At 47.1% G+C, this 71,058-nt stretch overlaps 1 protein-coding gene, 1 long non-coding RNA gene and 1 pseudogene across 2 annotated transcripts; 1 reads left to right on the top strand and 2 right to left on the bottom strand.

Annotated features, from left to right (window-relative positions):
- Positions 1-6,251: 6,251 nt before the first annotated feature.
- Positions 6,252-15,942, bottom strand: LOC129524282 (uncharacterized). Its single transcript, XR_008668047.2, has 3 exons — positions 15,785-15,942; positions 13,813-13,943; positions 6,252-6,749 (listed from the first exon to the last, which is right to left on the bottom strand). It is a non-coding gene; the product is annotated as an uncharacterized lncRNA (long non-coding RNA).
- Positions 15,943-25,871: 9,929 nt separating this feature from the next.
- On the bottom strand, positions 25,872-33,961 carry DMRTB1 (DMRT like family B with proline rich C-terminal 1). Its single transcript, XM_004025828.5, has 4 exons — positions 33,317-33,961; positions 31,698-31,870; positions 28,517-28,724; positions 25,872-26,769 (listed from the first exon to the last, which is right to left on the bottom strand). The coding sequence occupies exons 1-4, from the start codon at positions 33,903-33,905 to the stop codon at positions 26,702-26,704; spliced, it is 1,038 nt and encodes a 345-aa protein (XP_004025877.4). The 5' UTR covers positions 33,906-33,961; the 3' UTR covers positions 25,872-26,701.
- Positions 33,962-53,932: 19,971 nt separating this feature from the next.
- On the top strand, positions 53,933-56,137 carry LOC101151598 (solute carrier family 25 member 3-like; annotated as a pseudogene).
- The last annotated feature ends 14,921 nt before the right edge of the window (positions 56,138-71,058 follow it).

Consider the following 71,058-nt stretch of genomic DNA (forward strand, 5'->3'; position numbering starts at 1 on the left):
GGGAGAATGTAAATTCTCTGCGCTGTGGTAGAAAATAACTTGGCAGCTCCTAAAAAAAGTTAAATACAGTTACCATATGACCCAGCCATTCTATTCTTAGGTGGAATAAAAAACCCAAGAGGAATTAAAACATATGTTCACACCAACTCTTGTATACAAATGTTTATAGTAGCACAATTCATAATAGCCAAAAGGTGGAAACAATCCAAATGTTCATCAACAGATGAATAAACAAAATGTGGTCTATCCGCTCAATGGAATATTACGCAGTAAGGAAAAGACACGAAGCACTGACACATGCTACAACACGGATGAGCCTGGGAGACATTACGCTCACTGGAAAAAGCCAGTCGCAAAAGGCCACATACTGTACGACTCCTTTTATATGAAGAGTCTGAACAGGCAAATCTATAGCGACAGAAAGCAGATTGCTTGTGGCCCAGGAATAGTGGCTTGAGGGAAATGGTGAGTAATTGCTAATAGGTATGGGGTTTTTTGGGGGGGATGATGAAAATGATCTAAAATTGGTTGTGATGAAGTTGCATAACTCTGTAAATATATCCAAAACCATCAAATTATATATTTTAGATGGATGAATTTTATGGCATGCAAATTATATCTCAATAAAGCCATTATTATTATTATTCTATTTTTTATCTTTTTGGAGACAGAGTCTCACTCTATCACCCAGGCTGGAGTGCAGTGGCATGATCTTGGCTTACTGCAACCTCTGCCTACCAGGTTCAAGCCATTCTCATGCCTCAGCCTCCGGAGTAGTTGCGATTACAGGCGCTCACCACTGCACCCGGCTAATTTTTTGTATTTTTAGCAGAGACACGGTTTCACCATGTTGGCCCAGGCTGGTCTTGAACTCCTGACCTCAAGTGATCCGCCCACCTTGGCCTCCCAATGTGGTAGGATTACAGGCATGAGACGCCACGCCTGGCCAAAGCCATTATTATTATTTATTTTTATTTTTATTTTTAGAGATGGAGTCTCACTCTGTTGCCCACAATGGAGTGCATTGGCACAATCTCAGCTCACTGCAACCTCTGCCTCCTGGGTTCAAGCAATTCTCCTGCCTCAGCCTCCAGAGTAGCTGTGACTACAGGCACACACCATCATGCCCAACCAATTTTTGTATTTTTAGTAGAGACAGGGTTTCACCATGTTGGGTGGGCTGGTTTCAAACTCCTGACCTCAAGTAATCTGCCTGCCTCAGCCTCCCAAAGTGCTGGGATTACAGGCATGAGCCACAGTGCCCAGCCACATTAGTTTTTAAAAAGAGTCTGTATGCTGAATTGTTGCTTACAAACTTCTTCTTCTTTTTTTTTTTTTTTTTTTTTTTGGAGATGGAGTTTCACTCTCGTTGCCCAGGCTGGAGTGCAATGGCGCAATCTTGGCTCACTGCAACCTCCACCTCCTGGGTTCAAGCAATTCTCCTGCCTCAGCCTCCCACATAGCTGAGACTACAAGCATGCTAATTTTGTATTTTTAGTAGAGACAGGGTTTCACCATGTTGGTCAGGCTGGTCTCAAACTCCTGACCTCAGGTGATCCACCTGCCTCGGCCTCCCAAAGTGATGGGATTACAGGCGTGAGCCACCGTGCCCGGCCCAAATTTTTTTATTTTTATTTTTTTGAAACAGGGTCTCGCTTTGTCACCTGGGCTGGAGTGCAGTGGCACAATCTTGGCTCATTGCAACCTCCACTTCCTAGACTCAAGTGGTTCTCCAGTCTCAGCCTCCTGAGTGGCTGGGACTACAGGCATGTGCCATCTGGCTAATTTTTGTATTTTTTGTAGAGACAGGGTTTCGCCATGTTGCCCAAGCTGGTCTTGAACTCCTGGGCTCAAAGTAATATGCCCACCTTGATCTCCTGGAGTGCTAGGATTACAGGCGTAAGCCACCATGCCTGGCCTTCTTAATGATGATAGAATCCAAGCAGTCTAATTAAGTGACTGTCTTGGTGGTGGCAGAAGATGACTAATCTATCATTTTCTCTACTGGCACTGCAGTTCTCATCAGGATGCAACCCTGTCCCTTGCTTGGCCAGTTGTCACCTCAGAGATACATAACTATGAACAGGTGAGGCACTAATGAGAGGAAAGCCACCCTTCTCAAGTGAAACAGGAGTGGCCAGGAAGAGTGTGCATTCCAGGCACAGGCGGAAGCGAACCTTTTCTGCAGACCAAAACCACTGAAGGAAGAGGCCACCTTGGAAAGGTGCTCCCACAGATGCCAGGGAGGATAGAAGGTGAGTGGGGGCTTCCGCCACAGCCCGGGAGCCTGGCTCATTTTTGTTTCACAGGCACGCTCTCTCCCAACATGTTTTGCTCCTTCTCCAGGGGAACAGCCCATGCAAAAGTGTGGAAATGAGAGGGTGAGCCCTGGTGAGCAGAACACAGGGTAGTTTGGGCCAGTGGAGCAGGGTTGGGGGAGGGCAAGAGGGAGGCTGGAGAGGTCAGTGTGCCACGACTGCCCAGGGGGCTGACTCCTGCAGAGAGGTCTGGATGGGCTCGTAGGGTGCCCCTGGACAAGTCACCCCCATCTCTGAGCCCATTCCACATCTGTAACTTCCTTCCTAGTGTGATAGTAAGAATCCCATGAAATAATACATTGTAACATGCTTACCCGGGCTCTTAGAATAGAGAAGGTGCTGGATAAATATTAGCTGTTATAATAATGATGATGTTTCTTTGGCTTCCCCAGATTGCCTGATGTGAGCAAAGTGTAACTGAAATGGCAGAGACAGACTGGACATAAGTGTTTATCTCATCTCCTTCTAAACCCCATTAAGATGATGATAAAGAAATAAAAGGAGCTGTCAGAACAGGAGAGGCGCTGATGGGAGATGGGAGCCGGCAGGAAGTAGAGCCTGGGCTGGTGGCAGAAGCAGCTGGAGACTGCCGAGGGGCACTGCCAGACATGGGCAGGGTCTCCCACAGAGCCCAGAAACACCCAGGACTCAGAGGCACCAAGTCCTGAGGAAGGTGGGGGACAGGGTGGAGTAAAAAGAGGGGACTGGGTTGGTTGACACTCAGTGTAGGAGCTATTAGACTCCCTGGGGCCCCCCGAAAACCAAGCAGCTAGTCCTCCCTCCGCCACTCACTTCCCACTCCCAGAAGACCAGTAGATGATGGTTTATCCTTCACAGAAACTGGACCAGAGGAGATTCTGATGCAGAAACACCAAGTGGCTATTTGGACAGGAAGGTGGAGATGCTTCTCTGGAAAAACTGGCCTCTAGAAATGGGCATTTTGAGCCCACCCCAAGAAGCTGACTTGCCCCTAGGTCACCCCAGTGAAGCTCATAGTCAACAAGCCTCACCCGTCCAATCAGGCTCACAGAGGTTCCCATTGGCTTTTTAGTGCCTCACTCTTATACCAGTCATCTGCCAAGGATCACCAGGAACAAACAAACAAACAAAAGCTGGGGGAAACAGAGATAATGCAGGCAGCAGAAAAAAACCAAAACCAACAAACAGAAAAGATAACCAAAATTAAAGCTCTGATAGAAAGTTTGAAGGTAAGAGAGTAAGCACATAAATGAAAAATAGGGAAAAATTAATGAGAAGGTTTGAATATCAATCCAGGAAGTTGGTATCTGACCAATAAAAATTCCCGGCTGGGCACAGTGGCTCGCGCCTGTAATCCCAGCACTTTGGGAGGCCAAGGTGGGTGGATCACAAGGTCAGGAGTTCAAGACCAGCCTTGCCAAGATGGTGAAACCCCATCTCTACTAAAAATACAAAAATTAGCCAGGCTTGGTGGCAGACACCTGTAATCCTAGCTACTTGAGAGGCTGAGGTAGGAGAATCGCTTGAACCTGGGAGGTGGAGCTTGCAGTGAGCCAAGATCATGCCACTGCACTCCAGCCTGGGTGACAGAGCAAGACTCCATTTCAAAAAAAAAAAGTTCCGGAAAGGGGGAAAAGAGAACATGGAGGAAAGAACGTTATCAAAGAAGCAACAGAAGAAAAATGTTGAAGACCAAGGGATATAAGCCACCAGCTTGACAGGGCTCACTGAGTGCCCAGTGCCACGGATTAAAAGGGCCCGTGCCAAGACATAGCATTCGAAAAGTTCTGAAGAGCAGGGATGAAGGAGGGATCCTAAAAGGAGAAGGAGGAGGAGAAAAAGAAAGCCTCTTACAAAAATATGAAACAGTATCTCATCACATTTCTCAGAGCAACACTGGGAGATAGAAAACTGTAGAGCAAAAGACTTAAAATTTTTCAATGAAAGCAATTTTTAATCCAGGATTCTATGCCCAGCTGAACTATTAATCAAGGGTGAGCATAGAATAAGGAATTTTCAGATGTGCGAAAACTACAAAAAAAATTGTTTTCTATTTTTTTTTTTTTTTTTTTGAGACAGGGTCTTACTCTGTCACCCAGGCTGGAGTGCAGTGGTGTGATCTCAGCTCACTGCAGCCTCCACCTCCCAGGCTCATGAACCTCCCACCTTGGCCTCCCCAGTAGCTGGGACTACAGGCGTGCACCACCACACAATTTTTGTTTTGTTTTGTTTTTTTAGAGACAGGGTTTCACCATGCTGCCCAAGCTGGTCTCAAATTGCTGAGCTCAAGTGATCCACTCGCCTGGCCTCCCAAAGTACTGGGATTATGGGTATTCGCCACCGCGCACTGCCAAAAAGAAGTATTTTCTAATTTTTTTTTCAAAAAGTTATCAGAGGAAAGCTCTCCTAAACTGAGGGAATAAGCCAAGAACTCTTGCAAACAAGGATCCCAGTGCAGGAGAGTGGCAAGCAGAGTCCAAGTGGACAGCTGGGTTGCAGGAAGCGGAGGGCTGGTCCAGGGCTAGCAGAGCCAGATGCTTGGATGCATTGGTGGGTATGAGAGTGATGTGTGAGGTGCTGGACGTCGCTATTAGAAGGGCTGGGGAAGAATTAGCAATAGAAACGTAGACAGCTAGGCCAGTGAGAAAACAGGCAATTATTAATTCCAGAAAACGGTAAAAGCATGAGGAAAAGAAACTAATCAGATTACAGTACTTGGATTAGTAAATATTTACATAATCATGAAAACATAAATCCAGAATATCGATTTAGTGAAAACGTATGTGCTCTGACTACCAGGAGCTGGGGAAGAGGAAGTGTGGGCGCGTCGGGAGAAAGGCAGGTTCCCACTGCCCTGCCCAGGAAGCCCACGGAAATGTCTCTCGGAGGAGCCGAGAAACAGCGATTTTTGTTTGTTTGTTTGTTTTAGACGGAGTCTCACTCTGTTGCCCAGGCTGGAGTGCAGTGGCGCGATCTCGGCTCACTGCAAGCTCCGCCTCCCGGGTTCACGCCATTCTCCTGCCTCAGCCTCCCGAGTAGCTGGGACTACAGGCGCCCACCACCACACCTCACTATTTTTTGTATTTTTAGTAGAGACGGGGGAGCAGCGTCTTTAACACGCTGGACTGCGGTATGAAAGGGAAGACAGAAGCAGCTTGAGGACTTGAGCAGCTGCCTCTGGAAAGTGGAACTGGGTTGGAACTGGTTGAGATGGGGATAATTTGAGGACTGTTGGTTTTCTTTCCTGGCCAATAGTTCCATTAGATTTTTTGAAACAATGTGTTTATATTACTTTAGGAAAAATAAACATGAATGATCAGTAGGTATAATTAATCCATCCTGGCAGAGAAGACACGGAGGCTCAACAAGTCTAAGGGACTCGCACAAGACCCTGGCGTGGCCACGTCAGGATGGTGCCAGAGCCCTCCACTGCCAGGTCACTCTTGGTGCCAGTGACCAGAAGCATGAGGGCAGGAAGGATGAACACTGGAACCTTACCACGCTGACTCTCAAGAGGCAAGTCTGCTTGACCCTCCAACCCTGGAAGAACAGCTTTTAAAAAGTTCCATTCATTTACAGTATGGCTGGTGAAGTCAGCTGAGTTCAGAAGAAATGTATGACCATAATTTTTATTTATTTGATCCGAAAGCTTTACTTTCAAAGAGAGGGATAAATATGAGACCAGGGGAAATTCTTCTCAATCATCATGAATTCCCAGGCCACAAAGCAGGGAGGACAATTTCCATAATATTCCACCTTATTCTGTACATGTTTCCAGGCAGCCTTTGATGCTGCAGTTTAGAAAGCAGCCCAGAGCCTCTTGCTCTAAAACAAATCAGCAGCTCCCCACCTCCCCTTCCCCACCGCCTCCCCTTCCCCACTGCCTCCATCCCCACCCATTTCCACCAAATTTTGCCACCTCAGCTCCCACCCACCCCACTCCATTGCCTCCTTCCCAATCTGCATTCCAGTGGGGACAGCTCGACACTAGAGTGTGGTGTTCGGGGGGTGCCAGGGCTCCTGCCAGGAGTGGGTTCACAGAGTTCACCAGCCATGGGAGTCCTCAGGATGGTGGGAGACTTTCAAGTAAAAGGACAGTTGCAGAGCGCTGTGAGACACGCCCAGGCTCTCCCAGCCCCAGTTTAAGGTTCAAAGGCCTTGGTGAGGGCTCCGCCCCTCTGTACCTGAACCCTGGCCCTCCTCCTGTCACTCAGCCTTCTCCCTGGCCCTGCTCTTTTCAGCCTTGCCTCTTGCTTCCAGGCTTTTGTCCGTGCTGTTCCCTGTCTGGAGCACTCTTCCTTCAAGCTTCCCAGGTGCAATGATCACATTGCACTCATTGCTTGCTGTAGGTGAGTGTCTCCCCTCTAGCCTGCGAGTCTCTTGGAGGCTGGACTGGTTGTAAATTCTCTCTGAGCACCCTGGGCACAGCAAGGGCCCCCCATGGGTTGATGCCTGTTAAACAAAGGAAGAAAGGGATAAATGTGACTTTGGGGCTCGGCAGCAGCAGTCCAGCCTCGTGCCCTAGACAAGCTACCTTCATCTATAGAGTGGCTTCTCATAGGGTTGTCTCACACCCAACCCCGCCTTCAGATCCACTTGGGGCAACTACTCCAAATGCAGATTCCTGGCCTCCCCACAGAGCATCTAACATTGGAAGCCCCTGCACCAGGGCTGCATCTGGACTCAGTGCTCTTTCTGTGAGGAGACCACCTTCTACTGGGCTGGTTTGTGTATCTGCAGCTCCTAACCCTGGTCCCGTGTGGTTTCTGACTGGGTACTCGCAGCAAATAGAGAAGAAACAGCCCACCCTAGCCCCAGAGCCCAGAGTGCAGCCTTCCCTGCAGCGGGGATTTTCAGGCAGGTGAGCGTGAAAGCATGCAGTGGCCTGTGCCTCAGTTTCCTCACCAACATAGTCCTGGTGACTTCCCACATGCTTGTGGAGGTCGGGCTGGTGAATAAATATCCTCGGAGCTAGGAGGCGTCCTTACAGGCAAGAGCACTCACGGGGCCCCACGGGGCATGGGTGGGGCCGGGCAGGGAGGCACAGGCCCCAGTGGGCCCTCTCTCAGCCCGTGCCTCCCATCCACCCCTCCACTTCCACACCACCTGGGTGAGGAGGGCACCACCACGGACCAACGGAAACGGGGGCCTAGAGGGCACTGGCAGGACTGGCCGCAAGTCTCTGATGGAGGACAGGTGAGACCCTACTTCATGGAAACTCAAAATTGTCATCGCAGCTCACATCCCCTTGGAAACACATTGAGTAAAGACGAGAGCGTCCCAGTCTCTGCTTGGAGGGCTTGGGCTGGGTCCTGGCGCCCCCTCGCGGCCACTCCTTTGCCTTCCCCACAAGCCCCTGGCCATAAATAAACCAAGTCGTCAGGGAAGATTGGAACCCAAGGAACCTTGGAGGCTGCTGATCCCCTCTGGCACCCACAGACCCCTTCCCTCGTCTCTTCCTCCCTATTTCTGTCCTCCTGGTCATAGCCTAATTTGTAAAGGATGTGTTGACACTCACTTGTCTCTTCCCACCTCATGATCACTCCAACACCCTTCTTGTTCTCTTTAGTGCCACTCTCAGCCCACTACTTGGAACCCAGGCCCCTCCCGCCTGTCCCGGCTTTCTTTCCATCCCCCGGCTGCCTCCTTTTCAGGCTTCCGTCCCTGTCCGCAGGCACCCTGCCCCTTAGGACTGCACACCACATCTGCGCGGACAGCATCCGCTCTCCATCCCCAGTGCGGGGTGCCCTCCTGAGCTCAGCCCCAGGAAGCTGCCCCCCACCCCTTCTGCAGCTTCTCACAGACATTCCTGCTCAGCACCCCAAAACCCTTCTCCTACTTTCCCATCTCAGCACATCACCCACTTAGGCCAGAGATCCGGGTGCTGTCCTGATTCTTGGCTGAGACTCCCCTAAGAAGGGGTCTCACAGGCTCCAAATGGCACCTGGGTCTCCAGAGCCAGCTCAGCAGACAGCACATCTTATCCCTGTGAGCTGGCTGCATACACTGGGTGTGCTGAGTCTCCCGGAGGCAGAGGCGAGTGGGACAAAGTGAAACTGCGTCCTCCTGACCAACAGACAGGGATGGGAGCTGGCCCGGCCCAGGCCCGGCATGGCCTCACCATACACTGTGCCTGCGCTCCCTGGACTCCAGGCCTCCGAAGATGCTGTTCCTTCTGCCTGGGACACCCTTCTGTACAATACTAATGCCTTCTTGTTCCTTGACACCAAGCCCGTGTGTCATTTTTTGGGAAGCATTCACTGATGCCCAGGCTGGCAGCCTCTAAGGCATGATCCCGTGCGACCTGGCCCCTGCCTCTCAGCCCTGGGGAGTTTCTATTAGCTCCTCAAATATGAAAACCTTGTTCCCGTCTCAGAGCCTTTACACATGCCACTTTTTCTGCTGGGACCCACCTCTGTCTACCCTGTCCCTTGTTTCCACCAAGGAAAGCTTCCCTGCCTCTTCCAGCAGATCAGGGTCCTCCCATGTCACCCAGACCCAGTCTCCCTGAATCCCAGCGCTGCTCCTCGGGGGTCAGTCTGCACACATCTGTCTCCTATAGAAATAACAATAACCCTTCCCAGCACCTGCTCTCCCACTGAGGCCTAAGCACTTTGCATACATTCATCCTTTATCACATGTCATAACCCCATCGTTACCCTTGTTTACAGATGGGGAAGTGAGGTCCTATGTCCTCCATCCAAAGCCTGAGTCGAGCACACGATCTGTGCCAGGGAGGGCTTTCCGACCCAGAGCTCTGACAGAACAGACGCCTCCAAATCTTGTTTAAATGGAAAGCAGCCTCGGGGCCGCTCCCACCACTGCCAGCCCTGGATGAAGGCCGGGCAGCCCCTTTCATGCTGTTTATTCTTTTGAACAAATTGTGAGTTTTACAGGATATCCAAGGCCTGTGGTGGCAAACACATGTTCCCATGGTGAGAACCATTGGACCTGCTGGGCACAGGGCTGTGAGTGCAGCTGAATGGCCACCCAGGCCCCTCCTGCCCCTGCTCTGCTGCACCTGGGCCCCCTTGAGCAGGGCCACATCCTAGCTGCCCCATGGGCCACTTCAGAGAGAGGACACAGCTCCCCTACCCCACCCTGGTGTCCCCTTCGCACCCCTGGCTCCCACACTCACAGGCCTGACCCCCTCCCACCTCTGCAGAGGCTGCAGCCTCACAGCAGCCCAGGAAAGGGCACTGCTATCATTCCACTCGCAGAGAAGCCAGCTTAGAGAGGGGAGGTAACTTGCCCGAGGTCACACAGCTGGGTCGGGGAGAAGCTGCGAATTAGAACTCAGGTCTCCTGGCTGCAAAGCTGATGCTCCCCACGACAACATCATCTATGCCACCAAGGCCAAGAAAGCAGAAAGGTCTGTGTCCCTTGTGCCCTTCGCATTGCCCTGCATTTACACTGAAAAAGCTGGAAGCGCTTGGAGGCAGAGATGCTGCATTCCAGGCCTGGCTCTGCTCCTCGGGAAGTCACTCACCTCCCCAGGCCTTGGTTTCCCCTTCTGAAAACAAGGAGGATGAACCTGCGCTGTGTAGCCCCCATGCTTCAAAGAACGCAGCCTGGCTGAGTGGCCTCAGGCACTCTCACCTTTCCCGGGTCACACCGCTCTGGATGGTGCGTTAGTAAGAAGGTTCTTCACATCCTCCTTCCACCACTTTTGCAGGTAGCCCTCAGAAGCATCCATAAGAGCTGAGGATGTTTTAATCTAACGTGCATTCTCCAGCCACAACTTTGATTTTCAAAATAAAGTAACAAGTGCCCTCTAAAAACTGTGAAACTATATAGACTCAAAATGAGCAACCCCCTCTTTTCTGAGGGCCATATTTGGGGAGAACCTCTTGCCTCATATTGAAGCACATGTAGTAGCTGCCCTTCCTCAAGGGCCTGGGGGAGTCCTCTGGCTGCCGGAGGCCTCCTCTGGGGCTTGGATCCTAACACACTTTGAAGCCTGGGGCGTGTTTGGACCTCCTTGGCATGACATTCAAGGCCTTCCCGCATCTGTTCTCCAACCGCTTCCAGCGCATCTCTTGCCCCACCCTCTCACCCTGTGCTCCAGCCACATCTGCTGGAGTCCCTCCCTGAGCCCCCCAGGAAGACTTTGCCCTCAAGGGGACAGATGTTTGGAGGGGAGGGCTACAGAGCCCAGTGGGTTGGGGCAGGCATCTGAGAAGATGCCATCAAGCTGAACCAGAATGAGGACGAGCCAGGCAAGGAGAGCATTCCTGGGAGAGGAAATGGTAGGAGCAAAGGCCCAAGGTGGGGATGAGCTCAAAGGAATAGAGAAAGGCCAGTGTGGCTGGCATGCGGGGGGTGAGAGAAAGGAAGGGGAGTAGCAGGTGTGGGGAGAGGTGGACCAACAAGGACCTGGGCAGTGACATCCACAGCAGCCCTGCTCCCCGCAGCGTAACCTGCATGCCCACATGCCAGAGGAAGAGCACGAGAACCCCAGGATGCCCCCGGAGTACCCTGCAGCAGAGAAGGCAGCAGCACACAACACCACACTATGGGTGAATGTGAGCAACGTCATATTCAGTGAGGAAGCCTCGCCCCAAAGACTACATCCTAAAACAGCTGTTCAAAAGACCGTCTAGGCATACACATGGATGCAATGAAATCCAACAAGCAAAGCAAGTGCAGGAGGCAAAGGGATTCCGGGTTCTGGCTGCCGAGGCCGGTGAGGTGAGAGTCAATGGGGGCCCGCTGGCTGGAGGTCAGATACTGTCCGGGCCTGGATTTTTGTCTGGAGCGATGGATTCGTGGGTGCTTATCACATTATTAAAAACAAACAAACAAACAAACAAGTGAAGGTGTCCTGGACCAATGATGAGTGTGTCTCATGTACCAACCTGGTGGGGGCCAGATGGCTCCAAATCTCAAGGCCCAGGCCAAGGGTCAGGGGGTTATTTGAAGAGCAGTAGAGGCCATTGGTGGGTTGGGGGCAGGGGACTGACCTGATGCATGTCGTGTGGGGGTGGTTACTCTCCCTCTGCAGGTCACAAGCAGATGCAGCCTCCACCCTGCTCCGTGTGCAGGGGGTTGACCCCCACAGACAGCATCTCCTGGGCTCCTGCACTCTCTGGCTCCCAGTAGGAGACCAGCAGGCAGGAGGTAACAGAATTTGGAATTCTCCTCTGAAAGGTACATGGCTATACCTTGTACCATCTGCCAGTAGATAAGAGGCATGGTGCTGGCAGGACCTCTGGATTTCAGAGGATGCATACACCACACCTGGGAGTGCGGCTCTGACCTACTTCCTGGGAAACTGGTGAGGCTGCCAGTTTTGGAGGGGCTCCAAGTAAGAAAGGGCTCTGCATTAGGTCTGGCTACAGTGCGAGCTGCCCTGACACACAGACCTTGTGACGCAGCAGATCCAAGGGAGCGTGGAATGTCTTAGGCAGGTTGGGTGGCAGGTGGGAGTGACGTGCCCCCAGTGTCACAGCACAGAGCCCTCTGGCTTGGAGCCCTGATGCTCTACTCATCAGCTGCTCTTCCGCATTGGAAAGGCAGCTGAGTCTGGCTACTGGCCCTGGTAGAGACCGACCTCCATGGCCATGGGACGCCCAACAGCTGTGTCCCGAGCTGCTGGCTAGATGTCTTCCTGTTGCGCACCCACCCCTGCCCCCAACTTCTCTCCCTTCTCCTCCCTTGCTCTGTGCCCCAGGAGGCTGACCTGTGGGGAGTGCATCAAGGGGCTTTGGGGCTCTCTGGCTTCTGGTTAGGCTCAGCATTGAGGAGCCATAGCAGGAGACTGGAGGGTGGGGGAGAGAGAGTCTTTCTGCTCCCAGCGCCCTTCCTGTAGGCTGTCCCTTGATAGGAGTCACAGCTGACTTCTCTACGGGACTCTCTCTTCCCAGGTTCCACCAACTGTCCAATCCCTGCACCCCTCCAGGCTTAATGGTAAGGGCGCTCTCTAGGTACCACGCTACCCCTCGTTTCCCATTTCCTGTCAAATCTTTTTATTAGTTCCTTTATTAAGTCCCCTTAAATTGTCTTAATTTGAATGTACTATCCGTTTCCTGCTGTATGATGATACAAGTGCACGTCATAAACCAGGTGTGCAGTCAGAATTCTAACATGGCCCCAAGAGCCCGCCCCCTGGCGTACATGGCCATAGACTTCCCTCCCCTTGTGTCTAAATATGATGGGACAGTCAGTTCTACAATTACATTATATAAAACTATCATAGCAGACTGGAGATTGTCCTGGCTTTGAAGAAGAAGCTGCCTGTGTTGAGAAGGCCACGTGGCTAGGACAAGAGCGGGAATTATGAGTGAGTTCCAACTGGCAGCCAGCAAGAAAACAGGACTTCATTCCTACGATTGTAAGGAACTGAATTCTGCCAACAACCTGTATGAACCTGGAAGAGGACCTTGAGCCTCAGATGAGATTGCTGTTTTGGCTGACACATTGATTTCAGCCTGGTGAGACCCTGGGCAGAGAACTCAGTTATGCTGCTACCCGGTTTCTGACCTACAGAAACTGTGAGCTAGTAAATAGGTGTTTTAAGCCACTGCATTTGTACCAATTTATGGCAATAGAAAATTGATACACTAGGTTTCATCTGCTCCTCCAAATCATAGAGTTGGGTGTGAGCAGGCTTGGTGAAAGGAGACCCTCTATGAGCAGCAGCACTCAGCATGCAGCATTCTTAGCATTTAATGGAAACACATGCACAAAATTGGGCTGGAACAGGTCCAGAAGTTACAAGTAAATTACATGAACACCTGGCCTAGGTTCCTTCAAAACCTGCTCTTGCTTCTTTGCCATGTCTTTTGTGAAATCCCCTTTGACCAGTTAACAGAAGAGAAACCTCTGGAAGCTTGGCTTAGAAATGGGTGTGCATGGTATGCCAGCACTAGCCAGAAGCATGGAGGCTGCATGACAGCTCCACTCAGGGACTATCCCAAAAGACAGTGGCAAAAGGAGATCCTCCTATGGGCAGAGAACTTCAACTGGTTCCTTCAATTGCTCACTTCATGGAAGGAAAGACAGGCTGAGGTATGGATTTGCATCAATGCATGGGCAGGGATTTATGGGTGCTCAAGGAATGGGAAAAAATGAGATTGGAAAATTGGTTATAAGGAGGTAGGTATGTAGCTAGACCTCTCAAAATAGGCATACCAGCACTTTGGGAGGCGGAGGTAGGAGGATCACCTGAGGCCAGGAGTTCAAGACCAGCCTGGGCAACACAGCAAATGTTGTAGAGACTCTGTCTCTACAAAAATAAAGAATATACAAAAATTTTAAAATTGAAAAAAATTGTAAGGCACAGTATGGGAAGATATTCATGTCCCACATAAATGCCCACCAGGAGACAACCACTGCAGAGGAGGCTTTCAATAATTAGGTAAACAAGAGGACCCATCCTGTGGGTATCAGTTAATCCCTTTGCCCAGCTAGTCCTGTCCTTGCTCAAAGGGCTCATGAACTAAGTGACCATCAAAGCCAGTGTCTTAGTCTGCCTGAGCTTCCATAACAAAATACTACAGGCTGCATGGCTTACACAACAGAAATGTTTTCCTCACAGTTCTGAGGGCTGGGAAGTCCAAGATCAAGGTGTGAGCAAGATGGGTTTCATCCTGGGGCTCTTCTCTTGGCTTGTAGGTGGCCACCATCTTGCTGTCCTTACATGACCTTTTTGTGCACATGGGGGTGGGATGGGGAAGGGAGGGAGGGAGGGAGAGAGAGAGAGGGAGACAGAGAGAGAGAGAGAGAGAGAGTGAGAAAGAGAATGCACTCCGGTGTCTTTTTTATTTTGAGACAGTGTCTTTCTTTGAGACAGAGTCTTGCTCTGTTGCCTAGGCTGGAGTGCAATGGTGTGATCATGGCTCACTGCAGCCTTGACCTCTCAGGCTCAAGAGATCCTCCCACCTCAGTCTACTGAGTAGCTGGGACTATAGCCATGCTACCATGCCTGGCTAATTTTCTTATTTTTTATTTTTTGTAGAGATGGGGTCTTGCCATGTTGCCCAGGATGGTCTTTAGCGCGGGCTCAAGTGATCTGCCCTCCTCAGCTTCCCAAAGTGCTGGGATTACAGGCATGAGCCACCCTACCCAGCTGCCTTTTCTTTTAAGGACCCTAATCCTATTGGATCAGGGCCCCGCTCCTATAACCTCATTTAATCTTAATTAGTTTGTTAGAGTAATCTTGGCCCCATCTCCAAATACAGGCACTGTAAGTTAGGCCTTCAACACATGAATTTGGTGAGGGAGACATAAGTATTCAATGCATAACCATAGGGAGAGGGGCCTTTCACAGGCGCCACAACATGGACTTTTTTCACCAAAGCCGATCTGCCTACTGCTGCTGAGAGCCCAGGCTGCCAATCACTTAGACCAATGTTGCCCACTTGGCCATTCCTCAGGAAACCACAGTGATGGCAAGTTGATTACATGGAACAGTCTCCATCAGGAGGGGTGCTGAAATTCATCCCCAGGGAATCTGGACACAGATTTGCCTTCTCTACTGGATGCTTCTGCCAGTAATGCCATCTGTGGCCATATGGAATGCCTTACCCATTGCCACACTGCAGTGCCTCCAACCCAGCAATTCAATGGATAGTGAGAGAAGGATGGCCACAGGCTTGCACCTAGTAGCTAGTCTGAGGGATGGTGGAATGGCCTGCTGAAGCTTCTGCTGCAGAGCCAGCGGGGAGGCAGCACCCTGTGAGGCAGGGCCCTGTCCTGGAGGCCGGTGGCGTCCTTAGCCAGGGACCAGTACACGGTGCTGTCTCCCACCAGGAGTGTCCCCAGTCCTTCTTTACTTAATAACAACTTTATTGAGATATAATTCACACGTCATATAAATTTCCTTTTTTAAGTAGCCAATGTGATGGGTTTTAGTACATTCACGGAGTTATGCAACCATCACTACAGCCCCCTCATTCTTGTACCTTAATAACCCACTTATGGAATTCTTGTTTCCCATCTCTGCAACATAACAGATAATGTTGGAGCTCTGCCCAGATTTCCCTCGGATTCTTTTTTCCCATTTTTGGGCCTCCTGGTTTTGGTGTATTTTTGTTTCTAACAGCCACATGTGAGGCTGTTTTTCAGAGAACATCCCTTGGACTCCCAGAGCCTGCCTGGCGCACTGGCTCAGGCAGCTGGAGGTGGCTGGGAATTTACTTCACCGCTGGGGCAGCCCTTAACCATGGAGGGAGTCAGAGGCTGACAGCCAGCCGCCCCACCTCATGTCCACCTAACTCCCAGGGGGCACATACATGCCAGCGCTCCCATGTGCTCAGGCTCGGGCTGAGGCTTGCCTGAACTTGGGCCCTTCCTGGGGTTCTTCCCCTTCCCTGTCCTTCTTCCCCTTCTCCCTGACTGGTCTCCCCTGGGAGTGCTTTCTTAATAAGTCACAGGTGCATGAAACCTCATTTTGGACTCTGGTTTTGAGGAAGCTGAACTAAGCAGGTTTGGAGGTCCTACTTCTCAAAGTCTTCCGCCAGGAAACACAGTTGTGATGCCGTTACCTTAGAAAGTGGGGCTGCTGTTGGCTACTCAGACTCCTCGTGCTATTGAGCTGACAGGCAAACAGTTACCACGGTGCCTTGGGTGGGTAAGCTCGATCACCATGCAGCAGCTGGGCTCTGCTGCCCGATGAGAAAAAGGGAGCTTCGCCTGGAACCTGGGCATCCATGGAGGTCAGGGAGAGGTGCTCCCATGTCCTCTAACTGCCAGGGGAAACTGCAGCAGGCAACCAAAGCAGGCTGACTGGGGATTCGGGCCTGGCAGGACTAAGAACTGGGTCACCTACCAGGTAGAGAACTATCACCAGCCGAGGGGCTCCAAGGGTGAGGGGAGCATGGGGTGGGTGCTGGAAGAAAGAAGCCATGATGACTGTCCTCTGCTTCTTGGTCAGCTACAGACGTGGTGACTACAGCCACTGCCTGCAGGCTGTGTTTATTGGTTGATTTCTTTCCCCATCTCCTACCATCGAGTTAGGGTTCTGGTTTAGGCTTCTGGTGGGAGCATGACTGAACTGCCATTGCTTCATGCTGACTCGGTGGCTGACGGGCTCTGTGTCTCTGCCCCCATTTTGGAAACTAGAGTTTCTTGCTCTGAAAGAAGGGCAAGAATAGACATTGAGTAGCAAAGGGGCAGATTGTGTTAGTCCTGTCTATCCACCCCGCCCCAGCCTATTCTTCGCCCTTCTCTGCCCTGTTCTTTGCCACATGAGGCTGAGCCAGGGTGTGTGAATGGCCTCGCCCAGGCCCCTTGACCCTCTGCTGTCGGCTTGGATCTGGACAGTGGATGGCACTAGCAAGAGAGCAGAGGGCAGGAGGAGAGCACGGCAGGGCTGCTTCTCCCGGGTCCCTCTGTGTGCAGGGCTGCTTTTCCTGGCTGCAGTCACATGTCTTCATGAACACAACCGCACAGGGCAGACCTTCCTCCACAGGCTCCCATTCGCTCTGGGATCTGGGGACACCAGTTTGTCCCTTTGGCCCTGGGATGGTAACGAGTTCCTGCTGCAGCGTCTCTGAGGGCACCAGTGTCTCTTTGTTTCCCGTAACCCTGCCCACAACTCTAAGAGTTGGTGGACTGTGATTAATCAAGAAATTAAATCTCTTGAACCTTCCAAGTTGGCCTCTGTTTCCTACCAGAACCCCCACTGCCAGGACACCTTTTAGACATACAGTCAGAGAGGCTGAGACGACAAAGGAGACACAAGTCTGGAGCCCAGGCGAGCCCTCGCTGCACACAAGATGGAGCAAAAGCATGGACCTGGATGGGCACCCCAGAAGAAGAGCATCCACAAGAATAAAGGAGGGGCTGAAGCCCCAATAGCCAGAGGGCAGGCAGAGAAGGAGGAGGAGCATGAGTGAAGGAGGGGCAGCCCAGGAGGCAGGAATCAGATGAGAGGAGAGTGCTGCCCTGAAGTCTGGAGAAGTGTGAGCAAATGCAGCGGGAGGTCAAGGAAGCAGAAGACAGAGAACTGTCCACTGGATTTGGCCACGAAGTTGTGGCTGGTGATTTCAATCAGTGAGTGAGATGTAGTCCTTACCCTCGAGGTAAGAAGAAAGAAGAATTGCACAGAAGAAACAAGTGCAATAATGTCTTGGAGACATATGCAAGCCATGCCTGGCAGCAACAGACAGAGAACAAAGGAGAGCAAGGCTGGACTTCTGGGGAAGCTCAGAACAGGCTCCATGGAGTGGGGAGGAGGCCCCGTGGGAGGGGCGACCCAGGCAGAGGGTGCTGCGTGAGCAAGGGCTGAAGGCATTTTGGGAAATTCTAATGCAATGGGGACAATGTGGCATAGAAACCTCCGAAATGGTCAGCTGAACTGGAGGTTGTGAGAGGACTTTGATTACTGACCTTTGCCTCTCAATCCCCCAAACAGTGGAGAACCAGGGAAGAGTTTTATGTGGGGAAATGCTCATATCTGGGTATTCGGACGCTCATGCTGCAACGCATAAGGACAATATCTAGCTCATCCTAAGGGCCCAGCACAAAGCCTAACATGTCCTAGGCACCCAATAAATGCTATTGCCTTAGTGGATAGAACATGGGCTGTTTCTGATGTTGCAGATGGTGGCTGACATCACTCCATGACTGATGTGAATATGCCACGGTAGTAAAAAAAAAATCAGTCCAAATTGAAAAATTAAAAATCCAAGAGCCAGATGTAGAAAAACACTGATTTAATTAAAGTCTGACAATGGAAATGGCCAGGGTCTCAAAACCAGGTATGTTTTGCACATCAGAACAAAGTTTCATGATATCTTGCTTTCCCATGCAAAGGGGGGACAATTGTTCCAGCAAGTGGTTGACAGCGTTGGGAGGCAACTCAGTGTTTGGTGGGAAACTGGATTATAGCTGGAAATTAATTGTCCATGAATGCGGAGAAACAGCCAAGTCCACGTGGAGTGTTCCATGGATTGCATCTACTACCAAGAAGAAAGAAAGAAAGAAAAGAAAAGAGATTTTCTGATTTCAATTAAAAAAAAAAAAAAGAAAGAAGATGAAGAAAAGACACCACCCAGCAGCTAATTACTCACAGGCCAATGCCTGTGCTAGCTCAAATGCAAGAGCTGACATGATAAAATGTTAGCATCTTGCGATCTGCTGTTAATAAAATGTAGCACAAAGGCACAGAGGAGTTTTACATCTGCTCACAGGATGCCGCACAGCTTGGGGAACCCTCCCCAGCCCGCCTACCCAACTGCTCGCTCACCAGGACTGGCATGAAACCCCTGATCCTAGGCTTGGGAGAAGCAAAGGATGCTGTTGTATAGAGGCTGGACAGTTCCAGAAGGGGTAAGAGGTGAGGCTGGAGCCTGCTTACCCAGACATCCTCCGCAGACTGGCTAAGGGTCTATCCTGAATGCAGTGGGACTGGCGTAGTGGCCCTGCTTGAGAAGAAAACCTTAGCAGGAGAAACCTTCAGGAAATTAAGTTAGCAGTCATAGCAAAAGATTGGAAACAACCTAAACGTCTCTTAGGAGGATTAAATAAGGGTGCATCAATTCAACGAAATACTACACAGCTGCTAACAAGAAAGAAGATGTGAGGATCTTCAAGCTCTAATGCTGAAGTTCATAACTGGGGTCCTAGAGAGAATTAAGGGCTCTGTGAACTAGGATGAGGGAATCACAGCTTGATTTTTCACTAACCTCTAACTATAATTCAGTGTCTCCTTTAATTATGAATGTAGGCCCCAAAACCCCAGTAGAATTAGCTGTGACTTGGTCACTGACAGAAATCACAGATATTCTCGTCTCACTTTACGGTTGTGGCACGTATCTCAAAAGATCAATTACATCACTACTTTGAAACTATTACTAGTGATTAGATCCACGGCTAGACCTTGGTATTTAATGTGTTAGCCAGGAATAACATGTATTACTAAGTGGCAAATGTATTTCTCTATTTTGACAAGTGTATTAAACCTAATTGGTTTCCTCTGTAACCTTATGTGTTTTGTTTTATCCACTTAAATCACTACTCTAAGAAGGGGTCACTGGCTTCACCAGACTGACGATGGGGTTCATGGCATGAAAAAAAGGCTCAGAAACCCTGATCTGATGTTAACAAACATAGTGACATGCAAAAGTGTGGATCATATGCCACTGTATGTGTGTTTGTTCAAAACACAGATCAATTGAACAGAATAGAGAACCCAGAAATAGGCCCACATACATCTGCTCAATTGATTTTTAACAAAGGCACCAAGAAATTCAGTGGAGGAGTCTATGGTGCTGGAGCGACTGGACATCCACAGGCAAAAAAAGGAATCTTAATCTACACCTCAACACCTGATACAAAAATTAATTTGAATGTGAACTGTAAAACTGAGTCAGAATAAATGGGATGGATCTTATCGATGTCAATATTCTGGTTGTGATGTTGTACTGTAGTTTTGCACAATGTCACCATTGTGGGGAGCTGGGTAAATGGTACACAGGATTTCTCTGTATTATTTCTTACAACTGAGTATGAATCTATAACAACCTCAGAATTAAAATTTAATCTAAAAAAGCTTTTATATGTATAAATTATCTCTGGAAAGAGACACAAAAAAGAGGGATATCTCTGAAGGATATAAGTGAGCATGAGAAATAGAGGTGGGAAAACATATCTGTTCCTTGCTCATACTTTAAAATTGTTTACCATGTTTGTGCATTATTTATATTTATAATTAATTAATTATGTTTAAACAAAAACAAACAAAAAGCCTGGAGAAAGATGAAGAAATAACCATGAAAAGAAACTATCCTAGGAAAAATCAAAACTATTTCCCAGGTAACATTTGAATTAAAAGCACTAATACTGAAAAATTTCCCATCTACTTTGTGAAAGGGATGAGGCTTAATTTTTTTTTTTTTTTTTTTTGACATGGAGTCTCACTCTGTCACCCAGGCTGGAGTGCAGTGGCGTGATCTCGGCTCACTGCAACCCCACATCCCGAGTTCAAGCGATTCTCCTGCCTCAGCCTCCCAAGTAGCTAGGATTACAGGCACAGGTCATCACACCTGGCTAATTTTTTATATTTTTAGTAGAGACGCGGTTTCACCATATTGGCCAGGCCGGTCTCAAACTCCTGACCTTGTGATCTGCCGGCCTCGGCCTCCCAAAGTGCTAGGATGACAGGTGTGAGCCACCTCACCCAGCCCTACAAGGCTTAAATTTTAATATACTATTAATACTCATGTTTTTTTTAAAAAATCAACTTCATGTTTGTTTGTTCATCATTTTCAAAATGAAATTAAAGGATTTGGAAATTTCTGAGAAATGATTTCATTCCTCGTGTAGGACCTAAGCTAGTTGTTCTTTGCTTTTGACTGGTCCACACTCACTGAACCCCAGCTGGGCAGCAAGTCCTGGGGGGACCACTTCCCCAAGACTCCCTCTCAGAGAAGCAGGAGAGCACAGTGCAGCTAGGAACTTAGCTCTGCACTCAGGTGGAACTTGAATTTGCCACTTATGGACAGGGCAACTGAGGGGGAAAATCTAATCTCTGTAGGCCTCAGTTTTGCCATCTGTAAGATGAGGTACTTGGTGCCTGCCTGAAGGGTCACTCTGAGGACTCAGAGACAGAATGCGTAGGAAGCATTCAGCACAGTGCCTGGAATGTGGGGAGCACCAGGAAGTAAAGAGCCTTGGTCATTTCTAGCCTCTGACGTGGTCTCAAAAAGGTCACTGCCTTCAAGCATCCAATGACACAGGTGCCATCAAAGAAGGTGTTTCACACAAGCACTCCTGCATCCTCAGAGCACCACTGAACCAATGTTACCAGAGGACAAAGTAAGGCTTGGAAAAATTACATGATGAGCCCAACAATACACAGCTAGGAAGAGAAAAGGAAGAAGAGCGAGGTCCAAAGACCCCAGCCTTAGCCAAGGAGAGGAGGCCTTGGCTCACGCAGCACCTCAGGAAGAGGAGCCTAGGCCCAGGCCCACCAAGACCATAGCACCCAGCAGTGGAAGGAGCTGTGAGAATCTCCAGGACTGCTAGGAGAGGACCTCATCCCCCCTCCCCCCATGGCTTGAGGGCACATTTTGTCTCCAAGAGGGAGCAGAGTACCTCTACCCCACTCTCCTCAGAAAAGGGGGCTGGGTGTGGTGGCTCAGGCCTGTAATCCTAACACTTTGGAAGGCCAAGGCGGTAGGACTGCTTGAGCCCAGGAGTTCGAGACCAGCTTGGGCAACATAGTGAGACTCCATCTCTACAAAAAATTTAAAAATTAGCCAGGCATGGTGGCATGCCTGTAGTCCCAGCTACTCCGGAGGCTGAAGCAGGAGGGACGCTTAAGCCTGGGAGGTTGAGGCTGCAGTGAGCCATGGTCACACCACTGTACTCCAGCCCGGGTAACAGAGTGAGAACCTGTCTCTGAAAATACCCCTCCTCACCTTGCTCCATCCTGGCCACAATAGCAAGCATTCTGCCAATCTCATCTCACGTAGTGGGGCTCATGGTGAAGCCTAGGCCACAGCAGGAGCTCAAGCCGCAGAGATGCTGAAAATCTCTGGTGGACTGGGGCATTATACCTGAGACCCTGAGGGCTCTTCCTGCTGACTCACCACGATGCCAGCTTTAGGATTCCCTCGGGGCCTTGCATGCTATGGTGAATGGAGTGGGCAGTGGTTGAAGAGGTAAATGCCCTTAGGCCGCACTCCCCATGCTGCGCCTGAATTTGCCCAGAAACTAGGGTGCGTCATGGGTTCTGTGTTCAATAAATCCCAGGATGGCAACTCAAAGCAAAATGGACATTAAAAACTCCGTAACTGGTGCCCAGGGACCCATGTTGCCCTCTGCACACCCTTGTCCACACTTCTATTATACCTGGGGCTCTGCCACTTACAAACGGTGTGACTTCGGGCAAATCTCCATCCCTGTGTGTGCCCCACTTTCTAGAACGGGGATGATAATGCAACCCTTCCATGGGTTGTGGTGAGAATTAAACCAGGGAAGGAATGCAGGGCTTGGCACACAGTATAGTTTCAAGGAAAGCTGACTTTCTGACCCCTCTGTAATGTCCCAGCAAACAGAGCAAAAATGTAAGGCAAAAGATACCGCAGTAGGTGGCCAAAGGCTGGGCCAACTGAACGCTCCACCCGGAAAACCACACATGCCCTGGATTCACGCATCCATTGGCAACATGCACTGGGCTAACCAGGGCCAAGCCCCACATTGGAAGTTGGGGACAGAGGCTTAAGAGCCCTTGCCACTGCCTGCAGGACGTTCCCGGGCCTGTGGGAGGGGCATCTACTCAGTGGGGTCAGCGGCCTTGACGGAAGGCAGCAGCGGGCAGGGCAGGCCCCACGAGCTCCTAACCCACGCTGAGGCTGAGGCCCGGTGTCCTGAAGAAGCCGGCGCCGGAACTAAGTCTGAAAGGACAATAGATGACTAGGTGAAGCTGGAAGGAGTCTAGGCAGAGGACTGTCCACGCGCAAAAGTGCGGAAAGGAAAGAAAGCGGGCGAATGTGCTATGGAACACGAGGATGGGGGTGGTGTCTAAAGAAAAGTTAGGAGGGCATGGATGTCACAGGCAGGGCTGCGCAAAGACAACTCGCTGAAGTTGGCGATTGCATAGCCTAAACTAGAGGGAAATTCCTAGTCTCCGGGGTGCGCTCCAAGCCCGCCGTGGCAGAAACCTATTCCTCCAGCCCGGCGAGCAGAGGCGCAGCGACCGGCCCACATGCTCCTAGTGGGAGGCCGGTCCCTAGGCAACAGGCCCCGGCCCCGCCCGCAACTGCTGCCGTCGCGCCCTCTCCCGGCGGCGCCCTGCCAAGGCACCGGGGTCAGGGAATGCCGCCTGGTTGCCTTCCAGAACATTATCCCGGCCATCTGGGATGAAGAGTGCTGCCCCTGGCGGCCAGTCTCTCGGCTTTCCATCCTTTTTTCTGCCTGGACCTGGACGACCCCAAGCCCTCCAGGAACTGGGCTGGGCCAGCCAGTGAGGGAGAGGCTGGAGAGGCCAGCAGGCAGGTCCTTATTATTATTATTATTATTATTATTATTATTATTATTATTATTATTATTGAGATGAGGTCTTGCTCTGTCACCCAGGCTGGAGTGCAGTGGTGTGATCACAGCTCACCGCAATCTCCACCTCCCAGGTTCAAGCGATTCTCCTGCCTCAGCCTCCCGAGTAGCTGGGATTACAGGTGTGAGCCACCATGTCCAGCTAATTTTTGTATTTTTAGTAGAGATGGGGTCTTGTCATGTTGGCTAGGCTGGTCTCGATCTCCTGACCTCAAGTGATCCACCCACCTCGGCCTCCCAAAGTGCTGGGATTACAGGCGTGAGCCACCGTGTCCGGCCAGAGGGAGCAGGAGGGAGCCACGGAGGGCTTGTATGCAGAGCAGCAACATGAGCAGAACTGGTTTTTCAGTGCTCATGCTGTTGCTGCTGGAGGCCTGCCTGGAGGAGCTGGGCATTCAGGGATCATGGCTTGGGCTGCCTGGCAAAGCTGCGGGGAGCAGGGGTCTACCACCTACCAGGGGAAGTAACCACAGTGAGCCCACGGGAGCAGGAAAGGGCAGGCTGGGTGCTCACAACTTGGGGTTCATACCGGGGAAAGGTAGGAAGGCAGGCCTTCCTGAAAACCAGTAAGCCAGGGGGCAGCACTGGGACAAGCCCCTGACCCCCAGTTCGTCTTTTCACCCCAGCAGGTGCCTCCAAGGCTCCAGGAAAGATGCCGACCAATTTCTGGAGATTCATCAGCTCACAGGCCTACAGGAGAAATGAGAAATCCTCCCATCCTGGAGTCGTGTGAGCATCAACCCCTCCAACAGGACATTACTCTTCTCCAAAGACCAAAGCCTCCTATCTCCCCACAGGCTAACTAAACAACCCATTTCCTTGCATTGGTCTGGAATAGTTGTGGTGTCCATGTGGCCACAGAGACTGTTTCATACTTCTGTGTGTGTGCTGACCAGAAACAGGAAAGCAGCTTTATTTGAGTAGTGCAACTTGGTTGGAAAGTCTTTCAAAATGTGGAGTCTAAGATAAAACTTCAAGTGTTATGAAAAAGTAAGGTTACCAGCCAGGCGCGGTGGCTCACGCCTGTAATCCCAGCACTTTCGGAGGCCGAGGCGGGCAGATCACAAGGTCAGGAGATCGAGACCATCCTGGCTAACATGGTGAAACCCTGTCTCTACTAAAAATACAAAAAAATAAATAAATAAAATAAAACTTAGCCGGACGTGGTGGTGGGCACCTATAGTCCCAGCTACTCAGGAGGCTGAAGCAGGAGAATGGCGTGAATCCGGGAGGCGGAGCTTGCAGTGAGCCGAGATCGCACCACTGCACTCCAGCCTGGGCGACAGGGCTAGACTCCGTCTCAAAAAAAAAAAAGAAAAAAAGAAAAAGAAAAAGTAAGGTTACCAATCCAGCCCCACCCTGCTGTACTGGCAGGTCAGGGGTTCAGTTAGGGCATGGTGATTGATGTCAAGTGCAACCAAAAGGCATGTCCTCTCCCACCCTCTCAGGGTCCTGCAGCACTGTGGTCCCCAAGGGGAAGACCAGCACTGGGGTAAGTGATAGCTTCAGCCCCCAAGCCAGGGTAGTCCCAAATCACCGCATCATCCTGTCCAGGCTGACACCAGTGCTGACCTGCAGACCTCAGGCCTCAGCATGCGTGGTCTGCCCTGCTGAAAACACTCTTATGTCTGTATAGCAGTAACTGAAAAGTTCTCGTGACAGTGCCTGCCTCCAGTGCCTTCCAACAGAGCCCAGACCCTGGGCCCCAGCCACCACACTGACGTAAGAGAATAGTTAGGGTATCACTTCTCAATGATCCCCCCACTACCTATCCCAGGACTTAGGAGGATGCCTGGACACCTCTGCCCACAGGCAAAAAAGGAAGTAAAGTTGACCTGTTCTCTTGGGTGCCAGCCCTTCCCTGGACAGAGAACAGGACACTGCCCTGACCATGGAATCCTTCACACTAGGTCCCCATCCTCCTCTGCACCCTTACTGGGAGTACTCATCTCTTTCTTCTCTGCCTAACTCATTATTGCCCCTTATGATGTGGTTGAGGCCCTGACTCCTGCAGAAGGCTTTCTCTGACCACTCCCACAGCCTCCCTACCTCTCTGTTCTAGTATGAATCCCCTAAGACTCTCTGTCTCTCCCACTAGATGTCATGTTCCTCGTGGGCAGAGCTGGGAACTGTCAAGTTCTGAATCTAGTAGAAACACAGGATGTTTTCTAAATGAAGGTATAAATGCAACCAATGGAAGAAGCCGAGGACCCTAAAACAGAATTGGTTCAAGTTCTGTTTTTTTAAATGCATGTTCCTATGCAGGGACTATGGAAGGAGCTGGAGGAAGGAAACTAAGACATCTTTACATTTTGTGTGTCTACATCAGATTTCCTTAAAAGATCTCCATTGCTTAAAATAACAACAGTAATAATAAAGAAGTCTACTAGCCTGGCCCAATCCCCTCACTTGATAAAGAAAGGGGAGGTAGAATAGGGAGGGCAGGAACTAAGCAAGTGCAGACAAGGCCAGCCACAGGCCACAAACCAAGGCCCCCAATCTCCCCAACTCAGGCTCCTGCCAACCCTACCTTCCACCAGGATCAAAGGGAGAATAAGCCTTCCACAAGGATTTCCATTGCTCATTTTATTTCAATAGCCAACTGTCCTCACAGAAGAAACTGTTCATGTCACAGGTGATCAGAAGCACCATTCTATTCCCTAGGGACTGCATCAGTGCTTATGAACAGCCTACTTTTTAAAGTTGGCAATCACTATAAAAACATCAAATAGTCAAACTAATAAATTTTTTAAAACCAGTGCCCATAATGGCTGAAACTTTATGGAGGGGGAATGAAGTAGCCCCAGCAGCCAGGATGCTTGCTAGTAAAACCCCTTAGAGGAGGGGCAAGGGGCTGTGGCCAGGAAGATGTGGGGGACAGAGCAGCAAGGCAGGATGCTGCAGAACCTGCTGTCAATGACCCTGGTCCTGGCTGCTGGCTCCAGCCACCTGGATGAACTGGAATCTTGATGTCTGTGGTGCCCCCAGCAATCTGGAGGACCAGGCAAAGGCAGCAGAAGGCTGAAATAGATGGTGCCTCCTGTCCTGGAGTGGGGCCTGAGGAAATCAAATACTGCCTCTGGGGCTTGTTCCAATAAATGGTAGTGTAACCCAAGGACAGTTAAATTCATTCCTAAATGGGAGCTTCTCCCAGCGCCCACTCCTCAGAGCCCTGGCCCTCCCCTGGTAATAGCTTCCTCCACACTCTTCTTCAACTGTACAGCGCAGGACTGAAACTTACAAATTGCTCTCCTTCCTCCTATCTTAAACTGGGAATCAGTTGCCATCTATGCTATCTATCAACCTCCTTCCTCCCTACATATCACTGAATGAAGACAAGAAAACTGTTGCTATTGCCCCCCAGTGCCCCACTCTGCTGGCCAGGAGGGCGGGCCTGGGGCCTAGTCGGACTGCTCCTGAGACGATGGCTGGCTGGGCTCACCCGACAGTACCTCTGCATCCTGGTCATCTGTGAAGGACAAAGAAGGCAGCTGGATTTAGAAAGAGGGAAAATTACAACTACCTATTTGCAGATGAAGATTTTCTTTTTTCTTATTTTATTTTAATTTTTTTGAGACAGAGTCTCGCTCTGTCACCCAGGCTGGAGTGCAGTGGTGTAATCTCAGCTCACCGCAACCTCCACCTCCCAGGTTCAAGCAATTCTCCTGCCTCGGCCTCCTGAGTAGCTGGGATTACAGGCATCCGCCAACATGCCCAGTTAATTTTTGTATTTTTAGTAGAGACAGGGTTGCCCCATGTTGGCCAGGCTGGTCTTGAACTCCTGACCTCAGGTGATCCACCCACCTCACCCTCCCCAAAGTGCTGGGATCACAGGTGTGAGTCACTGTGCCCAGCCCAGATACAGATTTTCCATAAGCCTTTCTCATCATTCCCAGCCCTAGGGGAGAATGTATTTTCTTTAACTTGTTAGGCGCCAGGAGCCTGGAATCCTAGCCTTGGCCATGTGATTCAGATTCAAGTTCCAGCTCTTGCTCTGCTCCTCACAAGCTGGGAGGAATTAGCAAGATACTCCACAGCTCTGAACCTCAGCTTCCCCTTCTGTAAAATGAGACGTATCCACCTTGCAATGGCAGCATGGGCACTAAGTGAAACAGAGAGTGATAGGCCACCTTCACCAATGCCTTCATCACTTCAGGTTCTGTTTAATCCTCAGAATCCTCATGAGGTAGGGACCATTATTAGTCTCCTTTTACACATGATGAAACTGGAGCACCAAAGAGTGAATGAGCTTGCTCAAGTTACACAGCTGGGCAAGTGCTGGAGCCAGGACTCACACCCAGGCCACCCAGCACTGGGGCCAGTGGTTTTCAGCCACATGAAACCACCTCTCCAGCTACTGGATCTAGGCACTGCACACACAGGAAGTGTGCAACAGGCCTCAGTTTCCTCTTCAGTAAAATGGTGATACCACCAGACTCCTCTAGCTCATAAGATGGTCTGACAGTCATTTTAAAGGCCTAGTTGAGTTTGTTAGTTCTTTCCAAATCATAGGAGCCCCAGGGGAAGACTGAAAGGAAAAATGTCCTAGAAGCTTTAAAGCTGCAAGGGCCCTCAAAAGAAAACCCAAAACATTTTCACATCCAAAAGTTTCTTCGACCCTCACAGTAACCTAGTAAGGGGGCCCCTTTTATAGTTGAAAAGCCTCAGTGCCCAGGATCATCCAGTGCCCCAGTGGCAGAGCTTGTGAAGGACAGATTCTCTAGCTCCTGGTCTGGTTCCCTCAGAGTGGCCTGGGGCAGAGACACAGCCCCACCACACGGGTTCCTGCTGCTGCTCCAGTCTCTCCATCTGCTCCCCTACCCCAGCTAGAGAGGCCTGGCACCTCTGGTCTTCCAAACGCACCATATGCCTGCTGTCTTCCACAGCACTGCCCACGAGCCAATAAGGTGAGTGAACAGGCACTAGACTGGGAGCTAGACTGAAAAACTCTGTTCAAATCCCAGCTCTGCCATTTACACCCAAGAGAACTGCTGGAGGCCCTGGTTTCCTCACCTGGAATCCCATTCCCACCTCCCTTAGATGTGTGCTTATGGGGACTGGAGGAGGGGTGTAAGAAGGAGCTCATTCTAGGGCTCAACACCCTTTAAATTCCATGTCCCTTCTCTCCACACCTAACCTTTCTTCAGATTAGGTACCTCTTCCTCCAGAAAGTCTCCCTGGCTCTCGCTGAAGCTGGAAGACTGGAGCTCACTCACCAGTGTTCTCCTTGTCAGTATCAAACAGGACGGTCAGTGAGAAAGATGATGGAGGTGGTGGTGGCGGTGGTGGGGGGAGGAAGTGGAGCGCAGAGAGGTAGCCTGGCGGGAGGAACTGGGGCTGCGGTGGAAGCGGTGGAAGGGGCGGCAGTGGTGGCGGCGGCGGCAGGTAGTAGCTTGGCTGGAAGTCTCCTCCTGGTTCTGACGCCTGCACGGCACACACAGCAGAGAGGCGGAGAGGAGAGAGAGTTAGCCAGATGGGCTGACCAAACATAGCTCTCACCCCTGAAATGGGGGGCTCCTGATGGGGTAGATGCACGGCCCCAAACACACAGGCACAGGGCACTTGGAAGGGGGCATTCAGCAAACACCTGCCAAATAAGCAGGCAACCTCAGATAAGCATGGGAACAGCTGAACGGTCACAGTGACAGAGCCCTTCTGTATATGCCAGGGCGATTGTGCTTGGGTGCTCACTATCCTAGGCGGTGGGTTCTATTACTATTCTTGCTGTAATTATGAAAAACAGGTTCAGTGAGATGAAGCTACAGGCCCAGGGCCCCAGAGCTGCTTTGTGGTTAAGGGGCAGAACTGGATCCCAAGTTGGCTGACTCCATAGCCCACTCAGCTGACCTCTGTCCAGCGCTGCTCTGCACTGGGGAAGGGTCTGAACGCATCCCAACCCCACAGGACCCCCTGTCTGGCACATGTGGTGACTTAAACTCAAGTGCCAGGGGGGCCTTTGGGAGAAGAGGTTGGCAATGTGGGTGTAGTGCAGCTGTTTCTGAGGCAAGATACACTGGGTAACTTCAGACAAGTGGCCTCACTGATGAACATTTTGCTGCTTCTGTCCCTTCTTCAAGGGATGGAATCCAACCCCTTACCACAGCACAGGGCCCCATCAGAGGATCTGGAGAGGGGATGACTGCACAGCTCAGAGCTTAACCAAGAAACACACAAATGTCGTAAGAAATAATACTGAGTTTTGGATGTAGTTCCTGTCATTCACTTCTCTATCCAGATGCTTCAGAGCAACACTTCCTGAGCTGAGTTTCATGGAGTCCTGGTGTCCTACAAAGTATTTTTCAGTACTCTTAAAAGTGTTCTTTGTTAAGTGAGTTTGAGAAACCCCATATACTGCTCCCCACATTAGTGGGTCACACATGAGCATATTAAAGGCTTGGAAGAGTCTGCAAAAATCTCCTTAGATTAACTCAGCACTTCCTAACTTCGTTCAACCACCAGGAAGGGAAGAAATTTCACTTTTAAGTACCTACTATGTGCCAGACCCTGTGCTAGGTATTTTACATGCATCGCCTTATCTATTCTCAGGAGCCCTAATAGATAGGTCCTCTCACTCCCATTTTACAGACCAAGACCCGAGTGAGGTCCTCAGAGGTCAGATAACTGCCACGGGTCACATGGCTGGGACACGACGGGGGAGGCAGAATTGGACCCTAGGTCTGCCCACCTCCAGGGCCAGTGCTGTCCTGTGAACAGGAGAGCAGAGGAAGCTAAGCAGCAGCAGGTGGGCAGGGACAGGAACAGGAAGGAGGAAACTGTTCTGGAGAGCACCTCCAAGCCTTGGCAGGGGGCAGCAGGACAAGGATGAAAGTGATTCAGGGGCTCTTGGGTTTGAAACAGCTCACAAATCAATGCCTGATTCTCTCTCCAGACTTGAGAGGGTGGAAGAGAGATTATTAGTGCTTTAATTCCAAGCTGCTCAGCCAAGCATCTCCCTGGATCACAGCTCCTGCCTGGGGCCTGTGGTGGCAGCTCGAGCCCAGATAAACCAACTGAGATCACACTCTTAACAAAGGCCGTCTGGCAGGCCTGTCAATCAGAGCGCTGCCCTGGACGCCAGGCTCCAGACTTCTGTGTGAGCAGACGGAGCGTGCTTTACTTGGCCAGAGCCCCTCTCTTTGTGTGGAGGCTGGAGATGCCTGGCTCTCCCTGGGCAGTGCCCACAGATGTCAGGCAGGCAGCAGTGCTGGTGTGAGACAAGGGCCATGTGTGTTCTACCTCTGTGGGAGGGAGGGAAGGGCAGTGGAAAGCACCTGGGCTCCAGAGTCAGGGCGACCGAGGTGCACGACCCGGCTCTGTCACCAACCAGCTGTGTAACTGGAATCCCAGTCTCTCTCTCACCAGTTTTGTGACCCTGGCCAAAAACTTAACTTCTCTGAGCCTTTTTTTCTCGATGCTACAATGGGGTATAATACCTGCCTTGAAGGTTCAATAGACACCCTGGAATTATCAAGGCCAGTGGCTTTCAAACTTTCTTCCCTTGAATCAGTGGAAAATGATTTTTAAGCACAATCTTACAACATCTAAGATAAGTGGAAGAGCAGCTGCTGCCGCCAGGCTGAAGCAGGAGTGAGGACCCAGTGACCTGTGTGCCCAACCTGCCCGGGTGAAGCTCGAGCCCCATTGGACTGGCTCCACACTGTGCGGCTAATGACTTTCATTAAGGAGAGAGGGGGCTTTTAGCCATCCTAGTCTGGAAGGAGCTGGTAATCAAGGCCATAAAACTCAATCACACCTGCCTCGTAGTACACACCACAGGGATGACCTGACTTTACACACTCGCTCTCAAAATTCCCAGCTTACAGAGAATACCAGCTAACGACTGACCTTTATTAATCTTATAAAAGGATTAAATTTCATTCTTTCAACAGGTATTTCCTAAGGTGTCAAGTGTTTGGGGGAAGGTTTCCGTATTTTTCATGACTCCCCTGAAATGCCACCTCCTCCTGAAAGCCCTCTGCAGTCTCAAGTGTGCTATACCTGTGGGCAGGGAGCCTACCTCTGGTCCTGGCTCTGCCCTAAATTTTGTGGTCCCAGGAAGGTGATATTCCCTTTCTGGAGTCCAGCAAAATGAAGGGCCCTTCTAGCATCAGCATCAGTCAAGGAAGGGGTCATCCTGAACGCTCAGAGCCTTTCAGCCCACTGCCCTGAAAAGCACAGGCCATAGCCCAAGCCGAGTGGTGCAGACCGGTCCACACGTGTGCTCCCAGAGACACACACACTGTGCCTGGGCAGTGCCTAGTCCTCCACCAGCACTCGGGGGCTGGCATGGAGTGGGCACAGTTTATGACAGCTGGCTTCCTGGGACTGAGGATCCATCAAGGCAGCAGGGGCAGACTGGGAGGAGGAAGCTGGCAAGAAGTGAGGGGTGGGACTCACCAAGCCTCCGCCTTGGTACTGGCTGCGGGACACATGCCGGAAGCCCTGCTGCAGGGGGACACCAGGAGGGGCGTCCAGGTAGCCCAGCGGGAACAGGCAGTAGGGGTGCATGCTGGAGCCGCCAGGGTACTCAGGGCCCAGTGCACGGTCCGGGTTGATGTTCAGAGGGCGCACTAAAGAACGCAAGCAAGGAGGGAAGTGTTAGACACCGCTGGGAAAAGCATCCGCAGGGCGGCCCAGGGCGGCGGGGTCATCAGCGCTGCCGTCCAAGCACAGAAAGCCCACCCCGCCCTTCCTTCCGCTGGGCCCTCACTGCATCTCCATCCTCCAGCCAGCCCCACTGCTCTTGGAAAGTCCTCAGCACGGCCATCAAGCCCGCTGTGGGCCGGGGCCGCCTCCAGACCTCCCCGCTGCCCCACACACCGTCAGCCCGCACTCTGCCTCTGTGAGGCCTCAGTGCCGAGCTCCTCCTCCTCCTCCGGGTCACAGTGAACCCGGCCATGGCTCAAGCCCTGGACACCGATTTGTGTGACTCTTTGATCAACCCTGTCCCTCCCACAAGGACAAGGTCCTTGAGGGCGAGAAATGTGACCCGCGTCCTCCATCACGAATGCCTGGCTCATGGTTCGGCTCAGCCCTGCTTGTCTGTTGAGATGGAAAAAAGAAAGGCGGCTTCTCCTAGATCTGCAGTTTCAGGCCTGTGACCCTGTCAGATGGGACGTTCCCTGGGGACCTAGATTTTCCTGGAAAGTCAGGGGGGCGGGACGAGCCTGCGGGAGCCTCCGGACCAGTGCCCTGGCACACAGAGGGCAGGAGCTTGTCCAGCGTCACCCGGGCCCCCGCCTCGGCCTGAGCCCGTCCCACCACACCACCACGGGGGAGACACCAGGAAAACGCGTCCGCACCAAACCCCGGGGCTTCTAAAGCTTCAAATGTACATGTGACTTGAAACTACTTCAATACCAAAAGCTCCAAGGCACAGGGAACAATGTAATTTATGTACAAGGTGAGGGGAGAAAAGAAAGGCAACATCTTTACTGACCAACTGTTCTCGTGTGTGGAGTAAAGAAGCAGGCTACGCTCGCTCACCTGCACGTGGGGAAACGGAGGGAAGAGGTGCGCAGGCGCACTGGGCCAGGGCGGAGCTGAGGGGAGGAGCCTCCCGACCGCGAACCGGGAGGGAAGAGTGCGCAGGCGTCCTTGCGCTAACGTGACGGCGGGAAAATTCTGTTATTCTGGAGGAGGAGCCTCCAGCCCACGGAAATGGCGGGAAGAGGTGCGCAAGCGCAGTAGGACTCAGCTCCTCGAAGCCTCCCCCGGAGGAGGAAGCACTGCTAAGTCGACTGGACGCCATTTTGTTCTTGCATGCCGGAATGGCACAAACTACAGCTAAATGTTAAAAGCCCTCTGAACCGCCCATTCCTTTCTGTTTCTCGTTTCCTTTTTGCGAAAAGTTACCCAATCCAAATCCCTGTTCGAAGAAGGGTTTCTCAAAGCGGAAGGTCCGTTACCCGTGGAAAAACTTCTCTCCACCCCGAACCCCTATGCCAGCTCCCCATCCGGGCTGGCCTGGGCTGCCAGCTCCGGGAGTCGACCGCAGGACCAAGGCCACGACTTACCAAAGTCGGTGAACAGTGGGCCGGGCACGGTCCGCATCGGCCTGCGCAGGTCTAGGGGGCCAGGGTAGCCACTGCCTGCGGCCTCCGCCCCAAAAGGGGGTCCCGCAAGGCTGGGCATCGCCACGGCGGCTCGCTCGCTCGGCTCCACGTGGCTGCGGCCGCCCAGAACCGGCTGGAGGGCTCTCGGGCCGGGGTTCCGGCCCCGCGGGGGCCGCTCGAAGAAGCAAGCGGCCGCGCGGCCCTCGGGTCCCGGGTCGGCGTCTCCGGAGGGAGTCCCCGGGGGCAGCGGGCGGAGGCTCGCAGCCGGGACGGGGACGGGGGCGGGGGCGGGGGCGGGGGCGGCGGCTGCAGCCCCGGAGGCCTGCTTGGGCCCCTGCGCACACAGGGCCGCCTCCTGCTCCTCCTCGGCGGCCTGCGTCTTGAGCACCTTCTGCGCGGCCATGATCTTCTGGCGCTCGGAGATCAGGTAGCACTTCTCGCAGAGGCACTGCTTCCAGCGGCATTTGCCCGCGTGTCCCTTGACGGGCACCAGGAAGCCATGGTTCCTGCATCTCGAGCACTTGGGGGTGCGCACCATTTTGTCGGCCATTGGCAGGGTCAGCCTTCGTAACACAACCACCACCTCTGGGAGCTGCAGAGCAAGTGGCGCTGGGATGAGCCGCGCCCCACAAGTCCCTCGTTCTGGGGACATTGGATACACTTGTAACAAAGCGGCTCGCAGTGTGTCCCGGGAACTGCAGCAGGAACCTTGCATTTTCCCTCCTTTTGGGGGGTGCACAGTTTGGAGAGTTTCTGTGCTTTGGGTAATTAGATGCAATGGATTGGGTTGAATAAATTCTTCATGGGATGCTATTGCATGTATGTCATTTAGCTTATCTGAAGTCTTAGGCATGTAATTTTCCAAACTCTGTTCCCGCCACCGACGGAAGGTATTTGTAACTTTATGAAAGGCGGAGTGATATTCAACGGTCCACAAATTTAAAACTCGGGAGGAATGTAGCTCTCGGTGTAGAAAAATACTGTAAGAGGCAAACTGTATTTCTTCTCCCCAAAGCTGCTCCTTCTGTGGCAGTTCACTTCTCTGCCCTGCAGAGATGCTTCCAGGATATTCCAGAATATTCTCAAGAGTTCAGTGCAGTGTGATGGTTGCTCAAGGGTATGCCCTTACAGTAATTCCCGTTTCTTGAGAGTCTTGATGTAGGAATGCATTTCTGGATGTTGATGCCTTCCAAAGTGAGCATACTTAGAATATTTTAAAGTAAAATAGACAGAATATTGTAGCACTAAGCCTGGCATAGTGTCCTGTGCCTGTAGCCCTAGCTACTCGTGAGGATCACTTGAGCCCAGTAGTTGGAGACCAACCTGAGCAACATAGCGAGACTCCTGTTTCTAAAAAATTAAATAAAAAAATTCTGCAAGACCCCTCTTTCTAAAAAATTAAATTAAAAAAAATTTCTAGCACTAGCTTCAGTGATTGCTTAACCTCATCATGAACTTCGTTATCCTTGTAAAACAACCCAAATCTTGGGACATCTGAAAAGTTAGCACAAACGTCATAGTTTACCCAAGGGCATTAATTGTTGTTGTTGTTTTTTTTTTTTTTTTTGAGACAGAGTCTCGCTTTGTCACCCAGGCTGTAGTGCAGTGGCAGGATCTTGGCTCACTGCAACCTCCGCCTCCCAGGTTCAAGCGATTCTCCTGCCTCAGCATCCTGAGTAGCTTGGATTACAGGCGCCCGCCACCATGCCCAGCTAATTTTTGTATTTTTAGTAGAGACGGGGTTTTCGCCATGTTGGCCAGGCTGGTCTTGAACTCCCGATCTCAGGTGATCCACCGGCCTCGGCCTCCCAATGTGCTGGGATTACGAGCGTGAGCCACCGCGCCCGGCCATTAATTCATTTTTTAAAAACAAATTTGTGACACCCTGAGGCATCTCTCTCTCTCTCTCTCTCTCTCTCTCGCCCCTCCCCCCCACCACCCCACTGCCTCCATTTCCCTCCCCTCCCCTCTTCTCCCTTCTTTGTCCTAAAAAAGGAAAAAATGGGCCACTAACAAGCTGAAAAGCTTCTAATTAGATCAGTCGCATTTAAGGAGGTAGTTACAGTTAATATGTGGCTAAAACTTGTGCATTTTTCATTGCTCTTTCTTTGAATTTCTCTCTTTCTGTTGGTAGAATGGGAGAAGCCCACGCCTGGTGTCCACCTTGATTTTCCTGAGTCCGTGATTGTAGTTGTACCTTGCGTTTCTCACTAGCTGCCTGGGAATAGGAAATGGTTACCATTTGGGGGCGTATTAGATCTGGAAAGCGAAAAAAGGTTTTAAAGTCTTTTTCTGCTTTAAAAAAAATCATCTTAATAAGAAAGTAAAAGTAGTAAAAAGTTTCCTGTATTACTTGGCTTGTTAGGACTTCACTGGTTGCTCTGCATCCATTTAAGGAGGTCTAGGTTCGTTTCTGCTTTGCTCTAACAACCTCTCAGTTAAGTTTTTATTTTAAAAATATGATTAGTGGGCCGGGTGCAGTGGCTGACGCCTGTAATCCTAATACTTTAGGAGGCTGAGGCAGGTGGATCACCGGAAGTCACAAGTTCAAGACCAGCCTGGTTAACATGGTGAAACCTCGTGTCTACTTAAAAAAAATACAAAAATTAGCTGGCCATGGTGGCGGGCGCCTGTAGTCCCAGCTACTCGGGAGGCTGAGGCAGGAGAATCAGTTGAACCCGGGAGGCAGAGGTTGCAGTGAGCCGAGATCGTGCCATTGCACTCCAACCTGGGCCACAGAGCGAGACTCTGTCTCAAGAAGAATCATATATATATATGATTAGTGGCCGGTTGCAGTGGCTCATGCCTATAATCCCAACACTTCAGGATGCCGCGGCAGGAGGATAGCTTGAGCCGAGGAGTTCCAGACCAGCCTGGGAAGCATGGTGAAACATGTCTCTACAAAAATTAGCCAGGCATGGTGACTTGCGTGCCTGTAGTCAAGAGGATCGCTTGAGCCCAGAACGTCGAGGCTGCAGTGAGCCGTGTTTGTGCCACTGCACTCCAGCCTGGGTGACAAAGCAAGTCCCTGTCGAAAAAAAAAAATAAAAAAATAGTTAAAGGACAGGCAAGCTCTTTTTCTGACTCTACCCAATAAAAAATGTATAGCGTTTTTCACTGACCTTGTCTTTTGAAAATGTCACTTAAAAATCATAGTTTCAGTACTGCTGTCGAAAAATCTGGGGCACAAGCTGCATTGTTTCATGACACTGCAAATTGTAATGTTATTTTCTGCATTATCAAATTTAAATTTGAACATCAGGTGACATCGGATAATAAGGTCTAAAAACGAAAACTACTCATTCATATTTCATGCTTGACCACCCAAGCTCTCACTTTCTCATTAATATTAATAATTTAAAGGAAGATTTTCTTCAAAGCAAGCTATTTGAGTTAACATACGTTAGCCTTGTTAACTACAAAATGCTTCCATATTCACTTCATAGCTTCAGAGGCAAAATATACCCAAGGTGATGTGAATTTGCATAGTGCTTTGAGAACATTAATAAACAACCATATATCTTTTTAATCAGTAGTCATGTTTTAAGATGCAGGGTTTACACAGTAAACAAATCTACAAAGAAAAATACTAGTTTATTACTTTCCCCCAAAAGTCTCAATTTGCATAGGTAAATTTCAACAGAGTTTTATTTATCTCATTCTTGGAAATTCAGGCAAATTGATAGTTTTGTTCTGTTTAGGTTGATGGCTGATTACTTCTTAGACTGCTGCTTTAAAAAAAGATATATATACAAACACATTTCTTTAAACTGGGTTTTGTTTGTTTGTTTGTTTGTTTTTTGAGACAGGGTCTGGCTTCATAACCCAGGCTGGAGTGCAGTGGCATGGTCTCTGCTCACTGCTACCTCTGCCTTCCGGGCTCAGGTTACCTGCCCACTTAAGCCTCCCGAGTAGCTGGGACAACAGGCACACACCACCACACCTGGCTAACTCTTGTATTTTTTTTTTTTAGGCGGGGTTTCACTATGTTGCCCAGGGGCTCAAGTGATCCACTGGCCTCGGCCTCCGTAAGAGCTGAGATTACAGGCATGAGCTACTGCGCCTGGCAGTATTTTAAAAGACAGTGACATGATATAAAAGCAGAAAACAGGAAGTCAAAAAAGGATGGGAGCAGTAAATACACAGTGAATGACTTCCTTCCCCACACCTAAACCTTGGGATATTTACATTTAAGAAAGTCTGCCAACTTACAATTGCTGAAGAATTGCAGTTTGACTAATTAACCGCAGTGAGGATGCTTGGTGGTCATATATGACTCCCAGCTTTTTTTCCCAGAGTCCCTAGTTTCCTAACGCCTCTTCTATTTGGTTAATATGATTGTTGCTGGTACTGTTTAATTCATATTCCTTTTAAAGAGCCTTGCATTATGCAGTGCGCAGGGGTATCATTTATAATCATTAAATATTGCATGCACTAGAATGTTTCCTTACTGGCAGCGCTCAAGAGTAAGGAAGGGTTTTTTTTTTTTTTTTTTTTGCCTATAGCATCTTTCCCCCAGCAGCTATAACCCAGATATCTGCTATCTTCCCTTCTTCGAGCTCTCTCCAGTGAGCAATGAAAACTTTATTGAAGATTTCATAGAAGAGGTGGAGGGGAGGATTTACATGATACATCCTATGGCAGATGCTTTAAAATCCTGTCTTAGCATTTCTGTTCTCAGGATCCTCCTCTGCTGTGCCAAACCCACTGGTCTGTCTTCCCACAGACAAGTGCTCTGTCCTCCCACCGGCTAGTACCCAGCCTCTCTAGTTCCACTCTCCTTTCTCTATTTCTGTTAGCCTCCATGATGGCTGTGGCTATCTTATTTCTCTTTATGTCTAGCACAAAATTGATATTCAGTGAATACTTGTTGAATGTGTGAATGAATTCTCCCTCTCCTGCCAATGTCAAAGTTATCTCCTCCCCAATTGGCTTCAGCAACTTCCCTCAAATATTATACAAGTGCTCAGGAAAACAGAAAGCCCACAGTGATCAAGGCCACTGTTCTGACCAGCAGAATTGGGGGACTGACTTTGGTCTTGAGTTCACCCCCTCCCCTAATGGCTTAATAATAGTAATAATAATATTTAGCACTTTCTAACTGTTTATATGTGCCAGGAACTCTCAAGTCCTTTACATGTATTAAGTCATATAATCCTACTAACAAGCCTCCAAGGTAGGTTACTGTTATTATCACCCGCATTTTATACATGAAAAACTGAGACCAAAGAAGTTTAGAACTTCCCAAGATTTCACAGCCATTAAGTGAAAGAGCCATCATTCAAAACCAGGAAATCTAACGTCAAAGTCTATGTTATTAACCATATATTTGCTAACCCAAATATTTCTTCTAAACCAAACAGTGATCTCCCCAAGAAAGCTTCGGTGATGAATAGAAATGTTTGTATCATTATATATTATAGTTGGGGCAAAGGGGGGTAAAGGGGGTACCAACCTGGAGAAACTTCCTAGGATGCCCTGCTTAGCTGCTTTTCTCTATCCATGGTCAATATTTATTGAGTGCCAACCATGTGCTAAGCATAAGGCATGCAGAAGTTAAGTAAAAAGACAGGATCCTTGCCTTTAGGCCTACATTCTAGCTGGCAATCCAATTACTTGGTGAACAAGTAATTCCAGAGTAATAAAAGTCAGGTTTTCGGAACCCATATGGAATCCTAAACTGGCTTGAGAAATCAAGGAAGACTTCCCTGAGGGGCTGATTTCTAAGCTGATGCCTAAAGGGTTAGTAGCCAGCAACAAAAGCAGAAGTGTGTCCCACATGCTCAGTGGCCTACAGTGTGGCTGTAGTGCAGCAAGGTTGAGACACTGGCGAGAAATGAGGTGGAAAAGTAAGTTGCAGCCAGGCTGTGGAAGGAGTCCTTGAGGGAAATTGACCAAGGAGAAGAGGAAATCACACAGCAGAGCCAGGCAAAACAATAAGTAATAAGCACTCGTGCAGGTATTGCAAGATTCAATTAGAGTTGAGTGGGGTTTTCCTTGAGGTGGTTGTTCCAGGTGGGGCACACATTTGAGGCTAACCATGGCCCAAACTAGCACTGGGCCAGACAGGGTTGCTCCTTCTAACCCTGGGACACCATTAACAGATTCATCTGACCTCTCCTAGGAATCTTAGAGAAGTGAGGCACAAAATAGTAATGGATGGAAGGCAAAGGAGTGAGAGAAAAGAAGAGCATGAGGCAGTCAAACAGACCAAAGCTGTTGGAGAGGCTGTGAAGATTAAGACTGGAACAAGCAATTCTGTGGAGCAAAGGAAAAGTACACCATCCTGGCGGAGAGGGCATGCTCCAAGTGCTACTGTTTAACCCAATAGTACTGACCTTTGTTCTGTCTTGTTTTTACTTGCTAATTGGATGAACAAACATTTTTTGACACCCACAGAAACTTTCTTCCCTCCCTTCCTTCTTTTTTTTTTTTTTTTTTTTTTTTTTTTTTTTTTTTTTTTTTTGCAGCAGGGTCTCACTCTATTACCTAGGCTGGAGTGCAGTGGCGCGAGCATAGCTCACTACACCCTCAAACTCCCAGCTCAAGTAATCCTCCCGCCTTGGCCTCCCAAAGTGCTGGGATTATAGGCATGAGCCACTGTGCTCAGCCCACAGAAACTTTCATAATATGTATATGTAGCTGACTACATGTATTTTTGATAGTACTATCAAATTTCTATAAATTTCAATTTTTTTTTTCTGAAAATACGAGAGGCACACGTCCCTATAAACTACATTGCTAATAGGGAATAATATAACCTTTAATATCTCTGTCCTGTGGTAAAATGCAAACTCAATTTAACACAAGAGGCATGAATTGAATGCCTACTATATACAAGGTATTGTTCTCTGGTAAAAGCAGTCAAAAAGAGCAAAGGAAAAAGAAAATTAAATTGAATCTTCTTTTTTTCTGTGTATGTTCCTTGTCTAGTTTCTTAGAAAACAGTAACTATTTATCGAAAAAAAAACCAGCATCTTTTTCCTGAGTTATGCTTCTATGAGAAAGGCAAACAGATATCAATAATTTATCTTTCGAGAGACCTTTCTAAACATTTTATGTCAGAGAGTCAGTACAAGTTCAGTCCATTTTGTAACTGAAAACAGATGGCAAGTAATACTACTCTAAAGACAGGCAAGCTGGGTGAGAACATGATCATTGGTTATTAGCTGTGTTAACCTTAGCTAAATTATTTAACTTCTTTGAGCCTCAGTTGCAATAGTAATATTTGTAAAACGTGTTGCAAATCCCAAAGTGTGGCACATTTATCCCATTTAGTGATATTGTTATTTAATGAATGCTTACAACTTTGCAGACATGGCGTCACTTAAGCCACAGAACAACATGTATAAGGTAGGTAATTTTATTGTGTCCATTTGACAAATAACATTGAAGCTTAAAGTTCAGAAATATTCTTACCCAAGCTACATAGGAAGTGACAGAAACACATGTGAATAGCCTCCAAGTCTGAACTCCTAAGTACTATGCCATATTGCCATCATTTAGTTATTTCCTTTACTTTAACTATAAGGTGAGATGCCTGACTCTTGTAGGATTGATGAGATAATACATTTGAATAGCCCAGCACAGATCTGGTATCTGGCACATGGTTAGCATGCATTACATAGTATCAAGGAGGAAGAAGGGACAAAGGGAAAGGGGGTGAGAGATAAGGAGTATTTCTGACGGACTCCAAGCCACCTCCAATCACAGGATTTGATTTAGCTACACAGTGGCATCAGGCTCTCCAAGCATAGATTAAACACCAGCTGTCCAATACTATACCTATTATTTATTGTGGCTATTGAGCACTTAAAATGTGCCCAGTTAAATTTAAGATGTTCTGAAAGTATAAAATACACACCAGATTTTAATGACATAGTATGAAGAATGCAAAATATCTCAATAATTTTATATATATTATATATTGAAATAATATCTTGGATATATTGAAGTAATATTTTGGATATATTGAATTAAATAATATTTTAATGTGGCTTTTTACTCTTTTAATGTTGCTATCAGAAAATCTTAAATTATATGTATGATCTTTCATTATATTTCTATTGGGCAGCAGTGCACAAGAGATTTGTGTGCTCAGTCCTTCTACTTCTGAAGACCAAGTTTTCCACAGTAGCTTATGTTCAAGGTGTTACATCATCTTCAGGTAGAGTGTACCACGTTCATACACCCCTCCATCATGGTGGTTAGATAACCTTCACTCGCATGAATCTCTGCTCTTTACCATTTAGGGCCTTTTTAATGGGATCAAAACACTGTCTCATGCTTCAGAACTGGAAATATTACTATTAGAAAATGCCAGCTAGAAGAGTCTAATAAAACTCCAGTTTGCATTTTGAATCTTCAAACATATGATGTTATTTTTATGGGAATATTTTCCTATTTCTCTTGTTAGGTATAAATTACTAGTAAAATACTGTGTAAACTAGAAAAGAAAGAAGGGTGTCATTATTTACTAAGGTTACAGCATGCCTGCAATATAGAATCCATCAGTTTTGCCTAAAAGCTCAACCAGAGGGCACGGGTCGATTATGTACATGTCGCTTGATAAATGTAGTCCCGTGGACATTTTATATTGTAAGAATTCTGGAAAATTAGTTTTTAAAGTATTTGATTAATACCCTTCTTCTCTCCTAGAACCTACCCCAGGTAAACAATTACTACCACTAGGAGTAGTAATTTTGCTTTGCACAAATAATTCCTTAAACAAAAAAAGGCATGAAGATTTGTTATGAACGTTTTTTCCCTAAGCATATAGAGATTATTACCTCCTACACATTTTCTTTAAACATAGTTAAACTTACTTGGCCTAATCAGTTTGGGGATTGTTGCTTTTTCCTCTTTAACTTGACAGATAAATCAGAAATTTATTTTAAGAGACAGTTTAAGGAACTCTATCATTCCCAATCTGTCAGAGTTTTACAAATAAATCTCAGTTGAACGTCTATCATTGTTTCCAATCTGGTCAAGAAAAAAGAAAAATAGTATACAATTAATTCATCAGAATAATTAGTTATCTGGGGTTGAATAATTCTAAGAATAAACATTTGGCCCCCTCACACTTCATAAACGCCCTGGAGTGAGAAGGATTATACATTAATGTACAAGATGTAAAAGGGTCCGGATACACCCTTAACATTATTGCAAGCATGTGGGACACATTTAGGTAAGTTAAAACCAAGTGTGGGTTTTGAGTTTGGCCATCTTTCATCAGTGGCTTACTAAAGCTTTATTCCTTTGGTGTGAGGATAGTGGGGTGCAGAGAAGTGGTTAGGAAGAATGGAACAGCGGCAACAGTGCCCCCTGCTGCCCGATGGCCACCTCCCTTCATGGAAACTTGAGGTTTCAGGGATTTTTAGAGACATGGTACCCCAGGGAATAATGAAACTCCTCTTAAGGAAGTCAGGAAGGAAAGAACTAACATATATAAAGGTTTTACAGCATTGCAAGCATTGTTGTATCATTTAATAATATGAAGCTTATTACAAATTTAGGAAAGAATATGATGTATTTCATAGATGAAGAAACTGAGGTTCAAGAATATAAGACAAACTTTACAAATTTCATAGCTAGAAGTGGAGTAGTCCAGACTGTGGATCAGGTACACCTGGCGCCAAAGCCTGTGCTTCTTATAGTGCAGCACACTGCCCATAGGTGGAAGCCAAGGACATAGCTCAGACTCCTCAGGTATGGTGACCAAGTGTCCTGATTTGCCTGACACTGAAAGAGCTTTAGGGACACGGGATTTTTAGTGGTAAAACCTCCCTGTTTTGTCCAGGAAAAGCTGGGACAAGTTGGCCACTATAGCTGGAATTCAACGGAATAAAGCACCAGGCTGGAAGGGTTTATTTGGAAAAGGAGGAAGGCTGCCTGGTTCTCTGTCCTGTCCTGCTCTGAGACAGCCACAGGTGAACAATCTCTGTCCTGCTTTCATGCGCATCCGTGTGAAGAGACCAACAAACAGGCTTTGTGTGAGCAATAAAAGCTTTTAATCACCTGGGTGCAGGCGGGCTGAGTCCAAAAAGAGAGTCAGCGAAGGGAGATAAGGGTGGGGCCGTTTTATAGGATTTGGGTAGATTAAGGAAAATTACAGTCAAAGGGGGGTTGTTCTCTGGCGGGCAGAGTGGGGGTCACAAGGTGCTCAGTAGAGGAGCTTTTGAGCCAGGATGAGCCAGGAGAAGGAATTTCACAAGACAGTGTCATCAGTTAAGGCAGGAACAGGCCATTTTCACTTCTTTTGTGGTGGAATGTCATCAGTTAAGGCAGGAACCAGCCATCTGGATGTGTACGTGCAGGTCACAGGGGATATGATGGCTTAGCTTGGGCTCAGAGGCCTGACACCTGCTTATTTTATGCCTTGACACATCTTGGGGCATTGTCAAAGAAGATCACACCTCTGCCAGTTATGATTTCTTCAATTCCTGTCCCAAATCATCAGAGTCAGTAGGAATTTAGTTAACCGAATCATCCACTTGAGTGGAGGAGAAAGAGCAGAGACTGGCATCACAGAAACATGAGTTCTGAGAGGACTGAATGGGGCCAGAAAATGGGGGTGAGTAACAGAACTGACATTTGTGGAATGCTTATTAACGTACAGGGTACTGAGCCACATACTTTATGCACAACTTCTCACACATTCGTGCACATTGTCTCTCCTATTACAACCCTAAAAGATAAACGGTAGTTATAATGAACTCAAATTACAGATTTACAAAAGAAAAACAAGCTCAGAAAGAGGATACATAACTTGTCTAAGTTCACACAGCTAGAAAAAAAATGGAACTCAAAATCTGTTTCAGCCCAAAGTTGTGACACTTTCTCTACTATATCATAGTGTCTGACTGTGATATTATGATATAATAAGAAATACATATCTGGTCTTTGTCCTGGTTCCTGGCTCAGAGTCCCTAAAACCCTTGTAATTTCCTGAGTGATAGGGGTGATAGGAGCATCATTTGTTATGATATTTGCCCTTTATCCTCAGTTCCTGACAGGAGCTTCTAAGACCCTTGGAATCTCTGGAATGATAACAGTGTCTTTTTATATGCTAATGATGTGATTGGTGGCTGGGGTCCCCTAGATACCTTCAGGATGTGGGCTGCTCACCAGGAAGACCAAGGCATGATTAGACAATTAGAACTTTCAGCTCCCACCCCCACCTCTGGGGAGGGGAGAGGGACTGGAGATGGAGTTAATCACCAATAGCCAGTGATTTAACCATGCCCAAGTAATGAAACCTCCATGAAACATTTAAAGTACAGGGCTCTGAGAGCTTCCAGATTAGTGAACACATTGACATGCTGGGAGGCTAGCAGGCTCTGGGAGGGTATGGAAGCTCCGCGCCCCTTTTCCCCTTAGTCTGTCCTATGCCTCTCTTCCATTTGGCTGTTCCTGAATTGTAGCTTTTATAATAAACCAGTTCATGTAAGTAAAGTGTTTTCCGGAGTTCTGTGAGCTATTCTAGCAAATTATTGAACATGAGGAGATTGTGGGAATCTCCAATGTATTGCCAGTAGGTCAGAAATAGGGGAGGCTCTGGACTTGCAATTGGTGTCTGAAGTGGGGACAGTCTTGTGGGACTAAGCCCTTAACCTGTGGGGTTTGACATTAATTCCAAGTAGTTAGTGTCCAAATTGGATTGAATTGTTGGATACCCAGTTGGTGTCCAGAGAGTTGGAGAACTGACTGGTGGTGTGGAAAAAATCCACACTTGGTGTCAGAAGTGAGTAGAAACATTCACTGTACTGACAAGTCATAGTGTTTAATAAATATTCAATTCCCCTTCCCATGAAGTTCCTAAGGACTTAAATTTATTAATTTCACTGTCCTCCATATACTTTAAAAATTATAAAAAGATTAAGGATGAGCTTGCTGTTAAGAAAAAAATGTATATAAAAAGAAAAACGTTAGACAAATTAAATTTAACAGAGTTGAATTGGGTAAAGAACAATTTGCAAATCAGGCAGCCCCAGAACCAGAATAGGTTGAGAGACTCCACCACTGGTGCATGGTCGAAGAAGATTTATGGACAGAAAAAGGAAAGTGATGTACAGAAAAGAGTGAGGTACAGAAACAGCCAGATTGGTTACAGTTCAGTGTTGCGTTATTTGAACATAGTTTGAACAGTTGGCTGACTTTGATTGGCTGAAACTCAGTGATTGGCACAAGGGTAGGTTGCAGTCTGTTTGCACATCCAGTTAGGTTACAGTTCACTATGTACGGAGAAACTTTTAGGCCAAACTTAAAATATGTAAGGAGGCAGTTTTAGGCTAAATCTAACAAAATAAAATAACATATCAAAAACACTATTCTCCAAACTTGTATGGTGAATATAGAGATTCACTATGGGGGAATGAAGTCATCTGATTAAGTTCAGTCTGAGAAAATAATTCAGGCAACTACTCTGGTTCATTTTTACAGGTAAGAGAGTTGGCCACTATCCCCTGATTACTGGATAGAACACCGTTCCATGAAATGATACATAAACAAAGTAAGCAGTGTTCTTACAATCCTGTCAGAAGTATTTCCTATACAGTTAAAAAAAAAATGGCAATTTACCAGTCCAGATTACATACAAATGAAAGTCTGGCAAACACAAGGGAGGTGAATTAAGCAAAGAAAGTTTTCTGGCAGACATACTTTGTAACTGATTCTGTAAGATGACATGGATTGGTAGAGGAAAGTGGAGGGGCACACACAAAAACATGGACAACAGGAATAAGGACATCTTGCATGAATATATTATATATTTGTGTAACTGTAGTAGAGAAAGTATCAATGGGCCATGGGCCTAAGTAAGTATTTATGGCTGAAAATCAAATACCCTACATGCAAATTAAAATTTCATGAGAAGGAAGTGAGTCAAAATGATGTAGAGATCAAAGAATATCTCCCAGATACCTGAACAAATAGGGGTTCTGTTGCTTAAGAGTAGACAACAGTGTCTGCCACTCTGTATTCATGAAATGGGAAGAACATCTATCTTGTATGCTTGTTGTAGGATTACAGATGTTTATAGCAACTGGCAAAGAGTAGATACCAAATAAGTGTTTGCTATTGTTTTATCTAAGTGCTCTATGATTATGTTTTAGAGCTTTTGGAAATTCTGTTTGGGGACAATGTGGGATATTAGCTCTGCTTTGCTATACATTTAAAATGTGCCTGGCACATAATAGGCACTCAATAAAAATCTGTTGAATGGATGAATAAAGGAATACATTTTCACTCTTTTCTCTCTAACAAATAAAAGAAACACAAGTCTTTATTCGGCCTTCTGGAAAGGAAAGGTCTACTTAACTCATCAATTGAAGTCTGCAGAAAGAACACAGTAAAAGTATAATGATGATTTCAAGATAGAAATGTTGCCCAACATCATGTAACAACCAAGGAAATAATAATGGTAGTTGTGTGCTCTGTAATGGTGAAATATTCTTGTAGGCTACTTTCAGTTGTTACTGACTTTATGGCTGTGTTTTAGTAAAGTTATTTGCTATGGCTTGGATATCTGACCTCTCCAAACCTCATGTTGAAATTTGATACCAAATGTTGGAGGTGGGGCCTAATGAGAGGCATTTGAGTTATGGGGTGAGTGGCTCCTGAATGAGGGGGTGCAGTCCTCACAGTAGCAAGTGAGTTCCATGAGTTCCTGAGAAAGCCTGTTGTTTAAAAGAGCCCAGCACCTCCCTCCCCTCTCTTTTGCCTTCCTCCCCATCTTCTCCCCATCTCCTCTTGCCTTCCACCATGAATGGAAGCAGCTTGAGGCCCTCACTAGAAGCAGATGTTGGTGCCTGCAGAACCATAAGCCAAATAAACCTCTTTTTTAAATAAATTACCTAGGTATTCCTTTATAACAACACTAATGAACTAAGACATTATCGAACTAAGAATTGTCTAAGAAAAGTTTTGTCCTGACAATTTCTTGATTATTTTCTTTAACTTGTACAAATTCATTGTTATAAACAATAGTTTAAGGCCAAGTGTAGTGGCTCATTCCTATAATCCCAGCACTTTGGGAGGCCAAGGAGGGCAGGTCACTTGAGTACAGGAGTTTGAGACCAGCCTGGGCAACACAGTGGAGACCCTTGTCTCTATAAACAATTTTTTAAAATTAGCTGGGCATGGTGGGACATGCATGTAGTCCCAGCTTCTTGGGAGGCTGTGGTGGGAGGATTGCTCAAGCCTCGGGAGGTTGAGGCTGCATTGAGCCATGATTACGTCACTGCATGCCAGCCTGGGTGACACAGTAGACCCTGTCTCAAAAATATATATATATATTTTAGTGGTACAGTGTAGGGTCCAGCCCTACAGGGCCTGTGGGTTTTTCTCTTTGTGTGCAGAGATGAGAGATTGTAGAAATAAAGACACAAGACAAAGAGATAGAAGAAAAGACAGCTGGGCCCAGGGGACCACTACCACCAAGGCACGGAGACTGGTAGTGGCCCCGAATGCCTGGCCATGCTGTTATTTATTGTATACAAGGCAAGAGGGCAGGGTAAGGAGTGTGAGTCGTCTCCAATGATAGGTAAGGTCATGCAAGTCACGTGTCCACCGGACAGGGGGCCCTTCCCTATTTGGTAGCCGAGGCGGAGAGAGAGAGAGGATAGCTTAACGTCATTATTTCTTCTATGTATTTCTTGGAGAGATCAAAGACTTTAATAGTTTCACTATTTCTGCTACTGCTACCTAGAAGGTGGAGCCAAGTGTACAGGGTGGAACATGAAGGTGGACCAGGAGCGTGTCCGCTGAAGCACAGTGTCACAGGGAGATGTTTAGGCCTCCAGATGCCTGCGGGCGGGCCTGACTGATGTCAGGCCTTCCACAAAAGGTGGTGGAGCAGAGTCTTCTCTAACTCCCCCGGGGAAAGGGAGACTCCCTTCCCCGGTCTGCTAAGTAACGGGTGCCTTCCCAGGCATTGGCGCTACCACTAGACCAAGGTCTGCTAAGTAATGGGCGCCTTCCCAGGCACTGGTGTTACCGCTAGACCAAGGAGCCCTCTAGTGGCCCTGTCCGGGTGTAACAGAGGGCTCACACTCTTGTCTTCTGGTCACTTCTCACCGTGTCCCTTCAGCTCCTATCTCTGTATGGCCTGTTTTTTTCTAGGTTATAATTGTAGAACAAAGATTATTATACTATTGGAATAAATAGTAATGCTACAAACTAATGATTAATAATATTCATATATAACCACATCTATAATCTATTTCTAGTATAACTATTCTTATTATATATATTTTCTTTATTACACTGGAACAGCTTGTGCCTTCGGTCTCTTGCCTCGGCACCTGGGTGGCTAGCCGCCCACAGTACAGAACAGGTATCCCATAGAAATGAGATCAATTTGCTATAACCTCTGGTTTCATAAAGTGAACAGTGGTATATGTTAGGAAAACATCCAAGTTGTATGTACCTTTAGGAAATGGAGGCCTAAGGGTTCAGTAAATGTAGCTGCTGTTATTATTACTCTAGCCTTCTTTACTCCTTATTTTCTCTAAACTCCATTTCTGAAGAGTCCAGCATTTCCCGAAATATGCTCCATGAAAGACTACGTCTATGAATAGTTATGTCTATGAATAGCAATGTGAATAGGTATGATATAAAAAAGGGGTTCCGGGCCGGGCGCACTGGCTTGCACTGGCTCATGACTATAATCCCAGCACTTTGGGAGGCCGAGGCACCAGGATTGCCTGAGCTCAGGAGTTCCCAACCAGCCTGGGCAACACGGTGAAACCCCATCTATACTAAAATACAGAAAATTACCCAGGCATGGTGGCGTGCGCCTGTAGTCCCAGCTACTCGGAAGGCTGAGGCAGGAGAATTGCTTGAACCCGGGAGGCAGAGGTTGCAGTGAGCCGAGATTGCACCACTGCACTCTGGCCTGAGTGACAGAGTGAGACTCCGTCTCAAAAAAAAAAAAAAAAGGTGGGGGTGGGGGTAGTGCTTCTGGCCGGGCGCGGTGGCTCACGCCTGTAATTCCAGCACTTTGGGAGGCCAAGGTGGGTGGATCACCTGGGGTCAGGAGTTCGAGACCAGCCTGGCCAACATGGTGAAACGCTGTCTCTACTAAAAATACAAAAATTAGCCAGGCACGGTGGCACACACCTGTAGTCCCAGCTACTCAGGAGGCTGAGGCAGGAGAATTGCTTGAACCTGGGAGGCGGAGGTCACAGTGAGCTGAGATGAAACCACTGCACTCCAGCCTGGGCGACAGAGTGATACTCCATCTCAAAAAATAAAAAATAAATAAATAAAATAAAAATGAAAAAGGGGTTCTGAAATCCAGGAAAATTAGGAAACTCTAAATTAACAAAGCCAGAGTTTTTTTTAACTAAACAACTTCTCACTCTTCAATGTGTTTATGTGTCCTGTGAATCTCCAAGAGCAAGCTCTGACACAGCGTTTCTCAACCTTTTGTTCATTATAGGCCATCCCTCCCCCAGGGATTTAGACATTTTTACTAATCATCCTTTCCCTCCTTCCCACTCTCCCCCAAAATTAAATACTAAGGAATAAGATTTTACTGGGTGGGCCACAAACCATTGTACTAAGATTCTTTGCCCCCTAAGAACCATTTCACCCCCTTGGGGATGATATCACCTCAGTTGAGAAGCATGCCTTAGTGTGAAATGCTTCTTGTATTAGTCTGCTCTCACATTGCTATAAAGAAATACCTGAGGCTGGGCACAGTGGTTCACACCTGTAATCCCAGTGCTTTGGGAGGCCAAGGCAGGTGGATCACTTGAGGTCAGGAGTTTGAGACCAGCCTGGCCAACATGGTGAAACCCTGTTTCTACTAAAAATACAAACATTAGCTGAGTGTCGTGGCGGGCGCCTGTAATCCAAGCTACTCAGGAGGCTGAGGCAGGAGAATCGCTTGAACCCGGGAGGCGGAGATTGCAGCAAGCCAAGATCACTCCGTTGCACTCCAGCCTGGGCAACATGAGTGAGACTCTGTCAAAAAAAAAAACAAAAAAAAAACAAAAAAAAAAGAAAAGAAAAGAAATACCTGAGGCTAGGTAATTTATAAAGAAAAGAAGTGTAATTGGCTCACAGTTCCACAGGCTGTACAGGAAGCATAGCAGCATCTGCTTCTGCAGAGGCCTCAGGAAACTTACAATTATTGTGAAAGGCAAAGGGGACGCAGGAATATCTTGTGTGGCCAGAGCAGGAGGAAGAAGAGAGAGTGGGGAAGTGCTACACACTTAAACAATTAGATCTCACGATAACTCACTCACTATCATGAGACCAGCACCGAGGGGATGGTGCTAACTCATTCGTGAGAACTCCGCCCCCATGATTCAGTCACCTCCCACCAGGCCTCCAACACTGGGATTACAACACAACATGAGATTTGGTGGGGACACAGATCCAAAGCATATTACTTCTCAAACTCATTTGACTGCAGACCTTTTTCAAGTGGACCAGTATTCCCAGGAACATACTGTGGGAAGCCCTAATTTAGTTAGTATGGGATATTTTAACACTTCATTGTTCCCTCTGACTCAAGGACGGAGACTTCTCTTTAATACTTAAATTCCTGGTAGAAGACTATTACAAGGAGAGGAGTTTTAAAAAAGGATTGTTGATTGAGAAAACCTGTATCTGCCTCTGTTCTCCCCTCTAGCCATCATTCCTAGTTTGGGGTGAGAATTTTACACCAGTCAACTTTTAAAAAAAATTATGGTACAATATACATAAAGTGTATAATGTACTCTAATCTTAAGTGTACAGCTTGATAAATTTTCACAGGTGAATACTGAAGGAAACCAGAATCTGTCACATCAAAATATGCCTCTTTGACTTAATTTTTTTTTTTTTTTAGTTAAAGGCAATTAAGAAGCAGATATAGGGAGTTCTCTGCCTTCTTTCTGTCTGACTAAAAGCAGGACAGAGAATTACAAGACAAAAGGTCTTTCTATCCACCCACCCTGCTTTCCCGCCTGAAGACAGGATATAAATTCTTCTTTACAACCTTTATCAGCTTAGAGACAGTGCCAGAGGAATCTGAGCAGACTTTACTCCATTAGTTTCCCCATAAATTTACCTTCCTACATTTTCCCACCTCAAGGAGCCTGGGACTGCTTTTCTTTTGTCTTGTTACGTTTCTAAAATGTATTGTATCATGCTATGTTAGACATGCTATATAAGCCAGACTCTTAAGCTACTGCTTAGAGTTACTTTTCTCCCACATTATGTGCACTGCATGTGTTAATAAACTTGCTTGTTTTTCTCTTGTTAATCTGTCTTTTGTTGCAGGAGTCTGTCCCAACTGTGAACGAGGGTTGAGGGAATATTATTTTTTATTCTCTTTAATACACCCAGTTCAGGATATAAGCACTAAATTATTGATCAGAAAATCTGATCAATATGGATCATTACAGCTTGGCCCCGGTACCTGCTGCCATGTGCCTGGGAGGGATGCTGAGCTGTGGGCTAACACACATGTCCATCATGCCCCTGGACCTGGTCAAGTGCCACATGCAGGTGGATCAGAAAACCTTAAAAAAAATTCTTGACTTCCCATACTGTGGTGTGTAGTTTTCAAACTTTAGTGAAGTTTAGTGAAGAATCCACCTAGGAGTGTATTAAAATCACTTATTTCTACTCACAGAGATTCTCATTCAGACGGTCTAGAGTGTGAGGTGAGATTTTTAATAAAGCACTCCAGGTGATTCTGATGCAGGTGGTCTGTGGATCACACTTGTGAGAATGATACGCCTGCCCTACAGGATAAAAGTCAAAGTCCTGAACAAGACATTAAGGCCTTCCCTAATTTGACCCAGTTGTATTTTTCCAGACTCAACCCTTGCTGATTTCCATCATACTGAATTAATCCCCTCTCCTCAGTAAGAAATGCACTTAGGTTTGTTTCCTTTCACCTGAAATTGCCTTTCTAGTCTTTTTTACGTGGCAAACTCCTACTTATCCTTCAAGACCCAGCTACACTTGTCACTTCCTCAGGGAAATCTTCTGAACCTCATCAGGCAAAATTAGTTGCTCCTTCATTGTTCATCTAGAACTTTATTCAAATTCTGTTATAGGCTGGGCACGGTGGCTCATGCCTGTAATCCCAACACTCTGGGAGGCCGAGGCAGGCAGATCGCTTGAGGTCAGGAGTTCGAGACCAGCCTGACCAACATGGTGAAACCCCCATCTCTACTAAAAGTACAGGAGGTAGAGGTTGCAGTGAGCCGAGATCGCACCACTGCACTCCAGCCTGGGTGACAGAGTGAGATTCTGTCTCAAAAAACAAATTCTGTTATAATACTTATCAAAATACTGATTTTTTCTTTTAAAAAAAATCTTATTTAGAAGTTAGCAGGAGTATGTCTAGTTTTTTGCTGAACCCCTAGCCCTGCACAGGGCCTAGCACAAAGTGGGTAAATGAATGGATGATGTATGCTACTGATTTATACCTGGAATCACTTAGTTCTTATTTTTCAGGCCAATGAAACTGTAAGCTTCCCAAAAGAAGAGGGCTTTTGACTCACTTTCGTATTCTCCAAAATCAGTAGTCAATGAAAAGAAAATACCTGATAAGTGGAAATAATCAGCACCCCCCCCCTAAATTCAGTGAGTGTCCCCATACTTCCTAGGCTCCCACTACAACCGTTTGTTGGGAGACAGGAGTGGTGTGTGAGCTGGGGGAAACTCACCTACCTACCAGGTGAGAAGGTTATGTAAGGCCGGAAGCCACTGGCTCTCTCTGCCCATTCGCACCATGGAACGTCACTGCCATGGAGATGACCATTCCCCTAAACCGGCATAGTTGGGTGAGGACTCCAGAAAGGCCTCTCAGGAAGGCAACAGTGCATGGCGACTCTTTACCCCTTCGCCCGCCTCCTGATCTACGTACTCGCCTATTCCTGCGTTTACTCGTGTTTGTACTTGTTGGTTTACTTTCTTCGCATTTTTGTAGAGGACTAGGCAGCCAAGCTGGACCAAAGTCACCAGGGTGGTGAAGGCCCGGCCCACCGCCGAAGGTGAGCTCTGGGACCACCGACCACTGACTGGCCTAGGCTCAGCGGGGCGGGGTTCCTGCAGCTACCAGGAGCCCATTGACCTGAAGGGGCGAAGAGGCGAGAAGAGGCGAGAAGGGGCGAGAAGGGGCGAGAAGGGGCGAGAAGGGGCGAGAAGGCGAGAAGGCGAGAAGGGGCGCAGCGGCGAAGGGGCGAAGGGGCGCAGCGGCGAAGGGGCGGGGCGTGCTGGAGGGGAAGGGGCAGGGTGACACCGCCTACTTAAACCGTCCTTCACACCGCGGACTGCGCAGGCACAGGCTGAAGCGCTGTGGTCCCGCAGGGATCCCCTCACCTGGACCGTTGTGTGGGCGGACTCGCGAGGGAGGTTCACGACGCTCTGCCCCGCCCCGCGGCCCCTGAGTGAGTGCGCCTGGAGGGGAGAAGGACAGGGTGGGCCTGCACCCAGCGTGGCCATGGATGATCCCTTCGCGGCCGCCGAGCGCTGCAGGCGAGAAGCGTGGGCGAAGGCGGCGGCAGGCTCTGGGCGGCGGCTGTGGAGGCGGCCAGCGTGGAGTACGGCTCGGCCCGGTACCTGCTGCTGTGCGGCCTGGGCGGGATGCTGAGCTGCGGCTGACACACACGGCCATCGTGTCCCTGGACCTGGTCAAGTGCCGCATGCAGGTGGATCCCGGCTGGTACAAGGGCGTCCTTAGCGGCTTCGGCGTGACGGTGCGCAGCGACTGGCTGTGCGGCCTGGCTCGCGGCTGCGCCCAGACCTTCTTCGGCCACTCCCTGCAGGGCTTCTTCAAGTTCGGCCTTTACGAGGTCTTCAAGATCCGCTACGCGGAGCTCCTGGGCCCAGAGAAGGCCTACGGGTGGAGAGCCGGCCTGTACCTTTTCGCCTGGGCCAGCGCCGAGTTCTTCCCCGATGTCTCGCTGGCGCCTATGGAGGAGGTCAAGGTCCACGTGCAGACGCGACCGGGCTACGCCAGCACCCTGCGAGCCGCGGCGCCCAGGATGTAGGGCGAGGAGGGCCTGTGGGCCTTCTACAAGGGCGTGACGCCGCTGTGGCTGAGGCAGATCCCCTACACCATGATGAAGTTCGCCTGCTTCAAGCGCATGGTAGAGGAGCTCTACAGGTATGCCGTGCCCAAGCCCCAGAGCCAGTGCACCAAGGCCAAGCAGCTGGGCATCACCTTCGTGGCGTCTTCTGCGCTGTCGTGTCCCATCCCGCCGACTCCGTGGTGTCTGTGCTGAACAAGGAGAAGGGCATCGCGGCCCTGGGCGTCCTCCGAAGACTGGGGTTCACGGGCGTGTGGAAGGGCGTCGTTGCGCGCATCGGCCTCTTTGCGCACATCCCCATGATCGGCACCCTCACGGCCCTGCAGTGGTTCATCTATGACCTGGTCAAGGTCTATTTCAAGCTGCCTCGCCCTCCCGTGGCTCAAGCACCCGAACCCCTGAAGAAGAAAAAGTAGGCGTGGAGTTCTGAACCGCTCTAGCCACAGTGGGTCCACATTTCCATCAAGTGGGGAATCGCGTGCAAACAATGCTAGTGTGTAAGATGTTAACATTTTGGGCAGAGGTTACTTAATATGCAGTCTGAGTTCTCTTTAAATGACTGCTTCTTTCTGGCAACTCAAGAGGATTGCAAACATTTCGTTTGGGGGTTTGAACCATTATCTTTGGGGAGTTGACGTGGTTGCTTTAACTCAATAGCTTTTCAGCAATTAAAAGGAAAAAATATTTAACAGGAAGTAATGTTAGGTAGTTTAGGGTCTCTAGGTGTTATCTCCTTTGATTCGCCCTTTCTGTAGAGATTATCCAAGCATAACTACTGAATAGCCTGCAAATGAGGTTTTAAGGTCAGCACAACTATATGGATGGGGAAGAAAGTGAGATTCTGGTACATGGTGTTCATCTCAATAGAAATCGGGCACCTATTGAATAGATGAAGGACTCATCGCATATTTCCTGTTCATGTCCATTACAGGTAAAAAATTATTAAAAGTTAAATTGTGACTTATACCGCCTGGTAGCTTAGAATGTATTCACTGTTTTCAAAGAGACATGAGAAGATCTGCATTTTCTCCTTTTGCTTTGTCCCTTCTCTTCCTGATGTTGCTGATTAGAACATAGCTCTCTCCAGGAAGTACTACAATTGGATCAATGTGGAAAGCCAGAAAGAGATGAAGGGCAGGCTCTGGGAATAAATATGTAAAGAAAAGCCTCTGTTCTCCAGAGATTTCTTTTGTATAACTCAGCTTTCAACAGCCATACATCCAAAGAAGACCATACCACCCTGACATAAAAAAAGGAAGAAAAAACCCAAAATCCTGCAAATTCCAACTACTGTCTGTTGAATATTAAAGAATGGTTTTGGTGACTTTGGAGGGAAAATCTCACTTTAAGTGTAATAAATACTCTTAATTTGGTAGATGTTTCAGTGATCTTTACAATGGTTGAGATTCATAAAATTTATTGAAATTATAAAGCATGTTTTTTGTTCTCTGTAGCCTTCACATCTCTGATTGGGGAAATTTTACAATCAGTGAAATTCTGTGAATTAGGGGTGTTTGTAAAATATGAATAAGAAACAAACTTCAATAAGGCATTTGATATAACTTACCAAAGTGTAAAATGATTGTCTTAAAAACTTGTATTAAATTAGACTACAAACTTAGAATATGTTAATGTTTAAACTTTGTAATAGTAAACTGTTCAGTGGTTAACAGAAGTTTAAAAGTGTCTAGGTTTAAGTATGTCAGAACTGTCTTGAATAATAAAGAGATAAGAAAAAAGTCGACTTTTGAATGAGATGGAATGAAATTTATTAATATTTAATGCTTCTATTTAGCATATTATTGGGAAGGATCATTAGCTATTGTTAAGACATTTCAGTTAAATACATTTCTGTCTATTGTCTTGTAAAATGTAAGAAGTTTATTTGGTAAACAATTTTTAAGTAAAGTACTTTTAGTAATATAATTTTGGAAATTGCTGCAAAAATCTGTGGATTTCAAGATAGTAAGAGACCACTTGTTCTGGTTTGTGGTATTTCATAATTGCTCTGTTGATAACACCAGATAATTTTTGTAATATACATGGTGTGTGTTTAGAGAAGTATAATCTAAGGAGAACCAGATGGCATGATTCTGGCAGTTATGAATATGGTCAAGAAGATGGGTTTATTGGCCAGGGAGGTGGCTCACACCTGTAATCCCAACAGCTTAGGAGGCCAAGGAGGGAGAATTGCTTGAGGCCAGGAGTTCAAGACCAACCTGGGCAACACTGTGAGAATCCCTAGCTACTTGGGAGATTGAGATGGAAAGATCACTTGACATCAGGAGTTTGAGATTACAGGAGTTTGAGGGGAGGATCGTGCCACTGCACTCCAGCCTGGGTGAAGAGCAAAATAATTTACTTAGTTCGGGTCAGCAGTTTTCATATTCAGTTCCTGTACATTCTATTCCCCACTCCCCCTCTTTTTTTTGGTGGCTTACAAATAAATAGGGGAGGGATAGCTGATAATAGAGAATAAAGATAATTTAAGTAAAGATAACAAGAATTCATAATCATTAAGGTTTTTCCTAGCTATTATTTATTTGGAACAATTTAAAAATTTTATTCAGTGTTTTACCTTGTCCGTGTAGGAGACCAGAATATGCTGCCCCAAAATATGAAGGATTGTTGAACAGAACAGAAGAAGCAAATGCAGGAAAGCTCTCTACCCTCTCCCTATTTGCCAAAGAGCAGGACATAGATTTACAAAGACAAAAGTACCTTGCCCACCTTCCTGCGAGACAGAACAAACATTAACCACTGAAAACAACTTTAGACCCTTATAAGTGTGGAGATGATACTAGAGCAATCTGTATTAACAAGCTTTACTAACTAGTCTTTATGTGCCATTTATTGCCTTCCCCCAAGGTGCTGTCCCTAAAGGCTCAAAAGTCCTTTTCCTAGAATTTCTCTGAATATTTGCTGTTCTTTTTTTTTTTTTTTTGAGACGGTCTCTGTCACCCAGGTGGGAGTGCAGTGGTGCAATCACAGCTTACTGCAATCTTGACCTCCCTGGTCTCAGGTGATTGAGCCTGAGCCCGCCTCAGCCTCCTGAGTAGCTGGGACTATAGGCACATACCACCATGCCCAGCTAGTGTGTGTGTTGCGGGGAGGGGTTGGAGATGGGCTTTTTCCGTGTGTGTGTGTGTTGGTGGAGATGGGGTTTTTGCATGTTCCCATGTTCCCCAGGCTGGTCTCGAACTCCTGGGCTCAAGTGATCTGCTCATCTTGACTTTCCAAAGTGCTGGGATTACAGACGTGAGCCACCATGCCCGTCCTGCTGTTCTTTGTTGAAGATGCTATATAAACTGAAATTCAAAGCCACCTCTTTGAGAACTACTCATTCTCTATTCTCATGTGTATGTGAAATATACATGTTAAGAAGCTTTTCTTTTTCTCGTTAATTTGTCTTTTGTAACAGGTTAACTCCAACTAAGAACCTATGGGGGTTATTCTTCCCTCACACCTACAATTGGCATTCTCTGTGAAATCACCCATATCTTATTAGAATAATAAAAGCCATAGTATACATATGGTATTGTTAGGCATTTCATATTCCTTTTCTCATATAATCACTGTCATGCGCGTCCGTGTGAAGAGACCACCAACAGGCTTTGTGTGAGAAATAAAGCTTTTTAATCACCTGGGTGCAGGTTGGCTGAGTCCGAAAAAGGAGTCAGCAAAGGGAGATAGGAGTGGGGCAGTTTTATAGGATTTGGGTAGGTGGTGGAAAATTACAGTTAAAGGGGGTTGTTCTCTTGCGGGCAGGGGCGGGGGTCACAAGTAGGGAGCTCCGGAGACTTACTGTCCCGGAGAAGGAATGTCACAAGGTAATGTCATCAGTTAAGGCAGGAACTAGCCATTTTCACTTCTTTGTGGTTCTTCAGTTGCCTCAGGCCATCTGGATGTATACATGCATGCTTGGGCTCAGAGGCCGGCCTGACATTCCTGTCCTCCACTGTAAGAGTTACCCAAGGCATCTGTGATGGTCCAGGAGGCTTCCCAGGCAATCGGGCAGCGTCAGTCTTCAGCCGCTAAGCTGAGAAGATCTGGAAAGGAGTCAGAGAGCCTTAGGCCACAGTTCCAGGGGCTCTGGGAGTGGCTGCCGGGAGAGCTGTACAGTCCAATTTCCAGTGGGGTCCCACACAGATGGGACACATCTTAGGAGGAATCCTGGGCTGCGGGCATTCCTTGGCCCAGTGGCCAGATTTCTGGCACTTGAAGCAAGATCCTGGGGGAGGAGGTCCTGCAGGAATGCCTGGCTGCTATGGTTTAGGTTTTTGAAGTTCTTGTGTGCTGGAAATGTGGCTGGGGGTTCTCTCACAGTGGAGGCAAGGAATTGCAACTCAGAAATACGTGGCCACTTGGCTGCCTCTATTATTGTACACCTTGAAGGCGAGGTTAATTAAGTCCTGTTGTGGGGTTTGAGGGCCAGAATCTTAATATTTGGAGCTTTTTCTAATGTCAGGAGTGGATTGGGTAATAAAATGCATATTGAGAATAAGACGGCCTTCTGGCCCCTCTGTGTCTAGGGCAGTAAAGCATCTAAGGGTTGTTGCCAAATGGGCCATGAACTGGGCTGGGTTTTTATACTTGATGAAAAAGAGCCTAAACGCTAACTGATTTGGGAGAGGTTGGCTAAAGAAAAAGGAGCATTAACCTTGACTATGCCTTCAGCTCCAGCCACCTAAGAGGAAATTGCTGGGCAGGTGGGGGAGGGCAAGTTGTGGAACAAAATTGTAAGCCAGACTGGGTATGAGGAGGGGAGGTGATAGAAGGATTACAGGGTGGGGGAGTGGAGGCTGAGGAAGAATTGGGACCTGGCTCGGCCTGGTGAGGAGCAGCCTGGGGTGGAGGGGACAGGTTAGGTGGGTCTGTAGAAAAGGAGGATTCAAAGGACTCAGAGCTTGGGGTGGAGACTGAAGGAACAGACGGGAGAGAAACAAGAAAGATTTGGGACAGTCACATTGGGAGCAGAGACTAGGGAGGGACCGATGTATAAAAGAATGCCTGGATATCAGGCACCTCAGACCATTTGCCCATTTTTTGAAAAAAATTATCTAGATCTTGTAGGATGGAGAAAATCGAAAGTGCCATTTTCTGACTATGTGGAGCCGTTACCAAGTTTGTATTGGGGCCAAGCAGTGTTGCAGAAGAAAATAAGACGCTTAGGTTTTAGATCAGGTGGGAGTTGAAGAGGTTTTAAGTTTTTTAGAACAAAGGCCAAGGGAGAAGAAGGAGGAATGGAGGGCAGAAGACTGCCCATAGTAAAAGGGTAAGTTTAGAGAAAAGAGAGGGTAGAGACACGGGGGGGGGGGGGGGGGGGTGGTACTTGCCACCAAGGTGAAGGATCAAGGCAGGCATCCCCACGGTGATCAGACACCTCTGAAATGTGGGTGAATAATCAGGCAGGTGTCCCCGCAGTGATTAAACACCAAGGGAAGACTGTCTTCCCGAGTCTGTGACCAGTGCTGTAGTTTTGAGTTCACAGATAAAATGCGTCTCCTCTGTCTCTACCAGAAAGGGAAAGGAACCAAAATTAAGGAAGGGAGAGATGGAAGGGTGGAGGGATAGTGAGAGAGGCTGGAGAAGGGAGTGAAACGACCGCTTACCCGACCTGAAATTGGTGAGATGTTCCTTGGGCTGGTTGGTCTGAGGACCCGAGGTCATAGGTGGATCTCCTCACCGAGTGAGGGCAAGGACGGTGGACTGGTCTCCCGAAGGAGTCCTCCTGTCCTGGGTCTTCAGCACAAAATGTCAAGCGCATCCGTGTGAAGAGAGTCCACCAACAGGATTTGTGTGAGCAATAAAGCTTTTTAATCACCTGGTGCAGGTGGGCTGAGTCTGAAAAAGGAGTCAGCCCGCCTGCACCGTGGTGATTAAAAAGCTTTATTGTTCACACAAAGCCTGTCGTGGACTCTCTTCACATGGACGCGCTTGACAATCACAATTCTTGTTTCTTTATAAAACTAAGACTCAGATGCTAGATAACTTGCTCAAAGTCATGTAGCTAATGAGTGATATAGTCTGAATCAAAGTCCACATGTTCTTCATTACTCCAGCTCAGCACTTTGATAGAACCAATGACTATCATTTTCTTAAATTGTTTTTTATAGTACCTTGAAATTATTTCTTAAAAAAATTTCAGGCTGGGTGCAGTGGTGCAGGCTTGTAATCCCTGCACTTTGCGAGCCTGAGGCAGATAGATCACTGGAGCCCAGGAGTTTGAGACCATCTTGGGCAACATGGCAAAACCCTGTCTCTACCAAAAAAAAAAAAAAAAAACAAATTAGCCAGGCATTGTGGTGCACGGCTGTAGTCCCAGTTACTCAGAAGGCTGAGGTGGCTGATGTGGAAGGATCCCCCATCTCAAAAAAAAAAAAATTCTATTTATATGTACTGTAAAGCTTTCCTCATTTTGTACCAATGAGGAGTTTGCAGTGTGTCTCAATTGTGGAAAACCTATGGCAAAATTGTCTAGAAATAAACTGCAAAATAGTCAATATTTAATTTAATATTTAAGTCATTTGCTCACCATGTCAGTGCCTCAGTTCTAACTTGAAGGGACTGATCATAAATGCAGCACTTTTGCATGTGTGTGTGTGTGTGTGTGTGTGTGTGTGTGTGTGGTATTGCAGCTTCAACAAGAGGCTTTATCACAATTTTTTCCTCTAATCTTAGTTCCTACAGCTAAGGAAGCGGTATCAGGCTATTTATCTTTTCCCCCAGGTGGTGATTAAAGTAGCTTTCTCAAGTATATGAAATTAATTTCATGATAGCTGTAATCTCATCCATTGATCTGTCCTTTGAGAAGTGAATAAAGGAAGTAGGTAAAATCTTGAAAAGCAAAGGTCATATTTACATGTTAATACCACATGATAAAGATGAGAAGGAATCAAAGTGTTAATGTTATGAGTACTTTTCCTTGCTGCACAAGTATGTCTTTAGAAAGTCTTTCTTTTGAGCCTTTGGAAGGCAAAAATAATTACCGAAGTCAGATCACATTTTGATAGGCAGCCATTCAATTATAGTATGCTTGTTTTTGTGGTCTTGAAGATCAATTATTTTTAAAATCATGAGCAAAGAACCATTTGAAAGGAAATGTAAATTTTAAAATCGCTTAGGAGACTTTGTCTTGGCTTCCTGAATTCTACTATTTGGGTGGATATGTAAATAGGGTAGGTATTAACGATGTGATTATGACCACATTTGTGTTTGTGTGTGTGTGTGTGTGTGTGTGTGTTTCAGTTAGTATATTTTGAGAGCTTCTGTGATATGGTATCCAAAATTTCAGCAGCATTGTGGTAATTCTGCCCATGCCCCAGTCTAAAACACTACCAGTCAATATCCACCATGTGCTAGGCAGAAAGGTTTTGTGATGAGCATAATACACGGACCCTTCCCTTGGGGATCTTACAGTTTAGTGGGAAAAATAAATTTTGTAGGGGCAAAGGGGGAAACTTCTTCACCCTCTGAAGATTCACTGAAAAATCAACTCATAAAAGGCAGATTAATAAGAGAAAAGGCATCCAATTTATTAACATGTACATAGAGTACATCAGAATGATTACCCAGTATCCCAGTGGGGTGCAGAAGCTTTTATGCCATCTTGAGGTTACAGAAAGAATGGGGGCCTGGATTGTGGCAAATCAGGTTATGGCAGCATACACACACACACACACAAAGGCTATGGGAGGAAAAGTAGAGAAGGCCTGACTAGCAAAGGTGGTCTTGTTATGTAGATGAAATTCCACAGGTAGTAGCCCTCAGAGAGAATAGATGGTGTTTCTTTCAGACCTTAAAGGTGTCAGACTCTTTTCCCTAGATCCAGACAAAGGAAAGCCTGGCTGCATCAATGCAAATTCTCTACAGATGTAAATCTCCCCCACAAAAGACAGCTTTGCATGCCTACTTCTGTTTGCTGGCTCTCTGACAGCCATCTCAAAATATGGCAAAGAACTATATTTTGGGGTAAAATATTTTGATTTCCTTCAGTCCCCACGTTGAAACCTTAAAAAAATTCACATATTAAAAGCTAAGCCAATAGCTTTGGAGAGATTTGGCTTAGAAGTTGTTAGGTACAGATGGACAAAGGAGTAGAAAAACAAATTGGGATAAACAGAATAGAGCAAAATTAAGTGTATCGTTCTATATCTTCTTGAATCAGTCTCAGCCCTAGAATATATCAGTTTGGTTAAACAGTTGTGACCTATTCCAGGAGGTGGCATTGCAGATTGGCTCTGTCTGTATGATGCTGGCAAACAGATCTTTAATACGAGGCATTTCTATGGAAACCGAAGAAAAACAAAGGTTAATGCCTGGAATAGTCTATAGACAAGCTTTTCAAGAGTCTCTGAAACATCTTCAGATTGCAGTGGCAACTTCGGATTGTAGTTCGAATCAGGTGTTTAAGTGAACTTTTTCAGTAGTCCATACTTCAGCAAGCATGAAATCTGTTTATATGTAAGTTGCTTTGATTTCACCTGAAGTTTAAGTTGTCTAGCTTCAGTTTGCAGGGCCTTAAGAAAAGCACAGTTTCAATGATTTCTAATGATTCCAAGTCAGAAAAATGGAAAAAAGAATTTGAAAATGTTGGTTTGGAGACATATAGCCAGGAAGGAATTTAGAATTCAGTCCAAATTACAGGAAAATAATAAGAACTCAAGAACAATGGACAAAGCTAGAATCTAATAATATGTGTTTCATGCGTGTCCATTTGAAGAGACCACCAAACAGGCTTTGTGTGAGCAACATGGCTGTTTATTTCACCTGGGTGCAGGCGGGCTGAGTCCAAAAAAGAGAGTCAGCAAAGGGTGGTGGATTATCATTAGTTCTTATAGGTTTTGGGATAGGCAGTGAAGTTAAGAGCAATGTTTTGCGGGCAGGGGTGGATCTCACAAAGTACATTCTCAAGGGTGGGGAGAATTACAAAGAACCTTCTTAAGGGTGGGGGAGATTACAAAGTACATTGATCAGTTAGGGTGGGGCAGAAACAAATCACAATGGTGGAATGTCATCAGTTAAGGCTATTTTTACTTCTTTTGTGGATCTTCAGTTACTTCAGGCCATCTGGATGTATACGTGCAAGTCATAGGGGATGCGATGGCTTGGCTTGGGCTCAGAGGCCTGACATTCCTGTCTTCTTATATTAATAAGAAAAATAAAACAAAATAGTGGTAAAGTGTTGGGGCGGCAAAAATTTTTGTGGGGTGGTATGGAGAGAGAATGGGCAATGTTTCTCAGGGCTGCTTCAAGCAGGATTAGGGGCGGTGTGGGAACGTAGAATGGGAGAGATTAAGCTGAAGGGAGATCTTGTGGTAAGGGGTGATATTGTGGGGTTGTTAGAAGAAACATTTGTTGTATAGAATGATTGGTGATGGCCTGGATATGGTTTTGTATGAATTGAAAAACTAAATGGAATAAGAGAAGGAGAAAAACAGGTATAAAAGGTCTAAGAATTGGGAGGACCTAGAACATCTGATTAGAGAGTGCCTAAGGAGATTCAGCATAGTCCTGCCAGCAAAGATTATTTATTTACTTCAAGAGTTAAGAGTGGCAGTTTGGGGATAGCACCAGGAGATATCAGCTGTGATGGCTTGGAGAAACAGTGTAAACCGGCAGTGTAAACAAGAGCAGGGCATGTATGAGTAGTTGAGAACGGTGAATAGGAGTATGACTAGAAAGAAGATAGTAGGGATGATAAGTTTTTTTGTGGGGGGCACAGTCTAAGTTGGTCTGGTGTCTGGAATAAGACTGGGGCCTAATAAAAAGGAGCGTCTACACAGGAGCTTAAATGGGCTGTACCTTGTAGCATTATGAGGACAGGTCTGACTTCTGAGAAGGGAAAGTGGTAAAAGTATTGTCCAGTCCTTTGTAAGTTGGTGGCTGAGCTTGGTGAGGTGTGTTTTTAAAAGACCATTAGTCTGTTCTACTTTTCTTGAAGACGGAGGACCATAAGGGATATAAAGGTTTCACTGAATACTAAGAGCCTGAAAAAATGCTTGGCTGATTTGACTAATAAAGGCTGGTCTGTTATCAGACTGTATAGAGGTGGGAAGGCTAAACTGAGGAATTATGTCTGACAGAAGGGAAGAAATGACTGTGGTGGCCTTCTCAGACCCTGCAGGAAAGGCCTCTACTTATCTAGTGAAAGTGTCTACTTAGACTAAGAGGTTTTTTAGTTATCTGAGTCAGGGCATGTTGAGTAAAGCTAATTTGCCAGTCCTGGGTGGGGGCAAATCTTCAAGTTTGATGTGTAGGGAAGGGAGGGGGCCTGAATAATCCCTGAGGAGTAGTAGAATAGCAGATGGAACACTGAGAAGTTATTTCTTTGAGGATAGATTTCCACAATGGAAAGGAAATGAGAGGTTCTAAGAGGCGGGCTAGTGGCTTGTACTATAGCATAGCCTGACTTTGCTGGTGTGTGGCGATTAGGCCTGGTGGAACTGCCATCAATAAATCAAGCATGATCAGGGTGAGGAACAGGAAACAAGGAAATACGGGGAAATGGGGTGAATGTCAGGTGGATCCGAAAGATACAGTCATGGGGGTCAGGTGTGGTATCAGGAATAATGTGGGAGGCCAGATTGAGGTCTGGGCCAGGAACAATGGTAATTGTGGGAGTTAACAAAGAGTGAGTACAGCTGAAGGAGCTGGGGAGCAGAAAGTATATGCATCAGGTATGAGGAAGAAAATAATTTTGGAAGTTATGAGAAATGTAGAGAGTGAGTTGAGCATAGTTTGTGATTTTTAGGGCCTCTAAAAGTATTAAAGCAGTGGCAGCTGCTGCACGCAGACATGAGGGCTAGGCTAAAACAGTAAGGTCAAGTTGTTTGGACAGAAATGCTACAGGGGGCGGTCCTGGCTCTTGTGTAAGAATTCTGACTGCACTAACCATGCCTAAGAAGGAAAGGAGTTGTTGTTTTGTAAGGGATTGAGGTTTCGGAGATTAATCGGACACGATCAGCAGGGAGAGCACGTGTATTTTTATGAGAATTATGCCGAGATAGGTAACAGATGAGGATGAAATTTGGGCTTGACTGAAGTAATGGGGGATGTCTGTGAAGCCTTGCGGCAGTACAGCCTAGGTAATTTGCTGAGCCTAATGGGTGTCAGGGTCAGTCCAAGTGAAACCAAAGAGAGGCTGGGATGACGGGTGCAAAGGAATAGTAAAGAAAGCATGTTTGAGATCCAGAACAGAATAATGGGTTGTGGAGGGAGGTATTGAGGATAGGAGAGTATATGGGTTTGGCACCACAGGGTGGATAGGCAAAACAATTTGGTTGATAAGGCATAGATCCTGAACTAACTTGTAAGGCTTGTCTGGTTTTAAGACAGGTAAAATGGGGGAATTGTAAGGAGAGTTTATAGGCTTTAAAAGGCCATGCTGTAGCAGGTGAGTGATAACAGGCTTTAATCCTTTCAAAGCATGCTGTGGGATGGGATATTGGTGTTGAGTGGGGTAAGGGTGATTAGGTTTTAATGAGATGGTAAGGGGTGCATGATTGGTCACCAAGGAGGGAGTAGAGGTATCTTATACTTGTGGGTTAAGGTGGGGGGATACAAGAGGAGAACGCAAAGGAGGCTTTGGATTGGAAAGAAGGGCGGCAATGAGATATAGCTGTAGTCCAGGAATAGTCAGGGAAGCAGATAATTTAGTTAAAGTGTCTCGGCCTAATAAGGGAACTGGGCAGGTGGGGATAACTAAAAGGGAGTGCTTAAAAGAGTATTGTCTAAGTTGGCACTAGAGTTGGGGAGTTTTAAGAGGTTTAGAAACCTGGCCGTCAATACGCACAACAGCTATGGAGGCAAGGGAAACAGGCCCTTGAAAATAAGGTAATGTGGAGTGGGTAGCCTCCATATTAAGAAGAGGATGGACTTATCCTCCACTGTGAGAGTTACCTAAAGCTCGGTGTCCGTGATGGTCTGGGGGCTTCCGAGGTGATCAGGCAGTGTCAGTCTTCAGCTGTTAAGCCGAGAAGATCTGGGAAGGAGTCAATCAGACAGCCTTGGGCCAGAGTTCCTGGGGTTCTGGGAGTGGCTGTCCGGTGAGTTGAACAGTCCGATTTTCAATGGGGTCCCACACAGATGGGACGCAGCTTAGGAGGAATCCTGGGCTGCGGGCATTCCTTGGCTCAGTGGCCAGATTTCTGGCACTTGTAGCAAACTCCTGGGGGAGGCAGTTCTAGAGGAACGCCTGGCCACTGTGGTTTAGGCGTTTGGAAGTTCTTGTGTGCTGGAGATGTGACTGGGGTTTGTCTCACAGTGGAGGCAAGGAATTGCAACTCAAAAATATGTTGCTACTTGGCTGCCTCTACTCTATTATTGTACACCTTGAAGGCGAGGTTAATTAAGTCCTGTTGTGGGGTTTGAGGGCCGGAATTTAATTTTTGGAGTTTTATTTAATGTCAGGAGCGGATTGGGTAATAAAATGAATATTGAGAATAAGATGGCCCTTTGACTTTTTAGGGTCTAGGGCTGTAAAGTGTCTCAGGGTTGCTGCCAAACGACTCATGAACTGGGCTGGATTTTTATATTTGGTGAAAAAGAGCCTAAACGCTGTCTGATTTGGGATAAAGAAAAAGGAACATTAACCTTGACTATGCCTTTAGCTCCAGCCACCTTTTTAAGAGTAAATTGCTGGGCAGGTGGGGGAGGGCCAGTCACGGAATGAAACTGAGCCGGATCGGGTGTGAGGAGGGGAGGTGATAAAAGGATTATAGGGTGGAGGAGGGGAGGCTGAGGAGGAATTGGGATCTAGCTCGGCCTGGCGATGAGCAGCCTGGGGAGGAGGGGAAAGGTCAGATGGGTCTGTAGAAAAGGAAGACTGGAAAGACTCAGCCACGCTTGGGGTTGGGACTGAGGGGACAGGCGGGAGGGAAAGAAGGAGGATTTGGGAGGAATCACATTGGGAACAGAGACTTGGGAGGGAATGAAGTGTGAAAAATGCCTGGACGTAAGGCACCTCAGACCATTTGGTCATTTTTCGACAAAAATTATTTAGGTCTTGTAGGGTGGAGAAATCAAAAGTGCTGTTTTCTGGCCATTTAGAGCCATTGTCAAGTTTGTATTGGGGCCAAGCGGTGTTGCAGAAGAAAATAAGGCGTTTAGGTTTTAGGTCAGTGTGAGTTGAAGAGGTTTTAAGTTCTTAAGAACACAGGCTAAGGGAGAAGAAGGAGGAATGGAGGGTGGAAGGTTGCCCATAGTGAAGTTGGCAAGCCCAGAGAAAAGAGAGTGTAGAGACACAGAGGGAAGGGGTTCGGGTGTTCTTACCCTCCAGAAAAGCAGGAAAGGGGTCGGGGTGTGGAAATAAGGGATTGGGACACAGAGATAAGAGGTCAGGGTGCGGAAATAAGGGATTGGGGGTTCTTGCCCCCTAGAAAAGCAGGACTTGCTGCTAAGGATGAAGGAGAAGGGGTTCGGGTACTTGCCCCTCCCCCAGAAAAGCGGGACTTGCCGCTAAGGGTGAAGGACCAAGGCAGGTGTCCCTGTGTGATCTGACACCTCTGAAACATGGGTAAATAATCAGAGAGGCATCCCTGCAATGATTAAACACCAAGGGAAGCCTGCCTTCCCAGTCCGTGACTGGTGCCAGAGTTTTGGGTCCACGGATAAAACGCGTCTCCTTTGTCTCTATCAGAAAATGAAAGGAATTGAAATTAAGAGAAGGGAGAGATGGAAGAGTGGAAAGGAGAAAGTGGTTGAGGGATAGTGAGAGAGGTTGGAGAAGAGAGTAGGAAGAGGCTGCTTACCGGATTTAAAATTGGTGAGATGTTCCTTGGGCTGGTGGGTCTGAGGACCTGAGGTCATAGGTGGATCTTTTTCATGGAGCAAAGAACAGGAGGACAGGGGATGGATATCCCAAGGGAGGTCCCCCAATCCGAGTCATGGCACCAAATTTCATGCGCGTCCATGTGAAGAGACCACCAAACAGGCTTTGTGTGAGCAACATGGCTGTTTATTTCACTTGTGTGCAGGCAGGCTGAGTCTGAAAAAGAGAGTCAGCAAAGGGTGGTGGATTATCATTGGTTCTTACAGGTTTTGGGATAGGCGGTGAAGTTAAGAGCAATGTTTTGCGGGCAGGGGTGGATCTCACAAAGTACATTCTCAAGGGTGGGGAGAATTACAAAGAACCTTCTTAAGGGTGGGGGAGATTACAAAGTATATTGATCAGTTGGGGTGGGGCAGAAACAAATCACAATGGTGGAATGTCATCAGTTAAGGCTATTTTTACTTTTTTTGTGGATCTTCAGTTACTTCAGGCCATCTGGATGTATATGTGCAAGTCATAGGGGATGCGATGGCTTGGCTTTGGCTCAGAGGCCTGACAATGTGTCCTATGATTTTCTTTTGAAACATAATTTTTCTCTTTCCAGTCCCCTGTTTTTACCAAAGACAAATCATAGTAAGACAAATTTATTTGCAAAATAAGTTTTAGTCTTGGCCAGGTGCAGTGGCTCATACCTGTAATCCCAGCATTTTGGGAGGCCAAGCAGGCAGATCACAAGGTCAGGAGATTGAGACCATCCTCGCCAACATGGTGAAACCCCGTCTCTACTAAAATACAAAAAATTAGCCCAGCGTGGTGGCACGTGCCTATAGTCCCAGCTACCTGGGAGGCTGAGGCAGGGGAATTGCTTGAACCCAGGAGGTGGAGGTTGCATTGAGCCGAGATCACGCTGCTGCACTCCAGCCTGGCAACAGAGCGAGACTCTGTCCCCACCCCCCCACCAAAAAAATTTAGTCTTATTATTAAGCTTATTATGCTTGGACTGATTATTTGCATAAAATGTAGCAATAATAGTGATTGGCCATATCAGCTGTTTTAACATCAGAATTTCAGATTAGACTTTTAAAATCCTCAAGGCTAGGAAGCCAAGCCAGGGATTTGCCATTAGACTGTGCTTGTGGTACCTGTGTGAATTGGGTGCATTCCTCTTTCTTTGAGGTTCCAAAATAACTTGAGTTTCATAGGCCTGTCGGAAAGTGACATTTTTTACTTAACACAGGTTAGAAACCTTATGAAACCTCATAGAAAAGGTACCAGGCCAGTCTTTCCAAGGGGCTTATTATCAGCTCTATAAAGTCAACCTTTGTTTCTCAAAGCAATCTGATCTTACTGGAAAATATGACACTCCCGTCAAAGCCTTAGTAAAATAACCAACCTCTAATGTGCCCTGTTACAAAAGAAAACAGATTCATATTGAAGTTACAGAAATAACTATATTGCCATAAAATAAGAATACTCACATATAGTTTCCAAATTCTGGAGAAATCAGAGAGAAAGATAAATGCTTCAAATCTGCTCACAAAGGTATACTTTACCTAATTGTTGTAAGTTATAAATAGCTCAAAAGAAAAAAAAGTTTTCTTGACTCTGGAAAACAAAACATAAAAAGAATCAATAACCAAAAAAAAAAAAAAAAAAAAAAAAGAACCCGAAATCTCTTTTTGTTTTAAACAAAGAAGTCATAAAAACTATTTCAGTTCTTTATTAGTTTAGTTCTATTTAATGAATTCTTATTCCACTTGATGTTGAGTTAGCAATCTTTTTTTTTTCTTTTTTTTTGAGATGGAGTCTTGCTCTGTCACCCAGGGTAGAGTGCAGTGGCACAATCTCAGCTCACTGCAGCCTCTGCCTCCTGGGTTCAAGAGATTCTCCTGCCTCAGCCTCCCTAGTAGCTGGGATTACAGGCGTCCACCACCACACCTGGCTAATTTTTGTATTTTTAGTAGAGACAGGGTTTCACCATGCTGGCCACGTTGCTCTTGAACTCTTGACCTCAGGTGATCCACCCTCCTCAGCCTCCCAAAGAACTGGGATTACAGGTGTGAGCCACCACACCTGGCCTGAGCTAGCAATCGTCATGAACATATCAACCTTTTAATGAGAGGCTTGGAAGTTTTTACCTAGTTCAATAGTATAATCACTAAAGTTGTCAGAAACCTGTATTCAAGAGTACTTGTGAAAGTCTTTTCCATTAATTCCTTGAAGAAGAAGCAAATTTTGGATCATAGCCAACTATAAACCAGTTTTTGAGAAGAGTCAAATTAAAACAATAATTGTCTAGATGACAAAAGTCTAGAATACCCATGGTTAAAGATATAATTGACAAGGAAATTTGGTTATTTTTGTGGTGTTTAACATAATAATCATAATTATTACTGATAACATATACCAAGACATATAAGAATTTTAGGAGTCTCATACAATTTTGGAACATATATTAAAACACATTTATACAAACATAACCCAAATCAAGTTAAACACTATTTCTTATTTGACAATGCGTCCCATATGATTTTAACATACGAAACAAGTCTAATATGTCTCTCTTAGACTTTCAGGGGCCCTAATATCCAAAACGTTAGTTTGAGGTCAAAAAGATTGAATTTAGAATATGGAATTTTGATTTTGGAAAGTTAGTCAAATACCAAAGATTTAAAACACTTGTTCAAAATAGGATCATGGGTCACTGGAAAATGATAGTTATTCATTTAGCCAAAGTGATAATTCAGAGATTTCAAAAAGCAAAAACTTTTACTCTTTAATAGGAGACTCAGTTTCCCAAGCAATCATGAGACCTAATAAAGACACCATGAGGCAAACTGAATCTGTCTTTTCTCTCTCCCCTTTATATCTTTTTTTGCAGTTTACTCAAAGGT

Source organism: Gorilla gorilla, chromosome 1 (assembly GCF_029281585.2).
Source record: "Gorilla gorilla gorilla isolate KB3781 chromosome 1, NHGRI_mGorGor1-v2.1_pri, whole genome shotgun sequence".
NCBI classification, from domain to species: domain Eukaryota; kingdom Metazoa; phylum Chordata; class Mammalia; order Primates; family Hominidae; genus Gorilla; species Gorilla gorilla.

What these genes read in the sequence shown, in the direction of transcription:
- DMRTB1 (XM_004025828.5), bottom strand. Translation starts at nt 33,905, where the DNA reads ATGGCCGACAAAATGGTGCGCACCCCCAAGTGCTCGAGATGCAGGAAC. An exon ending in CCCACTGTTCACCGACTTTG is followed by an intron (nt 31,871 to 33,316) that starts GTAAGTCGTGGC and finishes TGCGTTCTTTAG; the next exon opens with TGCGCCCTCTGAACATCAAC. An exon ending in TACTGACAAGGAGAACACTG is followed by an intron (nt 26,770 to 28,516) that starts GTGAGTGAGCTC and finishes TGTCCTTCACAG; the next exon opens with ATGACCAGGATGCAGAGGTA.